The 57,503-nt window shown below is 40.6% G+C and overlaps 2 protein-coding genes across 5 annotated transcripts; one reads left to right on the top strand and one right to left on the bottom strand.

The window, feature by feature from the left end:
* Positions 1–384: 384 nt before the first annotated feature.
* SLC22A3 (solute carrier family 22 member 3) lies at positions 385–30,145 on the top strand. 3 transcript variants are annotated; one of them, XM_071549407.1, is made up of 12 exons: positions 385–707; positions 803–1,103; positions 10,583–10,686; positions 12,609–12,763; positions 15,981–16,146; positions 17,161–17,278; positions 21,915–22,012; positions 22,139–22,353; positions 24,225–24,333; positions 24,571–24,683; positions 25,586–25,685; positions 26,408–30,145. In XM_071549407.1, exons 1-12 carry the CDS (start codon positions 703–705, stop codon positions 26,493–26,495), a joined length of 1,572 nt encoding a protein of 523 aa, XP_071405508.1. In that variant the 5' UTR covers positions 385–702; the 3' UTR covers positions 26,496–30,145. The 3 variants fall into 3 exon arrangements, with proteins under 3 accessions (XP_071405508.1, XP_071405506.1, XP_071405507.1); XM_071549405.1 differs by having other exon boundaries at positions 385–1,103; XM_071549406.1 differs by having other exon boundaries at positions 385–1,103; positions 26,438–30,145.
* Positions 30,146–30,149: 4 nt separating this feature from the next.
* Positions 30,150–55,628, bottom strand: PLG (plasminogen). Of its 2 annotated transcripts, none has more exons than XM_071549403.1 (19): positions 55,503–55,628; positions 52,145–52,280; positions 49,664–49,770; positions 45,585–45,699; positions 44,616–44,755; positions 43,949–44,066; positions 43,708–43,826; positions 42,638–42,800; positions 41,920–42,050; positions 40,997–41,162; positions 40,086–40,249; positions 39,065–39,213; positions 37,431–37,524; positions 35,777–35,897; positions 34,991–35,065; positions 33,986–34,126; positions 32,786–32,892; positions 31,780–31,925; positions 30,150–30,834 (listed from the first exon to the last, which is right to left on the bottom strand). In XM_071549403.1, exons 1-19 carry the CDS (start codon positions 55,549–55,551, stop codon positions 30,673–30,675), a joined length of 2,403 nt encoding a protein of 800 aa, XP_071405504.1. In that variant the 5' UTR covers positions 55,552–55,628; the 3' UTR covers positions 30,150–30,672. The 2 variants fall into 2 exon arrangements, with proteins under 2 accessions (XP_071405504.1, XP_071405503.1); XM_071549402.1 differs by having other exon boundaries at positions 43,949–44,069.
* Positions 55,629–57,503: the final 1,875 nt, after the last annotated feature.

Genomic DNA, 57,503 nt, shown 5'->3' on the forward strand with positions numbered 1-57,503 from the left:
TACAGAAAGGAACGACTCTTGCAAATCAAATCTGTACAGATGCTGAAATAGTGCTTTGGAGAAGTAATGAAACTTTGCCACGGTATTAATTTCTATTTATTGAAAGACTAAAAGTCTCTTTGAAACAACTCTCTTCCTGCCCTTGCCATCTCGCAGAGCCTGCATCACTCACTGCTGCTTTTTGCAACAGGTTCTGTGCTCTTTCCCCTTTAACTCTCTGCTTTATTCTTGCACATATTAATTTATCACAGCCACGGTGGGAGCTGGCATTTGCAGCTCACTGGCCCCTAAGGAGTTAACTGGCTTAATTACATAATCTGTTTAACATTCGGGATGAATAGGAAATGCCCGCCCCTCCTCTCCTACAACATGTTTGTGCTCTTTAGCTCTCCTCCCCGTCTATGTGCAAGCCCTGTGCCACTTGACATGCCCTGAGTCTCCTTGTGTGTGCTTGGGGTGCTTGCATGCCCGCCTGCAGCTGTGCCCCGCTCCGCTTCGCTCATGCTACGGGCAGGGCGGCACACCCGCGTGTCTGTCGCTGTGAGTGTCTCTGCATGTGTGTGTGCACATGAGGAGCGAGGGCAGGAGACACGGTCCCGTTTATAGGAAGTGCCAGCAGCTGATGCGAAGTGCGAAAGAAAACTCTGCCATCTCTCAGGCTGCTGGAAGTGGACGGATCACCTCACACAATGCCATCTTTTGATGAGGTTTTGAAGGAAGCTGGGGAATTTGGAAGATTTCAAAAGAGGGTTTTTTTCCTCCTTAGCCAGACAGGCATAACTTTTTCTTCCCTGTTTGCCAGTGTGGTTTTTCTTGGGCGGACACCAGACAACTTCTGGTGCAGGATCCCTGGAGCAGCTGAATTAAGTAAACGATGTGGCTGGACACTGGAAGAGGAACGAAACTTCACAGTATTGCCCCTGCACCTGGAGAACAAGTCCTCCAACGGCGAGTGTGAGAGGCTGGATGTTGCATGGGATACCTCCATCAGCTGTGCCAGCCCGCTTGCCCACTATGGCAATCGCAGCATTGGCAACCTGCCACTCGCCACCTGCCATGATAACTGGGTATATGAACAGCCCCACTCATCTGTCATCAGTGAGGTAAGGAAAACCCTCATCCTTTAATTAGTGGCTTCTGTCCTGGTGTGGGATTCCAGCAGTAAAATGGGATTGCCACTGTGAGGGTCGTTGGTTTTCCTTTCTGGACTTGTTCCATTTTGAGTCACAAGCAAATCAGGACAATGTGTATGATCAAGTGCCATCATCAAGTTTTAGGGAACAGGTGAACTGATGTAAAAGGTGGCTGCCCAGAGCAAAGCACTCCATGCAAAGGCAAATACCCTGCACAGAGATTGCTCTCTCTCTAGAAGAATGTCAGATTAAAACAAAGAATTAAGTCCTTGCAGCTGAGGCTTCTGGTGCTCAGTGTTGGGCCAGAAGCTTTGGTGGTGTAAACTCCAAATGCACTCGATGACCTGAATCAGTGTACATTATCTGTTCTCTGTATTTCCAGTACTCAATGTTTAAGTCTGCAGGTGATAAAAAACAACTGATGGCAGACTGCCCTTCTGCAGTCTGTCAGGGAGTTGGCAGAAATGATTGCACTTACTAAAGAAAAAAACCCAAACTCACATTTTTGCCCAAAGATTTTCCTAAATGTCCATGTCAGAGAACCACAGGCTCTTACCACTAATGGTAAGCACTGGCAAACGTAGTGTTTTTTTCATGAAGCTCCAAAGGCAATCGAAGATGCTTTCCTAGGAGATCCTCTGTGTAATCTGTAATCATGCTGTGAATGTGCTGTGGTCTGGCTCCAAAATACAGTCGGCACACTAGAATTGTGTATTTTAAGGTCATCCTGACAGTAATTGTCACTCAGGCAGTGATGAAAAAGGCAATGTGCTTGGAAGAATTGGCTCGGAAATCATCAAGGCGTACTGCAAAATGTGTCAGTACAGCTGAAGGCTCTGGTTCCTCTCTGTCTCATGAGCCTCCTGCTGTGGTTTTTAACTGGGTACTTGCACTAGAGCTGTGTCCTCCAAAACACGTGGCAGGGTAGAGCAGACAAAGCCCTGAGAAACTGAATTGAAATGAGATGCCTATCCTGACTTTTCAATTCACCATTTTTCTCCCATCCATCTGGGACTGCTTTATCTGCTTGCAGGCTTCAGGCTCTCGAGAGCAGCAGCTTCACTCCTTCTGCACCATGTGCAGCCGGAGTAGCTTTAGCTCAGGAGAAGAGAAGTCAGAGCACCTGACTGGCACTGGCCCTTGAGCAAAGGTTCAGACTGGCTTTTGTGTGCATTCGCTGAAATCAAGGCTGCTCAGAGGGTCACATATGACATTCAGGGAGCTGATGTCAAACTTTGGTCCCTACTAATGATATATTTCTGCCTGTGTGCTGGCAGTGGCAATCAGGGCTGGGTGGGCAGGAGGGCAAATGCTGCCTGGAAGCTGCAACCTGGCTCTGGAGCAAACTATGGAAGGCGACTGTCGTGAGAAGTTTATTCTGCTGCCTCCAAACTCCCTCTGCTAGGCGACTGTGAGAAGCTAGACCTCAAAAATAAAAATATAGAGATTCGTTTTCTTTTGTTGTTACTTTCTTTTCCCCCTTCAGTCTTGCTGTAGGTGAAAGCATGTAGGTTGTGTCAATAATATTGTGCTCAGAGTCCGTTTATGGCAGCAGTTTCTGTATCTAACAAAATCACTGTGATTTTCTGGCAGCAATGAGCCATTGGGTACAAGTAAGAAATAAGGAAATTGGTTGTGTTGCAGCAATAAATGGAAGTGAAAGGTTCAATGTTTCCAGACAAATACCTTGCCCACCTGCACTGTCTTCCTCTCGTCTGCAGGGGAGGGAGGAGAGATGAAGGGATACTAGGGGAAACACTTGTCACCTCTGCTCCTGAATGTGTGTATTGGGAAAACCATGGAGTAATAGTCTGCAAAGAATGACAGGCTGGGACTGTCTCTCCCCTGTGCTAGGGCAGCAGGTCCCACCATCAGTCTCACTGCATCTTCTAGAGGGACTCTTGCTGGTTTGGGTGCACCTCAGATGGAGAGTGCTTGGCAATGACCTGCAGCACTTGTAACCTCTTCCCACTTTTGCAGCATGGATAAATCACATCCCACAATGCTCGACTTCATCTAAAAAGGAAGCTTGTGGTATGCAGGTCCTGGCTCAGTTGCTTTGAGGTCATCTACTAAAAGGAGCTTGATATCTTGTTAATGAGTTATTCATCCAGCAAAGACAATTTAAATGCCAGATTCATTTTAGTCTCCTTTTTCTCAACTGAGTCTCTAACAAACCATGACTCAATTTAGGCACACTTTTTGCTCTGTTTAATCAGCTCACCAAAGACGTTTTTCCTCATCCATCTACTTATAAATGCTTTATTTTTTCCATGTGTGCAGAAATGTCTCTGTTTCTTTCAACTAAGATTTCTGGCACTTTATGTCTGGAAGGGACTAGGCAGCCAAAGTTTAAAGGACGAGTTACACGAGTATCTCATGGATACTCGTGATGTCGGTGATAAAGAGAGAGGAGAGGGAAAAAAAGGTCAGTGTACTGAAGGAGCTCTTCCAGGCCTACGACAGGCACAGATCCAGTGTGGTTTTGCACTGTGACAGGGGAGGCAAAGGGCAAAAGCAGGCATGTAAAGCCTGCTCTGGGAAAAGATGTCATATCACACAGCAGGTCTGGCAGCCAAACTACAGGCTATTGCAAAAAGTTCTGAGCACCCTTCAGAAGCTAAATCATGTGGCTGGATGGACTGATTTATGAGGAGTTGTGAAATGATTGGCATTGCAGTACCTGAATTCATACTTATGTTGCTAATTGGCCACTCTCTCATCTTAGCTGTGTTCTGCAGACTTTCACAGCAACATCAGCAGAAGGAAGCAAAGGAGAAAGGGGAATGTTGACTCATAGAAAGCACACACTGCATTGTAAGGAGCACCTAGGGTGCCTGCTGCATCACTTGCTGCTATGGGACTCTGGAGTCTCAGTGCTGGGGTACAGCACCATGCTGAGAGAATGCACCAGGGCTTTCCTCCTTCAATATTTGACAAGAGCAAATTGTATTAAGAAATCATTTCAGGGGCAACACAGGGACTTGTTAGTTTGGTCTAGTGACAAGCAACAGGCCACTGTTAAAGATTCCCTTTCAAAATCTTTTGATATCTGTCTCTGAGAGTAGGTCCCTACTGCTGCAGTGACATGCCTGAGGGTCTCTGTGCTCCATTGTCAGGCTTTTCTGTAGGGCAATCCAGATCAGAGGAGGAGGTGTCCATTGGTGCTGCACACATGGCTCAGTACTGTGGTGCCCAAATTAGAGGTGAGCAAACCAGACTTGGGTTGACACAAAGGTTTTGAGCTATCGTTTCAAGACACAGCAGTGTTACAGGTGGTGGACCTGTGCAGATGACTTTGGCCAAAAGCAATCTGCTCCAGTTTGTTTATGCAGATCTTTCACATGTTCCTGTGAAACTGGAAGATGGTGTTGCATGCATCAGCTACAGGACAGGAATGCAGCAGCTTCTCAGATTTTGCTTGGAGAGGAAGGCTGAGGGGGTAATTATCAAGCTAAATCCGTTCCTGGCCCATGGCAGCTGGTGCCATCTGAAATGATGCTGGTCATAGCAGGTGGCTGACACTGTTTGGGAGGGAAGGCTTGTGACAGTAGCAGCTCTTACAGGAAGAGGAGAGCAGGGAAGGGCTGTGTTTCTGTGCAGCAGATGGAAAAGGAGGAAGAGGAAGGGTGCTGGTGGGCTGTAGTGGACTGGGGGGTCACAGCCTCTGGCACAGGGGCCTGGAGAGAAGCCCAGCTCACTCCCTGAGCTCTGTAACCCTTGAAACAGGAAATATGTTGCCTGCCATCTCCTTCTGGGTGAGTCTTCTGAAGGACACAAATACCCAGAACATACAGAAGTCAGTAATCCTAACTTTCACAGGAAACTGTACTAAAGATGAAGTCGCCGATCTTTAATACTGCTGAGCTTTGGCACTATGTCCTTTTGTGCCAGTGGAGATAAATCTATCAGTCTGTGATTGGGCAGCTGGAAGTAATGTAAAAAGGGATTTTATTCAGAAATTTTTTGTCTAGAGACTCCTAGAGGCATGGATATGAGCAATTGTGTCTGCAGGTGGAATGTACTGTGGTGGTGGATGAAAGGAAGAGGGAAGTCTATGTAGTCACCAGTAACTGGTACGTTTTAGGCAGCATTTATTAGACCCTTTGTTGACAGCAGTTCAGCAGAAGTGTTCACACTGTAGATGATGCAATTTTGAGACCTGGTAGTAATTTGTTGCCAAAGTGTGAGGTCCGAGGTGGAAAAGTGATCATCTGAACATAGCTTATGCACCTGCTGGGAATCAATCTTCTTGCTCTTCTGCTCACCAGCCGTCTCAGAAAATAACAGTCAGCATTTTCAGAGAAACCTGTCAGGAAAGCAATAATGTTTGTTCCATACAAGCTTTTAGAGTCCCTCAGAGAAGGATATAACATGGCATTCAAACTCAGGGTGGAGAAAGCACAGCTGGTCCCTTTGTTGTCCTCCTCCAAGGCAATAAGCAAAGCAATTCATCCTCATATTGTGGATCGAGTGTGACTGTTCTTATTGGCATTGCAGTACCCTGCCTTATTTCCACTGTCATGGTGGAATTAATTAATGGAGGGAAAGGGGAAAAGGGCAGATAGAGGAGCAGAGGGAGCAGCAATTGCTGAATAACTTATGAAGCTCTAACTAAGCTTTCCCTGTATGAGAGTGGCTGGAGCAGTTGCTCGCAGGTGTTGTGCCACTAGGCCTGTGTTTTTGCCACTTCCACTGAGCCTGCTTTCACTGGTTGATGTTTCAGCCACTTTTTTATTTTCTTACTGTTTTGAGAACAGTTGTTGCTTTTCCTCCTTTGGGAGATGGTGAGTTTCTCTACCTCCTTCTTGCTTTGGCCCTAGAGAGACATAAGAAAAAAGAAAGAACAGGTCTTTTCTCCTAGGACACTGAGTGAATGAGGTGATCTGAGTGGCAGGGACACAGAGGTAAGGCTGGGCTTTAGGCCATGTACAGGACAGAAACCTGCAAAGCTTTCAAAGCTGATGTGTCCATCAGGGCTTGAGCCCCAGTGCCCTGGCAGCAGTGTACAGGCTGACTCTACTTGTCCTGTTAAGTGCTCAGCTTGAAAAAAGGCACAAAGAAGGACAGTGTTGTTGCTTTGTCCCTTAGCCCTCTGACAGAAGCTTTAACAAAAAAAGGAAGGTAATTTCTCCCTTTCCACTGCATACACTTGCAGGGGGGTTTGTTGCAGTAAGGATGTGGGGAAGATAGCAGTTTGAAAGGCCAGAGGACAAGATTGCTGGAGTAGAACTGTCCAGCAACTAATAAGGGACATACAAGAACAGTCTGCATCTGCCCAGGTTTCCTTAAGGGTGAGTATTTCCCTACACTGTTTGTCATTGGGAATCAAATGGTAAACCATCCTCTGTTTGGCCACTTGTATGAATGACATTTAAAATGTGCATATGGGCTCTCAATATGCTTTTGCAACTGGGCCTGGGAATCACTGTAGATCTCTTTATAGAGCAAAGACTTTAATCCTTTATTGTGAAATTTAATTGTAGCAGGCAGTAAAGTGCTTAAAAACTCCTCCTCAAAGTTGCTTTATTTTGAAGGAGCTTTTATTGGCATGTTGTCATTTAAAGCAATATATTTCTCCAGAGATACCTGTGCTGAAGTGTTTTGGGACTTGCTTGGTGAATAAAGGTCTCTCAAGTATCAGGAATTACAAGTTTGTGGTTAGTCTATATGTCAAACTAAAGTGGAAAACGTTTTCCTGCTGCTGCCAAAGTTATGAAGAAATGAGAAGTTGCCACAGCCTTGTATTTCCCAGTCATTAGTCATGTCTAAGCATTTCTTCAGTTCCTACCTTAGCCAGTTGCCACTCCTTCCTACGGCAATTACACCACTAATGAGATAGAACCAGTGCAAAACCTCTTCCTTCTCCCAGAAAGATCTCACTCGGGTGGTTTGCTGCTGCTTTAGAGATCAGCAAAGCACACCAGTGCCTCTGTAAATCTGAACCTCTCATTGATGTTCAAACCTCTAGCAGGTATGCAAATGTTCACTACAAGGATGTATTTCTAATATGACTGCCTGTACTGGAAGGCTGGCAGGGTGGAAGGAACTGTTTTCCCCAGGTCTATTAAGGACGCTAGAGAGAGATGTCCTGAAGGATCTGGTTCCCACTGCCTGTCCCTGTTGGCAGAACCTCATTTCTGCTTACAGTGGCAGCCCATTGCCAAGGCTAAGAGGAAAGCAGTCAATGGAATTGTTTATCAGTTTGGGCAATGCAACTTTTTTAGTCAACTCCCTAAATGGAAAGGGGCTGTGTTCAGGTGCACAATGCTTTGTGCCATACAGTGGATAGAAATCACACAGATAGGTGCAGAACTGAATGCAGAGGTGGGTTGCAGGGCTGTGCTGGGTGCCTGTACTTGTGCAGTGAGAGGCTTAGCCAGGAGCACAGCAATGCCAAGGAAGAGGATGTGCCCTTAGCTGGAGCTGCCGGCTGAGCTAGATCACCTTTGACGATTGCAATGAGGATAGCTGGGTGTTAACAGGGTCTAGGTCTAGCCAGATGAACAAAAAGACTTAAGATCAGGGAAAGAAAAACATAAGGCTTTCCTTTGCTTTTGCATATCCTCCTCCCCCTTCACACCCCTGCTTTGCAATAAATATAGCATTTTTTGGAAGTGTAAGCATCAGCCCATGTATGGACAGGCTTATGAAGATTCAGAAGCTAGAGGAGGCACCATGCCACTACCTTTTGTGGAGACTGCTAGCAAGGAACCTGTGGGGTGTTTTGGAGGAGTGTCATACAGGAGGACTACTGACTAACTGGAGGCAGTCTGAGACCCTGGGTAAATTGTTGCAGATGCTTTTCCTCTGAGAGATGCATTTAAGGATAACTTTCAGGCACAACTAAAGCAGGTCATAGCTGAAGCAGTGAAGTGGGTCTGACAGGCAGCTTGGATAAAGAAAAGATCTCTGCAGGGTGTGCAATTCTCTTTTAAAGGTTACATTCCCCTCTAAAGGTTGTATTTGCAAATGAAACATAAGACATTATCGGGGTGACGACTGAAATGCTAGATGCTACTTCAAGCAAACAAAAAGGATTATCTGTACCAGAAGTTATTTAAATACTTAGAAAATAACGAAGTGCAGGACTAACTTAGGATAAAACAGCTAGTGTATTATCACTAATCTTCAGAAAGAGCCCACAGCTCCTTAGAAGTTTTCTGTATGTTCCTATTTCCCAGAATATATACAATGTTTGACTATATTGTTAGCAAAGAGCTAGTTTTGGCTGCTGCATAAATCATAGGAAATAGCTGTGCAGATGAAAGAGTCCTCCTGGTTAAAGATGCTTTCCCCTCTTTCTTTCTGGCATGTGTCCATTCTCCTGCCTTCTTTCATGACAGTTTATTCATTGCCTGTTTACAGTAAAGAGACATTCAATGATTTAAAAAATAAATATATTCTTTGAAAGAGAGTCAAACAGAGTCCCACCCTCTGCCATCAGCAGAATCAATTGTGTTGCATTCTAAAAATCTTCTTTTAAAGGTAATTCTCATAAAAAACACTGTTTTCCAAAGCTATTGATACTGTTTGCCAGGACTGTCATAATTTCAAAAAGCAAGAAGTTAAGCAGCATTTGAAATCTGAAAGTGCTGCTCTGTGGTCAGGTTATTTTAGGAAAGCATTGCAATAGCCCTCGAGTATAACAGCTGAAAGCAGCTTTTATTCCTCTCAGAGGCTTCTGCGACTCTTGCTCAAGATTTACAGAAATGGAAGCCAGATGGTTATAGCTTGACTTGGTTGAAAGGTGTCCAGTCGAGCTCCCTGGAGTAAAGAGGCTGACATCAGAACCATGACCTTTTTTAAAGTCAGTGGAGATGGGATGTCTATGAGGTTGTTTGTTCTGAGTAGGCAACACTGAAATCTCAGGCCCATGTAACACTTGGTGGGCATTATAGCACACAGACAGACTGAGATGGAGTTCAGGCTCTTGACACTAAATTTTAGAGTCTGGAGAACTGTGAACAACGGAAGAGGTTGTTAATTGTTCCGGCCTACCCCGTGGCTACTCCATTCAAGCACAGTGCTTGAGTGTAGAGGGATTTCTTACAGAAAATGGCCATGTGAGCAATCCAGACTGTATGGACCCTGTGAGATTGAAGCAGCTACCAGCAAAGAATAAACAAAGGCACAGCTGCTGCTGAGTGGTAAAGAAGAAATCACTCCCCAGGAGTTCCCAGCAACTCCCCAGACTTTCACACAAGAACTCTTGACAGTTTCTCACAAGACTCTTGAGTCTCCTGGGAACTGTTAGGATGTTTTATCAAAACACTGGACTTGTGAGATAATGGAATACAACCAATAAGAAATGATGCTTTATGGTGTGAAAATTACTATAGCCAATTAGCACATAGCTTTGACCATATATAAACCACTTGCAGTGTATCAATAACTGGCATTCTACTTAAAACCATGTTGGTTCATCATGTGATATTCTTTGATCCTCCACATCATTATCTGCTTTACTTGAGCACTAATGTTGTACATGTGCTGGTGATCATAAATGTGGCACGCTGTGTGTGCTTCAGCAACCAGCATCTTGTTAGAGGTGAAAAGATTTCTTACAGCTCATGCCTGAAAGCAAAAGGTTTCCTCTAGGGGAAATGGTGGCAGCTTCTGTTGCCTGTGGCTTCCCTTGCTCCTGAGGCCTCATTGTACCAAAGATTACCCCAGATATGGGTCGAAACCTCCCAACTTCCATAGAATGTGCAGTGGTTAGTATTTCTTTATTCTCCAAGAACCTCTAAAGTATTTTCCAGTGCCATGCTGTCGGTAGAATTTCTTTGGTTTTAGTTTTGTTTTAGTTCTTATTTTCATTGCTTCTTTCCCCATAACCACTTACACCTTGCTTTTGCTCCCACATGTCACCATTCCTATCCCTGTTAATGTGCTAGGGAGTTATGTTGCTGCAGTATAAGGAATAGAAAAGTCTGGGAAAGCTACACCAAGAAAATATATATTCAATGTGCCTGAAATTGGCCTGAGATATATTTTCAGTTTTCCCAGAGACCACATGTTTTTACTTTTATCTAGAAGCACTCAAAAAAATAATTAAACCATCTATGTAAGCTGATGTTTTCACTGGCAATAGCTGTGGACCCTAATTCTGCACTAAACAAAGTTATTACTTTGCCTTGGCAACATATTTAACAGCACTGTTTGCAGAGGAGCAATTTGTTTTCCACATCTGGACAACTGATGTATGAAATACAGCATCCTTTTGGCAATGAGGAGTTCTCTCACTATCTTCATGACAGTTTAAGAGGCTTGCTGTGGTTGAGCTTCCTTGGCCCACTGGTGCTTGCGGCTGAACAAGAATATTTGAACTTCCCCATTCCCTTTTTCCTTTCCCTTCCTATGTGGACCTATGCAGTTTCTATAGTGTTTTGCCCTGCAGATGACAAATGATCCACCTGGGTGTTTATGCCTCTCCCTTGTTTCCACAGTATGATCTTGTGTGTGGCAATGCCTGGATGCTGGATCTCTCACAGGCCATCCTCAATCTGGGGTTTCTAACTGGTGCGTTCGTCCTGGGCTATGCTGCAGACAGGTACAGTATAAGCTCTGCTATCCTTTGGTTTGCTGGGAGGTGAAATCACTTGCAGCATTAACTGCAATAGGTATGTGTCAACATTTTGGAAGTTTAATTCACTTTGAATAATCATTCTCAACCTGTGTTAAGAAACAGCGTGATCTTTTCTTTTATTTGGGCTGGAAACTTTATGAGATCTTCCTTACTAATCCTGTTTGGACCTTAAAATGTCATGAAATAAGCTTTTCTTGTGGTTTCCAATATTTCCTGAGCACATCTGGACCCAGGAAGGGCAGAAGGACAGAGAAACAAAAAAGAAGCCTGATGTTTACTGAAGGATGTTTAATAGGCACCATTGATAAAGAAAGTAGCTACTTGAGGATAGAAGGAAGGGGCTTAGTGTGGTAACTCTCCTCCATTCACAGGCTGGACTCATATGATTATGTCCAAGGGCATAGCTCCTGACAACCAGTCCTCAACTCTGTGAGAGCTGGATGAAGCCAAGGAAAAGTCCCTCTCAAACTTATCAATTCTGTGATTTATTGAAAAGATGTGGATGGTATTCAGGCTTGAGTAGCTAACCTGCTCCAGAGTGGGAACTTCCCATAAGCTTTACCTTGCTCTGAGAGCAAAGAACGGAGCCTAGTTTGTGCTTTGTGCTGCTATTTAACAGTAGTCAACCTATGCATTGGCTGAGAGGTCCACTGATGATTTCAATGGTAGAGCATTTTTCTTCAGTTCATAAAATACTTTCTTTCTGCCTGTTTTATTTTTCTTTCAGATCTGTACTAATAGTAATAATAATTTATAATACCATTTGTTTGTGAGCAGAAATACTTACAGACTTATCTATAATGTCATCTCAGATGGCAAATTTTGAACTTTCAAGGAAAACCTCATCTTTACAAGAGGCATAATAATAAGAGAATAAGCAAGGCAGAAAAGAGGCTATGTCAGTAGCTTAAGATAACTTTGCTCAGTATTTGACTGGGCAATTGTGATGCTAGCACCTTAAGATCTGTGAAAGAGCAGAGGTAATACAGACAATTATTAAAATAATATGTCTAGAAGTACTTGTGTAGTAAGCATAATGTAAACTACTGTAGGGCTATGAATTTGTGCATTGACAGCACTGACCATTAGAATCTTGTCTCCTTGAGTGCACTCAATTAAATGGACCTGGTTGAAAATAATCTGGTTCTGGTCCTTTATTAATTCTTCTCATGAAACCTTTTGAACAAAATGAACAAACAAATACTGTCACAAATACTTTATATAATATAAACAGCTGCATCAGTTTTCACAGTTTCTTCTACTTAAATAAAAAAAAATGGAGAAAAGATCTAGTTGTGTTCCAGGACACAGTTGCCATGAAACTACAGGGAGAAGAATTTTTTTGTTTTAAATTATGTCTTACCTTGGGCACATAATTCTGTTTCTTGCTGGGAAACAAGACTTGTGGATACATTTAAACCTAAACAAACCCTAGAAAATCATATGGAGTAGGTAAAGAAGAAATTACTAACTTTCACAGGGCTGGTTACAATTACTATTAAGAGACTAATTTGAAAAACCAAAAATTCCCAACAAGTTCCCTTTATCAAAAAGCTGATCAGATCAAACTTGATCAAAAACCTGAACTGTAACATATGGGTCATAGTTTAGGTACAAAAAGACAAACAGTTTTGCAATGTAAAAGGGATCCTGATGAGAACATTACCAGTTTTAAAATATGTGACATAAAGATAGTGACATAAAGATAGGGGAAAAGTCCCATATCCCAAGGGCCAGCACTGCAAAGTTCCAAGGACCCACCTTTTGGAAAAGGCTGGTGTCAAAAAGGCACTTTCAGATCTAGCATTAAAACGAACTGCCAGGGGAAAAAAAGAAAAACCTTTGTGTCTTTGTATGATCTTCACTTTCTTTTCCTTTTTCAACAGATATGGCAGAATCCTCATCTACCTGCTGTCTTGTCTCGGGGTTGGGATATGTGGTATCATAGCGGCATTTGCACCCAATTTTACGGTATTTTTGATCTTCCGTTTTCTCCAAGGCGTGTTTGGCAAGGGAACCTGGATGACATGCTATGTGATTGGTGAGAGCTCTTATATTCTTTTCTGGTTAGAAAAAGAGCAATTTTTGGACTACAAACAGTCTGGCTGCCTCTGCTCTTGATAATATTTTTTTTGGCAACAAAGCACTGGCCATGGAGTCAGCAGACGATGAGTAACCCAAGTCCACCCTATTTAATGCATTTGTCCTGCAATAATTAAGAGGTGAAGGAATAGCATATACCTGGATGGGCTGATTCCAATGGGATGAAGTTCAACAAGGCCAAGTGCCGGGTCCTGCACTTTGGCCACAACAACCCCCTGCAGCGCTACAGGCTGGGCACAGAGTGGCTGGAGAGCAGCCAGGCAGAAAGGGACCTTGGAGTACTAATTGACAGGAAGCTCAACATGAGTCAACAGTGTGCCCAGGTGGCCAAGAAGGCCAATGGGATCCTGTCCTGTATCAGAAATAGCGTGACCAGCAGGACCAGGGAAGTGATCCTTCCCATTGTACTCTGCATTGGTGAGGCCACACCTTGAGTACTGTGTTCAGTTCTGGGCCCCTCAGTTCAGAAAGGATACTGAGGTGCTGAAGCGAGTCCAGAGAAAAGCAACAAGGCTGGTGAAGGGACTGGAGCACAAGCCCTGTGGGGAGAGGCTGAGGGAGCTGGGGTTATTTAGCCTGGAGAAGAGGAGGCTCAGAGGTGACCTCATCACTGTCTATATCTACCTGAAGGGAAGTTATAGCCAGGTGGGGGCTGGTCTCTTCTCCCAGGCACTCAGCAACAGGACAAGGGGGCACGGGCTTAAGCTCTGCCAGGGGAAATTTAAGTTGGATATCAGAAAAAAATTTTTTACAGAGAGAGTAATCAGGCATTGGAATGGGCTGCCCGGAGAGGTGGTGGATTCACCATCCCTAGAGATTTTTAAACACAGATTGGACGTGGCGCTGGGTGCCATGATCTAGTAAATGAACTAGAGTTGGACCAAGGGTTGGACTCGATGATCTTGGCGGTCTTTTCCAACCCAATCGATTCTATGATTCTATGATTCTATGATTTATAAAGGTTTTCTTATTATATAGAAGATCACCAAAATGATATAAATCTACAGAGCAAGCCCCAAATAAATGGGATTCACAAACAGGGACATGGTCAATTTTGCCGGAGTCTGAACATCTTCCACAGATGCTCAGAGAAGTTAACTGCTTTTCCTCACTGGGATGACAGATGCTTGGAGAGTTGCTTTCATTCTTTAGCTGGGAAACTTTTCTTAGTGTCAGGCTGGACACTAAGGTCCATATTAGGATTACTATTTCCTGAAAATGAAAAAGGAAGAATGCTTATTTATAAATAGCATCAAAACAACAGGGATACAGTATCATTGATGGATTATAATCTATCAGTCTGCAGACTGTAACAATGAAGCTCCTCACATGGCAATCTTACTTTTCATTGTTTTGGCATCTTGAATAACTTCCAGGTTCAGAAAGGCAGTCATAAGGCATGAAAAGGCAAGACATTGAGGAAGGCATCCTAATAAAGGTGGGATGTCAGATTTACTTAAAAAGAAAATGAGGCATTTGGTAATCTAATGTGATAATCCATAACACAGTGATGACATCATTATATAGTACAAAAACTTGTCTGATTGCTGTTGTCTGTGAGGCCTGTGACAACTTTTTAAAATTCCTGGTGGAATTCAGGTGAATGAGAGCAGAATTGCAATAAGATATAAACAGATACAGTGAGACCTGTGAACACTATGGTGATGTATGTGCAAACATGCCTGTCTAGCCTTCTTAGCATCTAAAGCTCAGAAGCACTTTGTTTGTCTGGGCAAAGTTTCACTGCTGAGCACCTAAAGTCCAAGATCCAGTGAAAGGACCAGAAACTGCTTTTCCTTTCACTTCTAAGCATATGGCTGAATTTTAAATTGGAATCTTGTCCTGAGACTTTGGCAAGTACTCTAATCAGCAAAATGTTTTATGACAGACCCATGGTGTCCTTGAAATGTCCAAGCTTTAATAGTAAGGAATATTTTTCAAAGCTCAGATCAGACTGCCTGACTTTAGGGAGAGGTTCAGAGAAACAACATCCTGAGGCAATGTGCATTATTGCAACCCTAGGCAAAGTGCATGACTCTTGGAGAGAATGATTCCTTCTAAATCCCTTCAGGGATCTACTCTTATGCTCTGGGATTACCCAGAGTATTTACCAAAGTAGTGTCTTTTAAGAGACATATACAGACTGTAGGTTCTGTTGCACCAGAACGGTGGTTGACATTAATACATCTCCAAAGCTACTGATCTGTGCTTCAGGCTGCCCCAAGAACTCCCCTTTGCTTTCATGTACAACCCAGATCTTCCTGGGCCAGTGCTAAGCAGCTACCTTTAGGCAACAGAGTTCCCCCTGATCTATGCGAACATGATGATTAGTCAATAAAAACAGTCATGGTGCCTTATTTCTTGGCATTGACAGCTGAAACAAATCATCATTACTTGTAGAATTGTCTCCTTTAGTAAAACAAACAAACAAACAAATAAACAAAAATATTTTCTGTGTATTGTAAACCAGTGTAACCCCCTCTGCTTTTACTCCGAAGCCTCCTGGCAGTGACAGTTTTGAAACAAGCAGGATGCACTTCTTCTTTCATTGCTCGTCTCAGATGTGGATGTCATGGCCATAGGTTTGCATAGGTTTCAGAGTGGTAAGAAACATTCACAAAATAAAGAATCCACCAAAACATTAATGATAATAAAAAGATAGCAAAGGCTAGAATCATTCTAGTAAATAAACTAAACTGGATCATACTTTAGCCCTCAGAACAACCAGCATGGTATGGTTAAACTGTCTTTCCCACATATGCCTTGTCCATATTACCTGCTGGGAGTAGTCCCTGCCTGAAGGATCCTCGTCTGGGACATGTGCTAAAACATTAGGAGGAGTACTAACGACTTCCCAATATGCATGATCATGATGCAGTCTCAAACCCCTGTTCTGGCCCCATGTAATTCAAAAGTAAACATGCAGTCGGAAAACCCACTAGCTGAAGAATGGTGGGTGAATTAAGGAGGAGGTGTCAAGCATGTTGGCTCTGGACTGCCTCAGTGACATGCTTACACTGCTGAAGACAAGATGCTGGGCTAGACAGACCTGTGACCTGAGACAGTACTATTGTTCCTTATGTTTCATCTCTAATATTTTTCTTTAGAATTAGGTTTGATTCTATGTTGTTTGTTTTGGCTTTCTCTCTGCTCAGTGACGGAGATCGTTGGTTCTGATCAGAGGATTGTTGGAATCGTGATTCAGATATTCTTTACTCTGGGAATTATAATTCTCCCTGGAATTGCATACTTGAGTCCCACCTGGCAGGGGATCCAGCTGGCTATTTCACTGCCCAACTTCCTCTTCCTGCTCTACTATTGGTAATGTTGCAGTCATTACTCCTGTCCTTATTGCTATTGCTATTCAAGTACCCAGTGTCTCCCGCTGTGGTCCCAAGTCTCCAGAGAGGAAGATGTTGTAGGTTAGGATACTTGCATTTTGTTGATTTTGTAATTTTTAATTCTTTATTAGTGAATAAGAGACATACATTACTTTTGATTTTCTGCCTAGAGTTTGCTTCTCTGATCAGCCACAGCTAGGTCTTCATGGAACCCTGCTCTGTATATTGGGTTAACTTGACTAAAGTCTGCTTTTCCCATCAGCCATGAAACCCCACTTGTACCTCTCATTATCTATTCAGTTCAAGACTGAACTTGCCCCACAGGTCCCAAGAGCTGGGCAGTACAGCTAATGAGAGAGCAGAGCACTATGCCATGGTAAACATCTCTCTCAGTGTGGTTGTCCTTTGGGTGGGATCCAGCAAAACTAACCCATATACCCTCTTCCTGCACGTTGTTTCCTTAAGTATTGCTGGCTGTGAACTTTTAAATTGTGAATCATCTTAACTCTAGGCTAGCAGAAACTGAAACACCCATCAGTAGTACTGCTTTGTGTTCAGTTTATAAAATATGTATACATTTGAGTGTGTGTGTGTCTATCTTACAATGATAGAGCTTGGAATTACCTGTTCTGTTTATATGTCTTACTACATGTGCTTAGTGCTGACTTTTGTTGTTCATTGCTGCTCTACAGGCATCTTCTTTGCTTATTGGGTGTTATACTTTTGACAATCATTGTGCAAATACTATAGTTAGTTTTGTTATTTTTTAGACCTTGCCAGGTATTGATATAGTCTATTTTCTTCTTCTTGCCTAAAAGGATCAAACATTTTACAGGAGACTGACTGAAAAAGCAGTCCTCAAAAGAGTTTCTGTATCCCAAAGACTGAAAATTCAGTATGTTTTATGTTAACACAGGGTAAAAGACAAAAGACTTTGGTTTACTCATGATGCTACAGGGTAAAAGACCTATTTATGACTTCTGTGTTCTTACAGGGTGGTTCCTGAGTCTCCACGTTGGCTCCTGACTCGCAAAAAGGGAAAGAAGGCATTAAAAATCATGCACAACATTGCAAAACACAATGGGAGATTTCTCTCACCACATTACTCAGAGGTACTGTCATCTGTTTGAGCTAGAGGTTTTTCTAAGCTTTCTTAAACTTTGGAAGGTTCAGTGGTGTTAAAATGCATTCTTTTATAGTGATGGATAACATTCTTGAAGTGTCACACCAGAACAAGATTGCCAGTTCCACACCTACTTTGTTAATTGCAAGATGGTTTAAAAGTGAACTGCCTGGATATATATGGGTTGAAAAGAAGTTTGCAAAACAATGAATCAGGTCTTTCGTTTGCAACACTCCTACTTTAAAAACTCATGGGAAACATCAGAAACCAGCCTGAGGACTAATGGTATTTCGGAGCAGCTGCCATTTTAGCTGGCAGAATGTGTGGAGATAGCAGGATCCACTTTCCTGGCTTCTTTTCTAGAACTTCCTTTTACAGCTCAAAGAGAAGATGAAATTAGAATTTCAGGATAAATTTGCTTCTAGCCCAACATGGGCAAAATACACTGCAAAATTCACAATTGTGGAAGCTCTGTTCAAGATTGCTATTTACAAAATAGGACAATATATGTTGGAGTTACAGTCCTTTGGCAAGTGGTCTTGACATAAAGGGCTGATGCATTTCAAATAATGTTGTGTCATTGCAACATTTGGCTTTTTCTGTGCGGAGTAGCAATGTCTGGCTCTCAGACCACAATTACTGTGGCATTTGCCTTGTGGTTCAGTGACAACAGATGTGGACAAGTAGAATGATCATTAAGGTCCCTTCTGATCCATGCCATTATATGATTCTATGATTCCTGCACTGGTGATCCCAGAGCTGGATGCAGTATTCCAGGTGGGGTCTCACCTGAGCGGAGCAGAGGGGCAGAATCACCTTGCTGGCTATGCTGCTTGTGATGCAGCCCAAGGTACAATTGACTTTCTGGGCTGCAAGTGGACATTGCTGGCTCATGCCCATCTCTCATCCATTAGCACCCCCAAGCAGTGCTGCTCCCAATCTGTTCATTCCCTAGCCTGTATTGATACTAGGGGCTGCCCCAGTCCAGGTACAGCATCTTGCTGTTGGTCTTGTTGAACCTCAGGAGATTACAAAAAGACATAGACCCGTTGAAGTGAGTCCAGAGGATGGTCATGAAGATGATCAGAAGGCTGGAGCATCTTTCATATGAGGAAAGGCTAAGAGCTGGGCTTGTTGAACCCAGAGACCTTTGAGCACCTTCCAGTAACTAAGAGGGTCCTACAAGAGGGCTGGAGAGGGACTTTTGTCAAGCTCATGAAATGACAGAACAAGGGGGAATGGCTTCAAACTGACAGAGGGCATTTTAGATTAGATATTAGGCAGAAATTCTTCACTGTGAGGGTGGTGAGGCACTTAAATAGGTTATCCAGAAAAGCTATTCATGCCCCATCCCTGAAAGTGTTCAGACTTGACAAGTCTTTGAGCAACTTGGTCTAGTAGAAGGTGTCCTTGCCCATGACAAAGAAGTTGGAACTAGATGATCTTTACTGCCTCTTCCAAACCAAACCATTCCATGATTCTATGATATTGTCCTTGGCTAGGGCATATACACCAGTGAGATCCTGGTCAACATTACCCAGTGCTGAGTGTGGCCCTAGACATGTAGCAGGAAGGTTGTGCGGCTTCAGCTCCTCCTCCATGTTCAGCCTTGGATTCCTACACCCATTTCCTCTCTCTAAACATTGGCATTTTCAAAGCATCATAATGGAAAGACATGTGTCTTTCCCTGATTTTTGTTTTAAGTTATATTTAATTTTTTTCAAAAGTATCCATGCTCATGACCCTAAGCCACTCACAGCTGCAGCAGATTAACTTCCACACTGACAGATCTGTGCTGGATCTGTTCCTGGGACTTTTTTAATGCTTAATGCCTGTCAACCTTTGTGCTGGGCCCAGAGGAAAGAGAGCATCTCCAGGACGTGCGTTAGTAGCAGATCAAGTGTATTTCTCACATTAAGTCATGTCAGACTTACCTTTTGTGAAACAACTCCAGAATTTCAGGTTAAGTGATGCAGGTGTGGAGGGACAGAGAAAAGTGAGAAGCCATAGGCATTATCCATCATTGAACTTTGGCTCAGATTTTCCAGTGTGTCTGTATCCATTTCATGGGCCAAGTCCCTTACATGGCTCTGGATGTAGCAGCTTTGAGTTTTTGTTGGCATGAAGAAACTGTAGATGACCTTTGTATGAAAAAAGGTAAACACTTGCTGCTTTTGCTCTGTGAGTTATGGCACTGTTACAGTTCAACTCCAACCAGAACTCATTAAGTCAAGTGCAAATTACAAACTCTTCTTTTCCAGTTGCTTATATTTATCCTAGCATGGGGATTTTTTTCAAACTAATTTTCTAATTCTTGGTGTCTGTCCAAAACCAGAATGAACTGCAAACAGCTGAGTAGTTGTGATCAAAATCCCTCCCTTTCTATACAGATATATACTTTTTCCTACTATATGGACATATCTAGACATATGCATTTCTTTTATGCATTAACATACATGTGTAAGTATTATAAACATGCTTGGATGTCCTGTTCCATGAAGAATGATGCATATGTAGAACTATGTATCTATAAAAATTATTGTGGAAAATCTGATATGTAATTTTGCTGGAACATAAAAATGTGAGGGAAGTTGGTTATAAAACTTCATCCAGGGTTTTCAGATGGTGTATCTTTGGAAACATGGTCCCAGTCACTGAATTCCTGACCGTGCTAATGTGAATAGCAAAGTTCTCCTTGACTTTGAAGAACAAAAAGAGGATTTTGTTTCCCCTACAAAAAGTTCATTCTCCATAGTGATTTTTTTTCATCCATAAAAAAAGTGCTCAGTCATGCTTGGGGTTATTATGACTTTATTAAGACATAAAGATAAAAGTGGCAGTTGTGCTGAATTTATCTTTAGTCCTTTGGAAAACTAAAACCATATTTGCACAAAGTCACAACTGATGGCTGGCTGCCCATTCTTATAAACAACAGACATGGCAGCTTTATAACCAAACTATGAGAGTCCAAGAGCAGTGCAGAAACCCAGCAACCTCAGCCTGCCTCACAAAGAGCTCTGGCATGCAGCAGAAGTGGCCATGCTTTGAAGAAAACTTCTGGCTGTGTTTACAGTAGAAAAGCAAGAGGGAGTAGAAAGAAAGTTCAAATGAATGTGGGGCTTGTCTGTCTTACTTAAAAGGCTATGTGTCACTCAGTTATGAAAAGGTCATGTGTAAAAACATCCAGACAAATCTCAGTGAAAAGCATCTGTGCCACTTTACGATATAAAAAACAAATAAAGGTGAAAGCTTTGCGTATAGCCCTAGCTCAGCTGATGAGAACCTTGGGCCTTACCTGTGTTCTTATGAGTCTGCATGTTCCCTTGCTCTTCTTCATCCTTTCATCTGTGCCTCCCCACCAGCTGGGATAATTTCCCTGGGTTCCTGCACCTGCACGGAGAGCATGTGCTGTGGTAATGGAGGAGGGTTTACTCCACTCTTTGCTTTCTTAGGCCTTCTCTTAGGACAAGACAATAACAGAGTCAAAGCATCCAGGCTGCCTGAAATCCTCCTCAAAAGAGTGCAGCATATTTAATCCCACGTTACCCACAGCTACTTTGAGAGTTGATAGCAATTCCAGCTGTGTCTGCAGTTCTTGGGCAGTATCATGGGTTTTCCCTGCCTAAAACCACCTCTCTCTTATCTTCCTTTGCTCTTCCTCACCTGTCAAATGACAATATGAAAAAAGAGGGTTCCCACCTGGCTTGGACATCATGGTTAAAAACTGCTGGCCAGAGTTAAAAAACAGCCTCCATCAATGTGCCTAATCCCTTTTTGACCCTGTTAGTAATCTGGCTTCTCAATTTCTACCGTAATGAACTCCAACAGCTAAACACAAACTGTGTGAAATCCTGCTTTTTTCTGTTATTGTTAAGCCTTCTAACTGATGATTTCATTGAATGCCTCATTGTGACTGTACTGGAGGAAGCTGAGAACAGATTTATTATACTTTGTAGGCAATATGAGGACCATTAATTCATACTTAGCAGGTTTCATTTTTTCAGAGTAAAAGCCATGTTCAACACTGTGCTTGGATAGTTAAAGACCCTTGGAATTTCACTAGTTGAATATTTTGTAGCACCCAAGCATTGTCACAGATCTGCACTTTCTCTCCCTCCTGTTTTCTTCCTGCTGCCCAGCTGTGCCACCAGTGACATTCCTAAGCCCATTGCTTGCTGCTCACCCCCTCTCATCCTGCTTCCCTCAGCTCATCATTTTGCCCTTCCTTCCACAATCTCCTCCTCTTTCCCACCTCTGGTAGAAGGCATTTCTGCTCCCAGTGGCCCTGGTGTGACAATGTTTGCTTATTGCCTTCCAAGAAAATCCAGGTCTACCTCTCAGTTTACAACAAGGAAATAGTTTTTCTATTCTAAAGTGAAGATTGGCAATTTTTAATTGATTTTTTTTTTACTTGGTCATTATTAAAGAAAGCCCACAGCTGTGTCCAGTTATAAACTGTTCCCATATCTGTGCACTGCTCGGGAGTGCTATAAGCAGCAAACTGGCTCATCAGCACCTTTACTTTTTGGACAGGAATATTGCTGATTGCCATGTTTACATAGGAACTCTGCCCCACGGCCTTGGCTGATCCCTGATAGCTGAGTACTGCTCGCTTGTCTCCTCAGATCACTATTAGCAATGAGGAAGTCAGCAACCCTTCCTTTCTTGACCTGGTGAGGACTCCCCAGATGAGGAGGTGCACGCTCATCCTGATGTATGCCTGGTGAGTGCCCACGTCTGTCCAATTCATTATGGGGGTGGTGGATTTTGAAGAAAGATTTTTAGTGCCCCTTCATCTGCTTGCAATAATTTGTTTGCTTCTCAACAATTTTTTCTCTTTTCTGTTTAGGTTCGCAAGTGCCCTGATCTACCAAGGGCTTGTCATGCGCCTGGGAATTGTCGGCGGAAACCTCTACCTAGACTTCTTCATCTCAGGAGCTGTGGAGCTACCTGCTGCTTTCCTAATTATAGTGACAATTGATCGTGTTGGCCGGCGCCTGCCCTTTGCAATAAGCAATATTGTGGCAGGCATTGCGTGTCTCATTACTGCCTTCTTGCCAGAAGGTAATTGCCTTCCCAGTGTCAGGCTCTTTAGGTCAATGACAGAATTCTCTCTGACATCCCCCAGGCAAGGGCAGCAAGCCACTCAAAACTGCAGATTTCCCCCTGGTTCCCACTTCTGCACATCTTCCAGAAGAGCTATCACATGATGAGGGGATGCTGCCAGTCCCAATGCTCCTCCTGTGGCATCTCCCTCAACACAGGTCATGGCAAGTCCAGCACAGAGGACCTGCTCACCATGTTGTCTGCTGCCTCTGCCAGCATAATTTTCTATCTGTTAAAAAAATAAAAAGGTCCTGCTGGGGACTGTTGATCTCTTGGAGCTAGGGCTGTCGCAAGAGGAAGAAGCAAAGAGGGGCACTGGGGAATTACTCCTGCAGGACAACTTCCTCCAGCACCTTCCTGTATTTTGGACCATATCATATGCTGAACATGGAGCATCAGGTCTGATGTTAGAGGAGGAGTATCATATGGGGGTAATACAGCCTGAGTGAGAGGCAGAAAGCAATGGCCCATGGCCAGCAGCATGCTGCCACCAGCCTTCTCCCAGTACTGGTGAAGTGCTGAGGAGAGGACAATCTGGGATTAAGATACCTGCAGATGGGACACCTGACGTCCAAGTCCTGCTTTCAAGAAAAGTCTGTTTATACAGAGGGAAAAAGCTGAACCAGCAGCTTGTGAGAGGCACATCACACTGGGGTGCTCACACAGTTCGAGTCCCTTGGCAGAGGGAGGAGCCACATGGACATCACCCTCACCAGGGGTTCTGATGGATTGAGGGGGTGCCAGGAAGACAACATGGATTTGTTTTGTTCTTTCCAGCCTTTGCTTTTCTTACACATATTTTGTAAACAAAATTTTTCAGGGAAAAGGCAGTGTCTCACAACAGGGAATGAAATTTTATGGGGGTTTGTTTAGTTGTTTTGGAAGGGAAATAAACCCAAGTGTCTCATTTTTCCTTCAGATCAAATTGAAATGTTTTCTTGTCCTTCCTGTTGAAGTTTTGAGAAAACACATTTTCTGCCAGCACTCTCTCCAGTGGCAGAGCTCCCTGTCATGCCAGGTTCAGGCTTGTTTTACTTGCCTCCCCTTAGGCCTAGTTGTGGTTAGACCATGCCCACCAGAGCTTGAGTGGAGCCAGAAGAGATGGGCAGAGCCAACGGGGCAGCATCAGGTCCCTGTGCTAGTCGTGTCATGTACAAGGACAAGCACCAGGGAAAGGAAGGGGAGGATGGCCAGGAGCAGCATTATTAGGAGTGTGTCTAATGTGCACTGGCTAGACAAATTACAAAGTGTAGGTGATCTGGTCTAGGAAGAACTACTTTACAACAGTATCCCTGGAGGTTGTTAAAAGATGTGTAGATGTGGCACTTAGGGACATGGTTTAGGGTGGATTTGGCAGTGCTTGATTAACGCTTGGACTCAATGGTCTTGAAGGCCTTTTCCAACCTAAAGGATTCTAGGATTCTATGAACTTTTAGAGGGAGCTTCCTTGTGGTCAGAAGGCTTTGGGAGGGGACTTAATAGTTTTTATTACATCATAATATCCCTATATGACTAAATGCTCCTTTCCAGAGCACAATTTGGACATGGTGATGGAAACTTATGACGTTCATTCTCCCACCCATGATGTTATGCCCCACCAGCATTTTGAATCAATCAACTCAAGTGATTTCTAATTCTCCAAAGCAGTCTCATGAAACACTCAAAAGCAATAAGTGCCAGTATAGATTGATATCTGCAGCAGTGGCCATTCAATTTGATTTGTACTGATCCAGTGTTCTGTGGTATAACTTCTGCTGACAGAGCCTTTCAGAAACACTCTGCTGGTGTGGCAAAGCACACTTCACTAGAGTTTCTTTTTGAATGAACAGATATCCCATGGCTCAAGACAACAGTTGCCACGCTGGGAAGGCTGAGCATCACAATAGCTTTTGAAGTCGTCTATCTAGTGAACAGTGAATTGTACCCTACAACAGTGAGGTAAGTAAAAAGCTCACAGAAATCTTTCAAGTTTTCCTTCTGCTTTTCTGTATTACCTGTTTCACAGCTGTTTAATTAAACTTGATTTTCCCCAGAGTTTCCCAGCTCCATAGCCACTACTCAATGTGGATGGCGTATGCTGATGAGATAAATTTGGAGCTAAGTCTACTTCTTAAACTTCTGGTTAATCTGTTTAGTAGCACCTCTCTGAAATCTGGTACATTTTTTCTTTTGCAGAAACTTTGGTGTTTCCCTGTGCTCAAGTCTGTGTGACCTAGGTGGTATCATAGCCCCATTCCTGCTTTTCCGATTAGCAGCCATTTGGTTGGAGCTACCTCTAATTATTTTCAGTAAGATTTGATTCAAAATGTACTTTTTGTTGAATATCCTCCTCTAACAGAGCTTTTATTTTGGGGCAAAAGTAGTGTGCAGCCTCATCTGCCCCTTAGAGCAGCATCTCTCAGCCTTCATGCCTAGAGCAAGAGGCTGAATGTCAAATGGGTGAAATGTGTGTGATTTCAACCACAGTCTGGAAGAGTTCAGGTCTGCTTAGATAATTTTGCTGGAGAAGCAGAAAAGAAACTATGTGAGGTGCTTTAAGACTGAGAAACCTTGTAGCTAGGTTCTGTAATTGCAGAGAAGTAAGCTTAGGCTGTCAGGAGCAGAGGTTGATGACCTTTAGAAGATATTTAGTTTGATTTTTTTGATATGCACTGTTATGATTATGATTGTTGTATTATCTATAACTTTGTATTCCTGTCAAATTCATTGCCTCAGTTGCATTTTGGAAAAAAAAAAAGAGTCCCCGTGGATAATTCTATGGGAAAAAAAAAAAAAGAAAAGAAAAAAAATTAGTTATTTCCAACAAGGACATAGGAGTCTGTGACTAAATCAGACTTCTAGGAGTTAGATGTGACCAAGAAAAATTAAAATTGATAGGATAGGCTAAGAAAGGAAATGGATACTAATGACAACTTTAGCTGAAAACAAAATTGTAAAGACAGGTTTTTGACTTCTGAAATCTCCCTTTATGGAGATCAGCCTGCCCTATGAACTCCTAGACCTCAAATTATTTTGTAATTAGTCAAATTAATGTGGCATAAAGGTGTTTGATTCGAATAGGTTAATCAGAAACCAACTCACTTAAAAAATCTCATTTCAAACTTAATAAACTTTTCTCAGTAGATAAAAGCTGAAAATAAAAACGTAAAAATTTTCTTATTGCTTTTGTATTTTTGAATGTCCATTTTAGGTATTCTGGCAGTTGTCTGTGGGGTTCTAGTATTGCTTTTGCCAGAGACGAAGGGAATCTCATTACCAGAGACAGTGGAGGATGTGGAACAGCTTTCGAGGTATGAGGTGTATTTTCTTACTTCTGCTTGGGTGAGGTCTTCTGAGGGTGTTCTCCTCCAGCTTTACCAACTATCAAAAATTATTGATGTTTCCAAGTGTCAAAGTAAATTCCCTAGTCAGGTTGAAGTTATGAGCTATTGAGTTTCTTCAACAGAAACTTGAACTTTTCAGTACCACTTAGCAAAGTTGTTAAAAAAATGTGTGGGGAAAAAATCTGTATTTTTCTCATAGAGACACAAAGTTGTCCTATGCATCTCTGGAAGCAGAAAGTTAAGTATGCAAGAGAGATACTGCAAAGCATAACCTGCAACTCTCTGCTCAAGAAAACCAACCATTACCTCAATCAAAACATCCTATGAAGAAGGGCCCTTTTTTATGGAAGCAATTCCACAATTTGTGAAGCCATTGAAAAGTCATGTATGAAATGGATTTATAGCAGAAGAGTAGTAAGCACAACTTTCCTATTCCTGGCATAGAGCAAGCCAAACTCTTCACTGCACTGCAAACAGGCAGGGAACATTTACAACTTGGCTAAATATTTTGAGGATCTAGTGCTATATATTAATGTTTCAAGCAGAGACTTTGAATATTACATCAACAACTTTTGCCTGATTCAAGGTGCAAACTAAAGAAAAGGAACTTTTCTATGCAAAAATAAATTTTTTCAATACTGCAGCTTGGACTACAACTGGAACTATGTATTTTCCCATTTCTTTTACAGTTATACTCCTCTCCCCTTCTGTTTCTTCAGTCATTTTGGAAAATGTGGCAAGAAACGGAGACACCAGGACACGAACTCTTATATTTGAACTTTGAAGGACAGCACTGAGCAAAGAACTGTGTTCCCATAGCAGGAATTTGTTCTCCACCTGCCACCACTTAAAATTTGCTGCAGAATATGGATTAAACTTCATATTCTTCTTCTAAGCATAAGGACATTTAAAACAGTGTATTTTTCTATGAATATGAAATAAATGCTTTTCTGAATATGCTGTTTGCAAGAAGGCTCAGGAAGAAGGGTAGTAATCAGAGTGGCTTTCTCTGGTTGGGAGGGATGGGAATCAGCAGTGTGCATCAGGAGAACTCTCTGGTCTGATCGTCATCCACAGAGGTCCAAAAGCCCTGCCTCTCCACTTATTCAAGGGCTTTTGGAATTGTGGCAGCCATCCTCCTCACCTTTGCAGGGCTTTATGTAGGTGCCATATCCTGCACAGGGCATTAACTCTGCAGGTCAGATTGTCCTGCTGCTCATTAATGCCTTCCACCAGACCCACCTGAGGTTCATGTGACACCCCATTGTCCTGTCCCCTGGCCAGTGACCCCCATATCTCTGAGGGAAGGGCTTCTGCTTACTCTCCCTCGTTTGTTGCTTTTCCAGGCCCCTTTTTCAAGAGCATGCTGATTTTTTCCTTTCCAAATCATGCTCTCTGCCCATCCCTATAAACCAAATTCCTCCACCCTCACTACTGCTGTGGTGGCCTGAAATTTCTATCTTCTGTTCATTATTATTATTTGCCCTCTTTCTGTCTTGGAAATAAAGTTTTTGGGTTGTTGACAGGGATCTTAAGCTGTTTTGGAAAGATGGACAGGGATGAGACAGGAGTTTTGGTTATTGAGGGAAGTGTTAACTGATCCTGGCTGTTTGAAGCTGAGCAGAATACCTTGACTCTTGCTCTACAAGCCAATACCAGGGACAGACTGCCTTCCCGTTCTGCCACTGACTGGTAAACAATATACTCCTTACAGGGATGGACTTGAAAAGCTGTGTTGCCAGCAGAGAAAAAAATAAACAATTGAAAGTCAGTGAGGTCTTGTAAAGGGCCTTGTAAGCTCAGAAAATAACATATTGGGCATAAGCAAATATAGGAATAAGTTTTGGAGGTTCATACCATAAATGAGAAGAACTATATTTCAGTCAGTGAAACTAAATGACTGCTGCTCCAGTCTCACCATCCTAAAAGCATATACAGGCAGGTGCCTGCCCAAGAGGATTTTCTGTGGTGAGGAATATACTCTGCATTCCAACAGTTCCCAACCCTTCCTACACCTTCTCAGGAACTGCCCTTATCATCAGCCTTGCTGGAGGAAAATAGGACCTTTAACACTAATCTCAGCCTAATGTTTGCACAATTTAGGCAGTTAGTGATAAAGGCCTGTGTTTCAAGGCTGTTTCTAACTTCCTCTGAGGCATAGTAAAGGTCAATGGGATGCTTAGTAAAAGTAAGCAGTGACTGAGAAATACATAATTAAACAAGCACCTCACAATATATCTGGCTAATGTAGAAGACAAGCCAAAACTGGGGCTACTGCTACAGGGAAAAAACTTCTACACCAACACAATCTTCTGTAGGTAGCCAAAGGCAATGTACCAAGGCTGCCTGGCAGAGACCAGCACTGAACTGGAAGCTGTGGGCTCTGTGCTGAGTCTCACTGTAGGGTACAGAGTGCAGCATCCAAATGCAGAACTCAGCCCTGCCTTTTCTGCACCCAGCCAGCTGACACCACAGTCATGGCCCTCAGAGAGTCAGGGTGAAGCAATCAGATGTGATGTGTTTATTTTCTAAAAATTCATTTTGTAAAAGACAGCACAAAAAAACCTGTGTGTGTGTTTTGACTGCTAAAATGATAGTAGTTAGTGACTTCAGGTGAAGTTTGTATTTGGTAATTGTCCCTTGACAGGGGGATTTTGTAAGTTAAAAAATCCTCCCATCTCTATGAGCATTTGTGTTGTGGTTAAGCTCTTGTGGGTGAGAGAAGACAGATGAGGTTGTGGAAGCACAGAGGCAGCTTCAACAAGGGGGAACCCCAGAAGAAACCAATTGCATGGAGGTGCATGCATGTGGGTATGCAGATCACTGGACAGGACACCGGTTTAAAAAAAAGTTATTCTAAATTTGCATGTGCCTCAAACCATATGGCACATCAGTGTTCTCCTCAGCTGCATGGGTTGACACTACAATGGCTGTTGTGACCCAACTCAGTGAGAGGCTCTTCAAGTAGGGACCAAACTGTCAGCTACAGTTGTCTTGTATGTGTGTACTTTGGAGACTCATGGAGAGGTGCGGGGTACCCAGCAGAGCACAAGGGATCACCTTGCCATCACCAAAGGCACATGAACAACATGATCACAGAAACCCAGAAGCTGTGTTCTGTTCTTCCCAACAGCAAAGAAGTTCCTCAGTCCAGCAAACAGATGAATGTGTTGTTTGGTTCAAATATGCTACTGCCACCAAATATGTTGGATTTCTTCATGAAGTCTGTGCAAATAGTGATAAATGGCAAATTTTATTTCTGCCGACACTCTTGCAGAAGGAAAAGATCAGTGGGCACTCTTTGAAAGGTTATGACGTGGGACTTCTGTAGCTGTGGCATTTCTAGCCAGTTTGGCAAGGACAGTAAGGCCAGTGATTTCTCTGTCTACAAGTCAGAGAGTTAACCAGGTGTTAACCATGCCTTCAAGAGTTCACATCTGAGAGCTTAACCAAGCTGCAACACAGAATTTCTGTTGTCAGGGAAGTAGTGTACAGATTTCTTGGCTGGCTTAATGATCAGAATTAATTTATATGGAAAATACACAAGAAGGTATTTGTGTACAGTGAATCCTTCAGACCATATAGGTGGGTGGGGCATGTTTTTCAGAGCTGTTGCTGCTCAGGAAGCATTGCCCTGAGAAGATTTCATCTCCCAGAATCAGACTCCAGATGTAGTTCAGACTCCAGATGTAGAAGCTTCAAAAATCACCCTAACACTTGATTATGCTTTATAATGTCCCTTTCAGACTATGGGGAGGAAAAAAAAGGAGATGCTTCTAGGATTCCTGTTGTATGTACATGCCTACAAAAAATAAAGACAATGTAAAAATGACATGTAGCTTGGCATGCCTGGGAGTGGACCTCTGCAGTGCAGAAAATGGACAAGACAAATCCCACCTCAGGAGGTAGCTGTGTTACTTGGAACACACTCAACACACCGTGGGGGTGCAGAAAGGATCCCATGCAGAACCAGGAGTCTCCAGATGCCTGTTGCGTGCTCCCTGGCTGATATGCAAGGGGTGCAGGGTGAGAACAAAGTTCATAGCTAGGGCATGTTTAACTTTGACGCATATGAGTCAAGCTTTCCCTGGAAAGCATTTCTAAAGGTTTAAGCTTTCATTTCATATAACCACAGATATGTGTGTGTGATTTTCTTTTAGAGAAGAAAAATGTAGGTCTAACAGTTAGGTAGTTAGATAAAGTTATACAATGAAACAAGTGGGTACTATGGACAGCCCAGTTCTGTAATATGTTAGATGCATTGTCATTACTTGTGGTAATGATTGACAGTTATTTCTCTGTCTTTAGTATGGGCTAACTTTTGAGTCAGGCTATTTTTTGTTCACTGCTTTATATCTTTGATGCAACATTTGTACTTTTGCTGATTAGATTTCCATGTGAATAAAAATATGAAAATATGAAAGAAATGTGTCTGCTTACTTTTTTCCCATCCTGTGTATTTAATGCTACAAGATATATTTAGTAAAACTTCACATACATATAACACTTGTACTGTGAGATTCTTCTGTAGGTTGTAGCATCAAATTGGTAAGAGGCTCAGACAAGTCACACAAAATAAAAAATATTCTCCTTTCTTCATTTGTTGGAAGCACAACGTCTTGGGAAATGATCACCTTAGAAGAAAACATCATTGTAGCACCTAATATATAAGATCAAAAGGTAGGTGTCCAGTTACAGTTAAGGTTGGGATTTTTGACATGTAATCCAGAGGTGTGTAAGTCTATTGTCAAACATAGCAAACCATACAACATATAGAAACAGGGTAACACATTTTCAGTTGGGTTTCTTGGCAATAATTACTAATTTATGTCAATTTTAAATCGATGATCATATTTATTTACTTTCTTATGAATGATTGTTGCTTTAATATTGCACTTGGAATCTTGTATTTCTGCCATATTTCTTTCCAGGAGAGGGCAGTTCATACCCAAGATCAGTTGTTTTCCATTATACTTTCAATCCAAGGAATATAATTGGAGACTCTAACATAAACACCAGGTTTCATGGGTTGGGCACAGCCAAGGCCCCAAGAGGTTACTCCATGTTGAACAAATTTATCTTGGTCGAGACAGACTAGAGGTCCTCCACTGTCCCCCTAAACAGAGAAAGAATAGGATGATTCCTTCAGTGACAGATCTATGTGCAAGAGTGGCCTTCTCACAGGAGGCACAGAAATAAATATATGTCTTACATGTGAGTGACACACAAGTTGTAAAGAAACACTGGAGTTCTAGCCAGGCAATAGTTCTCTATGCATGTTGCTGAACACTTATGTAAAGGCATCTCTTCACATCACCCAGGCATTATATGATTTTTACAGTAAGGGAATTTGTTGAGAAGGAATCTGATTGCCCTTATGAACTTAAACTGAACTTCCTCAGTCTCTTTTCTGAGGTCTTCGGGGCTTCCTGTTGTTACCAGATGATTCAGTGGTACTGACATTTGGAAATTAGCGGTTCCTTTGGCCCTTGTTTTGCCTGAATGGCAGGCTCCACTTCATGGTTCTTTGACTGCTAACTGAGATGTTTCAGGTTTTTAACTGATCTAGCTTGGACATTGGAGGTAGTCTAGCTGAGGCAAGCAAAGTGGTCCGAGAAAAAAAAATCAGACCATTTATCAAAGTTGGCTTCCATTCATCTGACTTGTGCATCTGTGCGTTACCATGTGCTCTGTAGTTCAGGTTTATATGAAAAATTGCCTGCCCTGCTTCCTAGCAGCAAACAAGGGAGCAAGGGAAGAGCAGAATCCATGTGCATTTTTCATCTTAGATGCCATGTGGTGTAGTAACATCCCAAGGATATTTCTGGTCCTGGCCTCTAAAGCCCAGAAAGTAAAGAACTATTTGATTTGAATGTGCTTACAACCAAACCACAGAATCACAGAATATTCTGAGTTGTAAAGGTTCCACAAGGATCACTGAGTCCAACTCTTCAGTGAATGGCCTGTACAGGGATCAAACCCACAACCTTGGCACTATTAGCACTCTGCTCTAACCAACTGAGCTGATCTCAGTGTCTCTGATGCTTCCAGATTTTCTTACCTGACAGGTATCTGTGCCACCATGAATATTCCCAGCGCAGAGCTCGTTCTTTTTGACTCTACCATTCAAAAATTCAGGGCGGTTGCATATTTTATTCTCAATTACAGGAAATCCAGTTTCCTTTAAGTAGCCAGAACCAGCAGTTCCTTTGCAAATAAAAACAAAACCAAAAAAGAGTGAATGACAAAGGCAAATATCATATTCACAAAACAAACATCAGGATGTGGATAAGTAGTAAAATAAGCATAGTGTTTATGCACTGTGCATATACTTCTCATGCATAATATGAAGATATATCAAAATCAATAAGCATTAGCAGTATGGTGGTACTTATCACCGTCTACCACCCATCAACATCCACACTGCACTGATGACTTTCCTGCTCTCACACTACATCCATGTGGATCCAGTACCCACTGATATTTGTGGGAGTCATTCCCAAGCCACTTTATTTCTCTATATTTGTATTTTCTGTGGAAGAAATGAGGTAAGAAGTAAACAGTTGAAAATGGCACAATGGGCAAGGAGGCAGAGAAGGTTGCAATGCACTTCTCAATCAAGGCAGAGTGGGAGGCTTTGAAAATGAGGGTTACATTTGTGTGAGATATGAACCGGGCTGGCTGGGAGGAAGAATCTTTCAAGAGAATGAGCAAACTCACATTTATGCGATCAAGAAATAACCTAAATCTAGAAAACTATCCTCAGTAGGGTAAAAGCCCACTTTGGGGGAAGGCATAGGGAACTGAGAGAGAAGAATTACCAGCTCCTTAGGTCTGATACTTGTCTTTCTGTATTGGTTTAGAGGGTATAAGTTTACATGGCACGTAGTGATTTAGGAGAATCTATCTCAGCAGGAGAGAGTGGAAAAAATGGCTGTACTCAATGATTTTGGTGAAATAAGTTTTTCATCAATAGCTTATGTGGGGTACAAAGAGAATACAGTTTGGATACGAGTATATACCAGTCTCCAAACCCTGAGTTTTCAGATATGTTAATGCTGTCTCACCTCTTGTATCCCCCCAGCCCGTCACGTAGCACTCCTCTCTTCCTCCTAACACAGCATTTTCTTTTGGTAAACAAACTGGGATTACATGATCATTAATGTCTGCTGGGCTGAAAGAAACAAAAAGGAACAATCATTAGCACAATTTTATCTAATATCACCTTCAGGTTTCTAGAAAGACTATATGCATTCGGTCATCTATCTTAAACATCCTTTGCTTCAGGTAAGAGTTTTTTCTGATGTGGAAAACTATTTTTTTAGGCTCAAATCCCTCAGAAAGTGATATGTAAAGGAAAAAGTCTGAAATGAAGAACAGTTAGAGTATTTTGATACCCACATAAATCCAGGAGAATGCTTTGATTTAGGCTAGTGCATTTCCAACAAAACCTAATTGCAAAGCTGTTAGAAAGGGTGTGAATTAGTGGCACTTTACATATGCTAACTGTGTTAGCTTGCTCTGCTTCATCCAGTCTGATTATAAATCACTTTCCAACAGGACATTTAGCACGCAGCAGAACCTATGTCCCTCTGACTTGCCTTTGGGTGGTGCAGCTAAGGCTCCTTTACAAAGCCACATTATTACGCTGAACCTGCATTTGTTTTGGACCTGTGTTGAAGCCACAGAAATCAAAGCCCAAGAACCATATGTTCACATCTGCTTGCAACTCTGTGGACATACTCCTTTTGATTGCATAGTTCCACAGAAAGCAATTCTGATGAATGAAAACAGATGCAAGAAGGACCATACTGGGTGTTGCATAAAATGTGCATGCTCTTTGACTGCACACGGTCCAGATCCAAAGGAAAAGGAAATCTGCCCACCACAGCATGAGAACAACATGGAATGCCGTCAGGCTAATATTGCAGGTTTCAGTCCTCATTATCTTATCAAAGTAGAAGCATGTAGAAACAGACTGAAAGTTCCTCTGGGCATTACCTCCTCCTATTCTGCTGCCACTGCCTCACCTCCCAGCAGCTGGCACACAGCACATTACCAGCCTGGGTCACTGTCCCTAGCCCTTCTCCCCACCTGAGGCAGACCTCTCACTTTTTGAAGCCTTGGAGCTTCTGCAGAAAGAGAAGTAAGAGAGGATCTTAAATAACCCGTTGAACACAGAGTGTGCAGAAACACACATTTCTTCAACACCTAGCAGAAAACACTTTTTAATCAACTTGTCCTATCAGAACAAGGTGAAAGGGTACCTGCTGAGTTTTAGCAGTGCAATGTCTGCCCTGTGTGGCTCCTTGAATAATTTCTCAACATCACGTTTTTGTACTGATGGCTCTGATGCCACTTCTCTGTGTAATCCAAGGTATACTCTATATGCAGCTGGCCGTGAGGACCTATTGGAAAAGGTTGCACATGGTGAGCTGATGAATACACACCCAGAAAATAGACCACTTATGTTATTGGGCACCTTGTTCTCTCAAAACCAGAAAGCCAGCTTTGCTGTAAACTTAATCCCTTATTGTGATGCACAAAATCATGTTGGCAAAAGTTATCACTGTCACTGGTTTTCAGTCAAAACTCAGCTTTAATGAATGACAAATAGTCATGGGTCAATTAGAATCATAATCCCATAGAATCATAGAATCTGCTGAGTTGAAAGGATCATCAAATCCAAATCCTGATCTATGTAGGACACACCAAGAATCACAGCTTGTCCCTGACAGTGTTGATCAAATGCTTCTTGAACTCAGACAGGTTTGGTGCTGTGATCTCTTCCCAGGGGAGTGTTCCAGTACCAGCCGTCCTCTGGGTGAAAAACCTTATCCTGATATCTAACCTAAACCTCTCCTGACTCAGGTTTATGATGTTTCCTTGTGTCCTGTCACTGGTCACGAAAGCCAAGAGATTGGTTCTTGCCCCTCCTCTTCCCTTCATGAGGCAGTTGTAGACTGCAATGAGGTCTCCCCTTAGTCTCTCCTCCAGGTTGAACAGACCAAATGGCCTCAGTCACTCCTCATATGGCTTCCCCTCCAGACCCATCGCCATTCTCTGGATGCTCTTTAATAGTTTAATGTCTTTTTTATATTGTGGTGCCAAACAAAAACTGCACACAGTACTCCATTCTCAATTCTCAGCTGTTTGCAATACTGAATTCTTAGCTGTTTGCAACCAGCTCAGGTTGGTTATTTCCTCTTTTGCTTCTTCTCTGATTTTCTATCTAGTGTAAGATGTTGGTGTGGGCTACAACAGATACTTACTTTTCTAAGCAATGAGCGGCAGTAAGAACCCACTGAGGATCTATCAGAGTTCCCCCACAGAAATGCAAGCCATAACTGTAAGAGAGCAGAAAGGCATAGAAAGGGCATTGGCTTACGATGGAAAAGTTAATTCTACTATAATCATGTAATTTTTCTAATATGTGCCTTTACAAACTAAAGACATTATTCTACAGTTTCATTAAGGAACATTTTGCTTTCCTTGAACAATATTTCTTATAATGATAGTAGTGCTCTGCGGACATTTTAATGAGGCCTTTGCTCTTAACCAGTATTTCTATTACTGGAAAACCTTGTGTGCAGTGAGGTTTGCCATTTCAGAGATTCCGTATTTTTCTATCTCTAATCACAGTCAGAAAGCTCTGCAACTGGCCCTGATTCCTACTTCTGTTAGTAACTTTGCCAGTAGGATCAGATACTGACATGGAAGGACAGATCAAGATCTGTACTGACCATACTTCAAACTGTTGCATTTACTCATAGGATACTGATTTTATTATAGAATACAGTGGCAGGTTAAAAGTCATGCTGCCTTCTAGTAAAAATGTTTTTGAAATTAGTGGTTTTATTGATCTTAGGGGTATTTGTCACAAAATAGAACATTCTTTGTCTAAATGACCTCTCTAAGTTTGCCACACAGAATGTTTATCTGTGAGCTATTTTTAAATTAAAAACAAGTTTAAAATGCTGCAACCACATACTATAATACCCTATGAGAGGCAAGCTTTCTTTGAATATAAAGTCTAATGTAATGGGGAATGGCCATACCTGGTACGGAGACTGATCTGCCAGGGCCAGGAGTGTGGATGAGAAATACACCCAGCAACAATCCTTTGAGCACACAACTTTGGTCTGATCTTTGATTTTCCACATTCATATTGAGCAGGAGCTAAAGAATAAGAAAAAAAGTGTTACAAGAAACATTAGTGTATGTGGACGATGTTCACTATGAACTCAGAAAACCAGAAGGTGAACCTGCTACAGTTGCCACTTCAGCTTTTGATTCTCTTCAGGCAATTCTGTGCCATGTATCACCTATATTTTGTTAGGTTGCCTTCATCTGGAACACTTAAAAATGCCTAGTATTTTTTTTCACATACAGTTCCAGTGGTCATCAAATTACACATGAATAGCTCTACAATCAGAAAGAAAAAGAAAAAAAGCAGAAGGTGAAGGAGAAGGAAAGAGAGAGAAAGAAAAAAAAAATTCTCCCAACATCTTTAAATGTATGCTTACAGGTTCTAGCAGTGCAGAAGTTGCACTGGCAGAGGTTTTAAACTGATCTTGGTGGTATAGCATGTGAAATTCAATTGTGTCCCTGTGGAACAAAATTTTGCCCACTATTATCTCAGGATCATTTGGTACTTCAGATGTCTCTGACTTATTAAAAAGTATAGTTCTTGTTTGGCCATGGAAAACTGACTCTTATCAACACAGAACTTAGAATCTGTTGGCAGCAAAAGGAACTAACTAATGAAATTAAGGTCAAACACTATGTTTTTTCTGTTCTTTTGATGAATTATCTGAGAAAAAAAACTACTAATTTAAAAAAGAAGTGAATCATCAAATTGAATAATAACCTTGTGAAAATGTCTTTTTTTCCCCTAAGTGTCCCAGTGCAACGCTTTCAATGTAGTACTATTTTTACAGCTATAGTGTGTGCATGTTATAGAACATCTTTCTTCTTGTTTACTCCATTTTGGGGTTTTGATGAGATCAAATTTTCTTCTGCTCACAGCTGAGAGGATAAATTAGCAAGAAAGCACCCACCCTTCTTTTGAGTGGAAAGTATCCCTCTTCCTAGTATAGCTTTTGTTGTTTTTACACATTAAAAGACTAGAAATCAAAATGTTGTAAACTTTTCTCATTGTACACTTTCTTGCACCGCCTCATTCAGAGTACTAAATGGCTTGAATAATACTAACAAAGAAAAAGGCATCTGGTTAAATATTTAGGGTCAGATACACTTTCCAGACATCAGATATGGTGCAATATTAGAGGAGGGTCAATATGGTTTTCATCGAAAACAGAAGCAGAGTCACATGAGAATGGAGTGCAAAAATGTTTCTGAAATAAGAGCATGCCTTGTTTAGCCTGGCCACACAAAGAGTTATGCCGGTTGAGTGGGAAAGAGCAAGGAAAATTTCTGTTGGAACAATTCTATTTTGAAACACAGGGCACAAAACCCCATAAGCTTCAGTGGGCCCAAGGTGTATCTTGTGATGCGCTTGGGACTTTCAAAGAATGAGCACCAGTTTAAGACTTCAGACATAGACTTTGGCCATCAGTTCCCAAGAGCCTTAAATTCCAATCTAAAGCTCTTGCTCTTGGATCAGTCTTTCAGACTAATCACTGAAGGGATTCCAGTGGTCATAAAAGGTTACAGGAAAGGGATACAACTAGTCTTTAAAGGAATAATTACGGCACTTGGGAATGTCACAGTACTCCCAGGCTTTTCTTGGGTCTGTTGTGTAGCACCAAGGTCCATTCACGTCTCCATCAGGATTCCTGCAATACTGTAATAAAGAATATACAAGCTGTTAGCCATGAAATAAAAAAGCCTACCAATTAAAGTTTAAAAATAAAACTAAATTAAATTTGGGAAATATTTTTTAAATTCTTGTTGTAAATGACATCAATTGCTATTGTCAAATTTTTTGTCTTTTTTCTATTTACTCTGTGAGTTTAGAAAGAGGTAATAAAAATGAAACTTCTTCAACTGTCTTCAGACAGTAAGCTTCAATAGTGCAACCTCAGACTTCTAACTTCTTAAAAAGCAGATGATCTTGACCTCGGATGAGGTTTTCTAAAGCACTAAACCACTCCTGCTTTCGCTGCAGTAGAAGCCAGTAGGGTCAGTCCTGAGGTCTTTTTCACATCTAGTCTGGGTGCATAACTCTGGGTCAAGTGAGTATGGTGTAAGGTTCTCTAGCACAACCTGGTGGTGCCTATGGTGGTGCAGGTGTGCAATGTTCATCCTAATGTGAGGTCCCTGGTTAGCTCAATCACTCTCTAGGTTTTTACTGGGCATAGTTACTGATCTCTGCTCAGCACAGACTCTTCACACAACTGCACGCTACCACATATTTTTTCTAGTTCCCCTCCCTACAGTGAAATATTTGCTACCAAGAAAATATTTGAAAATATTTGCTACCAAGAGTCTCTGACAAATGCAAGAACTAAGAAGTTATGGCAAGCAGCTCTTCAGAGGGAGTTTTCCCAGTATGAGCTGGAATTCAATACAGGGTATGTGATGCCATCAAATAATTGAGGAAAGCAAGCTTTAAAGTCATGTACCTTGTGAAAGAAAATAGTTCAGTTTAGCAACATTAAACAAGTTTTTATATCACATACAGAGTTTTTCATACATTAGGCAAGTATTGTATATGGAATGTTACAAGTCTAGAGAACTAATGACGAGAACATGTGCTAGGGCTAGGGAGATGAAGGTGGAAATAGAGATTGTCTTACAGGATGGGTCAGGTACATGTATAACCTTGTATGATGGGCTGTGGCAGAGGCTGAAGGACTGGAGGGGGAATTACCAGAGGACTGGGAACTGCAATTCATAAGCTATGCATCTTAAGGGTCTTGCACTGAACATTGGATTCATCACCATCTCACCTGTCCCTGTTACTACTGTCCAGGTCAGCTGACAATTTCAGGCCTAATTTCAACTTTAAAGCCTGAATTTGGGCCCATCTGGCCAAACCCATAACACTGAATTATATGACCAGGTGCTCTTTCTGTCAGAGGAAACTGAGATGCTGCCCACAGACCAACTCTAGATAGTCCTCAGCAGTGAGGAGAAACAAGTGCCCATCTGAAGCCCTTTGGTTGTGATGCAGAAGCATTGAGTAGAGCTTATGGGCATCCCTGTGTCCCACAGAAGTACAGTTTGCTCAGGTCAACAAGAAGTATCATGATCAGGTTCTTGGATTGAACTGAAGAAAAGAAATTAATTAGCAAAGACCTGTCACAAAATGCTTACTGAAGGACCCTGAAGAAGATAGGCAAAGCTCAATGACAAGAAGTATTAAATGAACAGTTGTTTACATTTTTATCCAGGCCTGCTCTTGGATGAGTTGTGGGAGTGAAGTAATCATGGCTATGAGGTCTCTGAGAACTCCACTCTTGACAAGTTCTGCCCCTCACAGTTTTTGATACTGTGCCACGGTAGTCTTTACCATTACCATTAATGCAGTCTGTGAAGAAAGAAGAAAAAAAATTATTGTTAGCTGAGGGCTGTTGAGCCACATCCATATTTGATTGTGGTGAAGCAGAGATAAATTTGAGGAAATACTACTGGGACTTACATGACCTACATAATATGTAGACACGGAAAGAAGGACAACATAGTGTCAATGATGGCTAAAAATGACATTTTAATTTCCTTGCATTTTAAAAGTTTTGTCCATGATCATGAAAGTCATAAATCAAGGAAGCTTAGAATCAGTTGATCCCTCATGTCTACAGAAGTCATGCATGCATGAAGTGTTTTCCTTGTGGTCACGATATCTGTCCAATGGCAAGTCTTACAGTAGGTAAAAAGCAGTATACATGTTCCACCAAAATATTTAGCCCTATAAACAGAAAAATGTGCTGTAGCAAAAAAGAAAAAAAAAAGAAAGCTGCAATCCTCCAACCATCTACTACATAACAAAGTTGCATCTGGACTGAATTTAAAAAAGCCAGCTGTCCTCTAATGGGAGATGGAACCCTGGAAATGTGAATGCGTGTCAGAGGAAAAGACTTTTTGGAACAGTTGCTGGCAAAATGCCATCACTGCTACATTTACTGTCATTGCTAATTGCCCTCCCACAGTAGTGTGGACATTAGAAGCCATCTGTTTCCAGTATTGACAGATGTAGTATATGTAAGAGGTGATATTAGTCCAAAATCAAATACAGAAACCCTGTTATAAAGTTGTACAAGAATGCTCAGAAAATGAAGAGAGTGGATTCCATATTTATGTAGAGTTTCCTGTATTTCATCCTTATTTAATTCCTGAGGATGTTTCCATAAAAAACAGCTTTCTGGTTATGAGCATCTCTGGGGGAGCTGAAAGTATTCTCACCAGAATTTGGTTCCAGTGTGGTCTGAGGAGGATTTGGTAAAGGTGGTCCTTGGTCATCACACCTCTTCAAGTTGCAATACTCCCACCTCACACGGGGATCAGTGGTGTAGCACCATGGGCGACTATCAGCATCTGGGTTTCGGCAGTAATTTTGTCTCAGGTCCCTACAAATGCAAATATTATATTCCTATCCGTGCCACTGCTCTGGGGACAATTCAAAAGAACATTTTGGAAAGCAGGTCTGTTATAGGGTTAGTGTGTTTCATTTATCATATACATTCTGTCATTGCTAGTTGAAATCTTTTTTCCACCATAAGGAAATGATAACACATATACAGAATATTTAAATACGCCAAATACTTATTAATTAATTAATGCTTATAGTAGAATATAATTTAAAAATCCAGATAAGTAAATGCACTCATGCATAGCAAAGATATAATTATTTTTAATTTTTCAAACACAGTGATAGCTTTTAAAAAGATTTTTTTTGTATTTTGGAATAAATAAGTGGTAAATGTTAGGAATAAGAACACAACCCTTCCTCAAAGCTCTAATGACCTGCAGACCAGAAGACATAGAATTATATGCATGAATAATGTAATAAATAGAAACAGTTAATTTCAATACAAGGAAAAATTGATGATAACTATTAATTGCTTTAGAAGCAATGTATAAACACAATTGATTAGTTTGAAGCATAATAGTGATAACTGTGGTTTCTTTCAAGAGGAGGTTAATAGAAAATATTTCTACATTAGAAAAGAAGAAAAGGAAGGGATGATTTTTCTATCAAGAACACTCCCTTCCCAGCTTGGAAATCATTGTTGGGAAATGATGATACAAATCAAAACAAGTTCATGATGAATGATCATTGTCCATTCAAACCTGGAAATGGGAAACACACGTACGCATTTGGGAAGTTGTCTGATGTTTTGTTGTGTCGGTGAGGTGACATTGAGCTCCAGGCTTGACATTTCTTTCCCGTGACAGTGAAAGAAGCTGTACCACGGTAAGTCACACCATTGCCATGATAGCACTCCTCAGTAACTTGAGCCTGCTCAGGCACATCAACAGCTGTAGTGAATAACAGAAACCAGTCTCTTTCATCTTAATACTTTGACATTTATACATGAGCATTGAAAACCAACAGAACACAAGCCAGAGCATTTCACTGACCACCACAGTATGCTCTCTGTAGGAGAATCCTTCTCAGACTGCAGATCAACAGGAATATTTCAAAAAATGTTTGCAAAAAGTTCATGATATGCCAGATTAAAAGCACTTGTACATCACTTTTACTGTCACACATGGAGATTTAATTCAACTGACAAGACAAATAGTTAACATATGGATCCAAACTTCTTCAGGGTAGGGGACTGCCTGTGTCTGCCACAGGTACGTGTGTGGAACAAGACTCCCTTGTGCAAGAAGAATTTTCTTCTGATTGCTTTCTGTGAATTCTTGGTTCAGTGTTCTTAAATTATCTTAGGTTTTGCTTTGGATTCAGTTTTTCAGGAACTGGTATGTAAAGCTAATTAAATTTTCCATGAAACATTTCAAAATTTAAAGGTGAAGGTAATTATCACTTGGCAAAATGAAAAACCTCTGTGACTGCAATTTTTCCTGATCAGGGTCAGTGGGTGACTTAAAACCTTCTGCAATTAACCATCAGATTGAACACACTAGCCTGGGCTCCAGATCAGACCCTGGTGTTCAACTGATACATGGCAACGCTGACAATGACAGCAATAATACAACTGAGTAGAGTCTCTCCAGATTTTTCAAAAAGACCCATGATGACCCTCCACTTCCTGTTGTCTCCTGTCCTTACCAGGGTTTTCTGTCTCTGTCCGATCACAGGAGGGGATGTTGCAGTATTCCCACCGGGCAGTCCTGTTGGTGGTGTAACACCACGGCATCTTCTCACCATCGGGATTTCTGCAGTAGTTTTCATCTAGGCCCCTGAAACAAGAAACCTGGCTAATAAAAGTCTTTCATAGAAATCTGTTAAAAGTTATGAACAAAAGGAGAATGCTCCTTGCTTATGGGTTTACTGCTGTATTTACTGGTGGGCAACTGTTGCTGTCATTTACTAATACCGTATGAATAACTGCAATTCATTAGTGCGTTGGATGTGCTAAACCAGACACCTGCTATTTTGATGGATGAATTAAGAGACTGTAATATTTTGAGGCCAAAAGCAGCACAGCAGAAACATAAGGTGAAAGAATCTTAGCCCCAAGCAAATACCATAATTGTAACTTTCTTATTCCACATTGCTTAACTGGAGCAACAATACAGTAAAAGGATGAAATGAGGAGGGAAAAAGTCAATCAAGCAGAACTTGAAAGTCAGAAGGTAAGACACTGGTATCCAAGAACAAAAGAGTGAATAAAAATAAACATGCAAAAAATTTGAGAATATAACATCCCTCAGGTGATGAATGCTGGCGTAACTGAAGAGCTTTGCAATAAAGATGAAGAAAACTGAAGTAATTCTGTGCCTTGGTACTTCTCATGGACACTGAGTAACAGAGACTTTTCACCTACTTGCAGGGGTAATTTTCGGGAGTGCGAGCATGTTTGTGCGGAGATTGAGAACTCCAGGGCTGACAGGTGTTTCCTGACTCAGTAACAGCTATTGTGCCCCGATAGTCTTCTCCTCTTCCTGAGAGACACTGACGTCCTGGTGCAGGAGCTGGTGGGGGTGTTGCTGTTACAGAAAAAGGAACTGGAATTATTCAGTCTTCTAGACATAGTAAAGAAACCAAAACTACAAACCAAAACACTTTGGGCTTTATAATTAAGCTTTCATTGCAGGTTTAAATACCAAAATATTTGAAAAGTCCAAAAGGCAGAGAAAAGATCTAAAGATACCTTTCTTAACTTTTCTTTCTCCCATTTTATCTTCTTCACAAGCACTCTGGCTGCCGGAAGGGCATTTGCATTTGCCCCTTTACAGCAGTCAGGATCCATTACAAGATACAAAAGTCAGGATGGTAAAGTACTAGCAGCCACATAAGAACACAGCTGGAAAATGAGCAAGTGGTAATACTGTGAAGAAAACTGGGGTGAAAGTGGCAGGGACATCAGTGATATGTAGAGGTCTGGATGTAGATGTAAAAGGGAATACTCTTAAATGGTGAGAGACAGAAAGGATGAGGTCTGGAAACAAGTCCCAAGGAAAAGTATCATGGCAAGGACAGGCCTTTAAGGGAAAATAAAGCTGAAAAGGTGGAGAATTTATTTGGAAGAGAAAACAAATCCAAGGGATTTTCAGGAAGAGTTAAACTGTTTGATATCAAAACAGGAACATCAGAAGAAACCCTAAAACTGCTGAAATGCCTGGTCATGGTAAAACACATCAAGGAAGGGAGATGAGACCAGGCAAAACCATTAGAAATGCCTATAATAGAAATGTCCAACCTTGGAAGAGTTATCAGATGCTCATTTCAAGGTGATTTTTCCTTTGATATAAAATTCAGCAGCCTTTTATTCTTTCCCATATCTTTAGGCCTATTCTATTTATTCTAGCTCCTTACACCACCCTGTTTCAAAGCTGTCTAGATGTCTTTGTGTCTAGAGGTCATTGTGCCTAGAAGTCTGGAAGTCAGACTCACTGCAACGAGGAATGTCGCAATAATCCCAGCGCTTAGTTGAACTGGTAGTGAAACACCAGGGTCGAGGTTCACCGTCGGGATTACGGCAATAATTCATCCTCAGATCCTTCTCTGGAAAGCTGAACAGGAAAAACAAATTTTAAGATATGTCACTAATGTCTATAACAATTATCCTATCTGGGAAAGGATGATCTTGAGGTCAACATGGACATTAAATAGACCATTGCAGAATCTGACTCACGTTTCTGGGAGGTATCCATGAGAGTGAGGCTTCTGGGAGTCCCAGCGCTGGCACTCAAGCCCAGACACTGTTGTTGCAACTACTCCATGGTAGTTTTCTCCACTGCAGTGCATACATTCTACTGTAGGAACAATGCAGAATGAGAACCAGAAAGTCCCAGAGGAATATATATGTATATGTATAAATATATGTATAAGTATATATGTATATATATGTATACGTATATGTATATGAATATATATATATACACACACAACTGTAACAGTTTATAGTATTTCATTAAAAATACCTCCAGCATTGTAGACTATAGTTCTTAAAAGAGCTAAATTTAAACTACTAAGCTATAATTTCAAATCTGTGCCATGCTACTGTCATGTTTTGTTGAGTTTGTACTAGCAATTGTCATTTGGTTGAATTCTAAGGCTATGATATATGAATACACTCACATAGCATTTTTTTATCTTGAGGAAAAAAGTAGTTTAAATAGCTGTTTTGAGGGTCTTTGATATCTTCCTTAGTGGTGGTGTAAATGTCCTTGGAAAGTTTGAGGTTGAATCAAACTCAAGTTTGGAACAATTACTCAATTAAAAATAAAAGTATCTGAACAAATTCACATTCTTGAACACATTTTGCAAAAATGGAAAGAAGTCAGTATGTGTATCCTGACCTTCACACTCAGGGATGTTACAGTAATCAAATCGGGTATCAGGATCTGTTGTGTAACACCAGGGTCCCTTTTCATCGTTATCAGGGTTTCTGCAGTAGTTTTCCTCCAGTCCTGCATTGGGATATTTTTCAGGTGTATAACTGGAACAGAATTAAATGGAGTTACAGAATAAGGCAAGTGTTACAATTGTTCAGCTGAGGACTCTAAAATGAAATCTTTATCTGAGGACCAATTTGTTGATGTTGGTCTTTAGAAGTCTCCTAATTGCCACTATGTGGCGTTGCTGAAGAATTAGAAGTGCCATAGCAATAGACTCCAGGAAATATGGCAGCTCTAAGGCCAGTCATGTCTTTAATACTTGCATTCACTTTAGCTGTTTGGTTTCCAGCAATTACTGCCCAGTCAAGATATCATGTACCTCTGGGACATGTTTCCTGGGAGTCACAAGGAGAAGATACTTGCTGTATGAGAGAGTCTTCTGTAACCTGAATGCTATAACTTCTGAATAGAAGGCTACCAAATAAATCCAGTTAGGTGTTTTTCATTAAACAGAAGAAATACTACCCTATTAATTGTGGATTCACTGACAAAATGATGTTCCTCTATCCCATCTGCCACATATTATACCTATGGCCAAGTGCAGAAGTTCTTGCCTGGGTGAGATTAATAGAAAATTCTTATTTTAGTGGAACCAGGTGCTTCCCTATCTAATATTTTGCTCATGTAAGGACCACAACATTTAAATGAAACTGCCAAGGCTGACAATGTCTCTGTTGATCATGTAGCACCGCTTGGAGGTCTCTGAGTTACAACTCAGATTAGAGAATTATTTTGTTCTAGATAGGTACAAAAAATATTCTACAAGAAGACTTTTATCACCAAACAAATTGCTTACAAGACTAAGTAGCACATATGCATGGCTTAACAAAATTTCAGAAAAATACATAAACAGATATGAAAAGGCCTTACTTTGGTTTATGTGGGTAATTGTCAGCCCACTTCTGGCATCGCACACCTTTCTGAGTTTTGGCTTCTGTTCCTCTATAATCCACTCCTTTTCCCTCCTTGCATTCTAGAAGATAAACTGAAATGATATGTGCTTATTTAATCAGTGTCATGACATGTCCATTGGATTCTAGCATATAAAAAGAATCCATTTTCATGTTAATACATTTAAATACACTGGATCATATTTTGACATTCTTATGCTGTCAAAAATAGACAGTTCACATTTTAAAACCTACTAGTTACCCGATGTCCAAATTGTATTAATTGGGACCAAAATGTATGGGAAAGAAAAAATTTCCACATCAGAATTCCAGAGAAATGAGTGGAACACAACCTGGTTATTTTGGGAACATGCTATAGTAGATTTAAATAATAAAATATACCTTTGACATTTAAATTGGCACTATAATAAAATAGAAATAGATTCTCTTTTCCTTACCTCCTATGATGTTATTATAGTTGTGCACAGTAACTAAAATCAAATTTTCAGTCACCTGAATTCAGCTGAAGACAGCAAAACATATGCACAGATGTGTACACATACTATTTTACCAGTTTAAATATGCAATTTTTTTAAGTTCATATAAATTCAGATGATATTTTTTCATTAAACTTCACCACGTGATGAATGATATTTAATTATATCATGATATGCTAAAAGATTGACTCTTTCCTGCACAATATAAAATGGATAGTTTACTGAAAGTGCATATTATATATACTTTTGCAGTCTTACATTTTGGAAATTAATAGTGTCTTCATTTAAAAAATGGTAAATAAGGACTGAAAGAATTAGCAATGAAATCCTGTCTCTATATAAGACAAAGGGAATTGTAATGCTGAATAAGTCTGAGGTTTGTGTTAGTAGCCTTAAAACATTAAATTGGTTTAAATTAATAATCATTAAATTAAACAAGATCTGAAAGCTCCATGTTGTAATTTTTTTTTCCCAGGAGGTGGGAGCAACCACAACTGTGCAGAGCCAGTTTTGCAACATTTTTTCTCTGCATCAAAATTGTAACAAAGCTGACGTACAAGCAGAAGATTAACAGAAATCTGGAGAAATAATGCCATTTTTACACATATCTGTCTTGCCTGGAGTGAAAAGAATGGATATTTGAATCCGAAATAAGGTCCTGGCTTTCTGAGGGCCAATAGGTGGTTTAGACTTGGATTTGTAGATGTACCTTTGGGCATACTTTTATTTCAATGCATACATAGAGAAAGTTTACTCTAGAAACTGTAGCTGGAAGCCATTTGGATACCTCAAACAATTTTGCAATAAAATAACCTTAAACCCCTCAATTACTGAACACTGACTTGGTCAAGTGCTGACTCTTTCTGTTTGTGTAAACTTTTGACCATTTATATAACCCTTAGATCTTTTTCTGTCTGATGACAAATGACTAACTTTGATCCCCAAGCTCAACCAGTGTCCCTTGGGTTAACTATTTACAAACAGATCTGTAGATAACAATTCCCAAACGCAGCTTCAAATCTTTTTACTTTAAATCAGAAAAAGTTAACTTTTTCTTTTATAGCTCATACTATAGAAAAAATAACTTTTAAAACTGTCAGTTTTATACTAATTATCATCCTTTTCTTTGAACGCAATGATAAATAGCAATGAGGTCTCACTGAATGATTCCTTCAACTTAAAAAAAATACTCTTAATTTCAGCAATAGTATTGCAAAAGCATCTGTGCATATGAAAGGAGTTTCCTTGAAGTATCTGGACAGCAGCAGCGGCAGGAGACAGTGATGTGATCTGCCTAGGTAAAAGCTACATTTTCCATTCTGTTCTGCAACACTAGATTAAATGGATGATATAATTAGAATGGACTCATAATTATTTGAGACTCTTCAAATAAAACCATAAGCAACAGAGAAACCATCTGACACATACACAATAGGCTGTGTTTGAAGTCCATGATATCAAGTTCCATCTTTTGGTTTCTGTGGGCAAAGGTGTAATTTTCGTACATTTTTATCACATCAAACAAGTTTTTCATGTTTGTACTGGTGAGGTTCTGGTTTTGAAGAAACTAAAGTTCTGTGTCCAAAAAAATATAGTAATAAATCCTCACTGAATCTTTCAGGACCAGTTCTAACCTCAGTAAATCCAAGGGATATCTCAAAAATAAACCAAAATCACGGTGCAGATCCTCACAGTAAACAAAACCAATATGATTATTTACGTGTAAGTTACTCATTCAGCCTCTTAACTTTGTTACTTGGCAATTGATTTATTCAGTTTTCCTTCTACAATAGAAATTGCAGAAGATTTCTTGTAATTACTTGATTTATTGAAATTCCCATCTGCTTCTGGATATAATTTAAAAATCTCAGTTGTCTTTGGTCCAAATCCCCCTAAAAAGCATGATCAGCTTCTGAGCTGGATGAAATTGCTCAGAGCTTTGCCCAGTAAGTATCTGAAAGGCTGAAGGCTCCCCAGCCTATCTGGGCAATGTGGTCTAGTGCTTACCTACCATTTTTGTGAAAAATTACTTTCCTTATATCCACAATGTCTGAACTAAATCTCACTAGGATGTTCAGCTGCAAACTAGCTAAAGCTATTGAGCTACTAAAGCCATTGAACTACCTAAAATCTTCTTTCAGCTGTATACACATAACATTATGTTATCCTACAAGTCTTTGTAGGTCAACAGTGAAGTCAAGATGCAGTTTTCAGGAGTTCATGGATATTTACTGTCTAGTTATTGTGATTCTCGACTTGTAGTTAGAAACTGGTCTATCACAACAATGACATGATTTGCAGCAGCCGAAAACCTAGTTCATTTTAGCTTTTCATGCACCTTTCTTTGTTGAAGGAGACCAACATTTGAGAGATAATATAGTTTCCAATTTCTGAATATTCTCAAGTGCATTAAGATTTTTTTAAACTTACAAATTGGAAAATGGTCAAAGATAATTTACATAAAGTCACTTAGCACAGAACTGTAGTAATTCTTTTTAAAGTTTACCACATTATCTTACATCTGAATGATCACTAAGGAGGTCCTTTCTCCCTTGTGTATTACTAAATCAGAGAACAACACAATGTAACTTCTGTTACATCAAAAATAAACTACCTTCCTTCTTCCCTGTATATAGCAAGAGCCCCATGTTTGATTATGTAATTAAAAATAGTCTTAAAACCCAATAGTTGTTCTTCATCTGGCATAAGGTGATAGGTTTTTAAGAGATGGGATAAAAAATTGAATGGATGCCATTTCTTAGAGACAGACTTCCTATTTTCAGAAAGAATTATAGACCAAATGCATTTCTGTCAAATAATCCTCATCTATAACAAACATGATCAGAAGTAAAATATGTACAAAAGTGGAGTACAAAAATTCACCAAGTAAATTAATTATGCCATGAAAATAAGATTAGGGTAAAAATGTCACCAAATGCATTAATTAAAGAGTATAAAGATCATATAATGATATACAGATATTATAAAAATAAATAATTTTTATCTGAAGCACAGTTAATACTCTAATACTTCTGACAATGTATGCAAATAAAATAAAGTTGATTTGAGTCCCACCCAAGTAATCAGTGAAATTTCAGTAGTGATAAAAATGATATTATTTGGTAGCTTCCAGCAGTTATCCTGTGGGCAAAGGTCTGCCTCAGAAATCACTGCCAGCACAAATAGCTTCTCCCAGTATCCTCAGCAGAGATACAAAAAATGCAGACATAGGTTATTGGCTGGTTCCAAAGAAGGGGAGAGAAGGTACTCGTAAGCATCTCCATTACTCCCAGCACCTTTTGCATTCTCCAAGCAATACTGCTCTTTTCTACTCGTGAACCCTAGGATTTAGGGAGTGGGAAAGATGCTGGAGCAGTAATCTGGGGAAAAAAGAAATCTTTACCAGTTATACCAGCACTGTGACTAATCCCAGGAACAGGTTAGGTACAGGCTGACCTACCCACTTTGCCTCACCCAGTGTAGGTTTAGCTCCCATTTACAGTAGTGAGTCCCAGTGAAAGCATATCTCAGTGAAATAATATAGAAAAATACATAGACCTACTTCTTTTTTCATAAAGAACTGCATTTGTTCTTCTGAATATCATTGCTGTTTTGGTGTTCTCAGACAATGTTAAACACTGTTGGTCTTTACTGGTAAATAAGAAGGCCCTGTTGAAATTAAGAGAAGAGAGAAATATAAGAAACAAGAGGTGAATATGTTTGCTTTCCTGAGTACCTTTTAAAGTATTCTGTTATCATTTTAGCAAGTATTACAGTTCTGTGATATTTAAGATAAACTGAGGTTTTCAAATCACTGAGTATTGCAGCTCACATTTTCAGTGGTGATTTTGACTCCTAAGTTGTCATACCAAACTTGTGTTGAAAGAAAACTGCAAGAACAAATCATAACAAGGAATAAAGGAAGTTTATAATGTGCTAGATATTCCAGAAAACATGTTGGAGTGTATGCACAAGGCACATTGACCTTATTTCAAAAATGTTAGTGGTCCTTCAAGGAGTGAGACATTCTATAGTATACAGTAGTTGCCAAGGAGCAGGTAAAACACAACAATCCAAGACCTTAAATTATCTTGTGATGACTGTTCTGAATCACTGTACATGAAGCAATGTAAGCACTTTGTAAGACTCAGCCTTTTGTCTTTTCAGCAAGTGCCTCAGCTGTAAGTCTGCAAAACTGGAGCAGATGGTGTAACCGTTACAATATAATCCTGACAGGCTAAATAATTCCTTTTCTGAACCCCCAAAAGTACAACAACAGCATGGCATTCAGTGGGTTGGTCTATAATACAAAGGGAAACACTAACAAAGCACATTCTGTAATGCTGCAATCAGCTGGCATGGCTCCAGTGTGGCTGCACTTGTAAATTCACACAGCCTCTCCCCAAAGGAGAGGAATCACAACTGTACCCATTGCTGACAACCATGTCCATGAGTTGTCTGGGAAGTGCTGGCTGTCCTGGGTCAAAATTACACCAAGGGCTGTTACCTCCAATTCAACTCAGCTGTCTTAACTTTATATTAACTTTATATTAACTTTATAAGTAGGGATGAGCTAAGGAGCATGGACCAATCCACTGCTAATGTGGGATAAGTAGTCTGAAGTATTGATCTGAACTGATTGGTCTGAATCACTGTTGTGAGAACACTGCAGTGCTGGTCTGATATTAACACTCTGCCTAATATTTGCCTTTCTTCTCCCATATCCTTTCCTGCCAGATAGCACCTGTTCTTGCTTGATTATAATACATCTCACATAATTAATTAGGGATGCAATAACCCGATGTCCCTCCAGTGTAAGATGATGGTAGGCTCAGACCTGAGGCAGAAGCTAAGGAATGATATTATGTCTGAATATGCCCTAAAAGGGAACAATAATCCCCTGAAAAATGTGAACATATAATGTAAAATATACAGACCTGCCCTCTCTGCCTCCCTCCCTCCCTCCCATGTGCTACTGAAGCTCTGCCCTCTGTGATTTTCAGAGAAGGAAACTGAATAAAAGGGAACTGGTGGTACTTCACACAGTAAGCAAACCCCTTTCATCCTTCAGTGTTGCACCTCTTTAAAATAAATCTCATTTTTCCTTTTGATTTAAAACACTAATTTACAATTCACATTCAAAACATTACCAGGTATACCTGCCTTGAATAAAAGCCTTAAGGAGAACCAAGTGCTCAAAATAGCCCTGCAGACAGTCAGTTTACTGAGTTCAGAAAGGTGTGCTGCAGAAGTAGCAGGCTGAGAACTCATGAAGATTGGAATAGAAAAGCCCCCTGCCCCATACGTGAGGACTGTGTCCCACTGTACTAATGGGTATCTATCCTCACTGCTCCAGTTTCCTGCTATACTGCTGGATTTTAATGGGCTCTGAGTCTTTGGTACAAAAGTCTCAGAAGCCTTAAACTCAGAGCAATAATCCCCCCTGGACAGCATCCTGAGCAAAGGCCAGTGGTACAGACTGGTCAACATCTTCTGTGCTTTCTGGCCCCCCGAACCTGGTTAAATGCAAGTGCAGAGAGAGACCTTGGCTGGAAGTGGAGTTTAGGATTATTAAAGTTTAGGTGTCCATCTCTTTCTCAAAATAAATAGAAGTTATGTAAGTACAAATTCTGGTAAAATTTAGAATAATGGATGTATCTGCAAGACAGGTAATGCAATGAACATAAGCAGTGCCATTATTGTTGTCCTAAGTGTCCAAGAAATTAATTATGACTCTTTGTTGCACAAGGAGTGCAAGAGTCTTGATAAAGTCATGTTAAGTTGCTTTTCAGAGTGCCAAGCTATGCATCAAGGTGTAAAGATTTTCAATAAAAATTCAACACAATTTTATTAATTTCTCTGTTTCCACAGTCTTCATCCATATGTCCCAGGCATTCTATTTGTATATATCTTTTGTTTTTCCAGTAAAGGTCAAACACACGTACTCCTAAGAAATCCCTTGAAAGTTTAGACTGATGGTAAATAAGGCGGATTGCTCTATCATTTGCAATGAAAGATATATATGGGAACCAGTGGGAATTACCTGCAAGCAAACTTATTTTCATTTTCACATTGCTCTGCACATTCTTCTTCACTATTTGTCTTATAAATTTGCTTCATTGGGTTGAGCAGCCAAGCTCCCTCTGTTCTCACATAGTGGTCAAGGACACTTCCTTGCACTGAAAGGAAAAAGGGAGAAAGAGGTGAAAATATAAATGCTGATATGATTTATTTCAAACTTTTATGTCAAACTTTGTCACGTAGTTGTGCAACATGATCATTTAGCTGCTGAAATAATTGGAGTAATTGTGAAAAAATATGGATAAATCTTCCTTCCCTGGTGTGATAAAGGGCAGCATCTCTGAAAACCAATGTAAGGCAGGACAGAGTGGCTTGAACAGTGCTTTGTATTGTTCCGAATGTCATAACAAGTACCACAAACCTAGGGCATAAAGTGATAGGAATACAGAAGATGACCCAAGGAGCAAAAAAATGAGGCATTGAAGAGAGGAACCACTGACCACACCTACTTTGAAGACAGTGGAGAAATGGGACTCAGGAAAGATGTGAAACAAGGTTGGTCCATTGCTGGTATCTACCCCCATAGAATGACTTCAGTTTTATCAGTCACCTCTTTTCAAAGGCTCTTACTCTCGCAGGAGGCAAGTCATCCTCAGTCACTAGGGTTATCACTAGGGTTCAGTTTGTCATTTTTGTAATAACTTTGTATTGAAGTTAATAATCAAGGTATCAGCTGTTGCCCTCCTTTGCAATGAATTAACTCAAGACACTGAATTGGTAAATAAATTCACGTAACAACCTCTGAGTTGCAGCTGTGTGTGAAATACATAGGATGCTAAAAAGTACAGCTATGTTTAATAGTTATCTCAAAAAAGTGTTCAAGTACTGTCCTCCTTGTAAGGGATTTCTCCATTTAGTATTTTCCTGTTACAGCTATGTGATCTCTAAATGCTTAGTTTAGTTCACAGCACTGTGACTTTCATGACTTCCAGCTGTGGGTCATGGAGTTGCATGAGTCCTGTGATTTTTACAATTTCTTTATCAGATGAGGGTATGACTTTTCTGACAAGTGGTTTGCACCGGGAGTTACATGTCCTGCATAGTTTCAACCCCAAATAGACAGCTGGCCCATAGTCTTTGCAGTACATCTTAGTTCTGTTCTGTGTTTTTGTGTCTGGCTTTACACAATTGCTGAATAAAAGGCATACAGGGAATGAACCAGACCATGACTGCCCTCTCATGCCTAACAGCCATGCTGCACATAGGAACCTCTTCCTCCTTCTATATTTTTTCTAACACCTGTGTGTCTCAGCCACAGCCAGCAGGAGGGACAATAAGCCCCCTTCTCCCACTCATATCCATGGCCTGTGGCCGGGGACTCCACGGGGTTGTTCAGTGAAATGTCTCTCCAGCTGAGGAAGGCAACAGCTTCTCCCTTTCCTTTTCTTTTAGTGTGAAGCAGGCTTGTGTGCCTCCTGGTATTAAATTTCTTCACCTGAGAGGTATCTCAGCCTGCAGTTGACTATTTTCTTAAAGATCATTTTGCACCTACAAGTAAGAGCTGATAAAATAGGGATGAAAGCCAAATTATGCTTCCTCACATACCCCTGCAAACTCAGAGAAATTACTGAAGGGTTTTCTCTGCATGTAGACAGGGAAAAGTTTAGCCCTAGGGTTCAACAGGTAGTTTAACAGTATGCATGAATGAAAAGGACAGCTGCTGAAAAAAAACCAGAATAAGTGAAAAAGGATACAGTGAAATTTCATGTGACAGGCAGAAGAATCATGGATTCCACTAGTTATTTCAAAACAAAAACATTAAGAAGAAATGAGTTTTGAGAGAAAACATTAAACTAGGTTAAAACAATGTCATAGGGATGCTGCAATGCTCTCCAGAAGGAAGAGAAAAACAAGTAAAGAATTCCCATTATGGTACAGTTTCCATGCAACTTTAACTCTGTTCTGCTTTGACATTTTGCAATAATATTTTCTTTATTATTGCAGCATTTTATTTTTGAAATATCAACAGGTTCATAATTGATTTGAGTCATAAAAGTATTTTCATCCTTTTCTGCTATCTTTATATAACAGAGCATAATACCTTGAGAAAAAAAAAAGAAAATATGCAATCTGAATATAAACACAATAAATTTTCCTGCTATCATTCCCCCCATGTCTATGGAATTTTACAGTCTTTGAAAAATGTATTACTATCTTATTCAGAAATGCAAATATTTACTGCCATTTGATACAGGTTTTGCAAACAAAAACATAAAGTATTGCACATAAAAGCCTAAATTCTTTATTTTCCTCCCTCCTATAAAATTCTTACTTATTTGAGAAGGGTGTTTCATTTGACTGAGGCTATTTTTCTGCAAAACAAACCTTAGAAACTAGAATTTGAACTAAGTTGATAATTCTTAACATTAAATAACAGCTAGATGTTTTTTTGCCAGGGTATGTAAAATATTTCTAGATAAAATCTACCCATACCTTTTCCTAGCAGTTATCTTCTTTTATATTTTATAACTACGTATGTAAAATGCTTGTTTACTCTCTTGGATCTTTTTATATACATTGGCACACTCATAACTCTATTTTTTCAATGCAATCACAAGAGACTGTGTGGTTATATGGACACCTGAAAGAAGATGTGTGATTTGAATCTCATAGTTCATTGGAATTTAAGGTTTTCAGGGCAAAGAATATTTATATTTCAAATTTCTGCAAGAGTTGCAAGCTATGAAACTCAAATATAAAAAGACATATTCAGGTCTTGTGTGTTACTATTTTTTTTCTACTACCTTCCAAAAAAATATCTTTTCACACCAAAAATACTCCAAAAACTGACACTGGCCAGATTTTGGCCTTCCTATCACACAGAATGAAAAATTTCCTGTTAAGATTGTGGCTATGAAAAAGGCTAAAACCACAGTACATAGAACAATTTTCCATTTTCTTTGTGATTCTGTTTTGCACAAGCATTAGCAAATTTTAAAACAATCAAAATAAGGATCACAGTACTTGGCAATAACAGAAAAAAGAAAGAAAACCCGAGATAAAAGGCTGCTGAAACCAGTGATAGCCACATCTTTGTATGAGCCTTTGACTGGCCATGGGGCAGGGATGCAGGGAGCTACTAGTTCCTAACAGAGACACCAAGGCTGCTGCTCTTCTGGTGTCTCTAACAAGCACAGCCCTGGAACAACTACAGCTCTTGCTTTATTCAGCAGCAGCTTTTGGTGGCCAGCAAGCCCTGACTCCACCACCATCCAGGGAAGTGGTGACACAGGAATTTGAGGGCCTACATTCACCACATAGAGATTGCAAACATTTGGCCCCAGTCTCACTCAGGCAAGTAGAAAGCAAAGGAGTCTTACCTGAGCTGAACAAAAACAGAAAGAGAAAGGCAGCTTTGCTAATCCCCATTTTGGCCTCGCTGGTGGGTGCTGGAAGTTGTGTGTGTTGGTGCACAAAGTTTTATTGACTCACACTGGAGTGAGGCAGCATCAAACAAACAAGGCAGGAGGATTAAGTTAATCATTCTCCCATGCTGTTCCCCCCTTAACGTGGTTTGGCCACTCAAACAACCTTGAATTGGATGGATTACCAAATCAGATTCAATCATTTCTACTGGATGCTGGGAAATGTGAAGGCGTTTTCTTGTTTTACAGGATAAATTTTGTCCTCAAATGGTTAGGTCTTTCTCTGCTAGAGAAAAGACAGAAATAATGTTGCTGGAAAGCACAGGTAATCATGTGTCCAGGCAAAATTTGAATTTCTCTGGATACTGTAGTCTCAGTAGTAAATTCAACCATGCATACCTGTATTGATTTATAAGGACCAACTTCTATTTAATCTCAGGCTAAGCACTAGTTTAAGATCCAGATAATATCAGCTCTCTAAAATAGTTTAATTTTGCTTCTCTATTAAATAATTTCTTCTCTGCTATGTCTCCCTGATCTAGACTTTTCTTTTTTCCTTCTATTTGGGAGTAGGACTTAATTTTCATTTCAGTTAAACCTTAGTTTTAAGAGGACACTCTTAAACAATAGATTTAAGAGCCATACATAGCAATTTAGTGTTCTTCCTTACCAGACATTTAACCTCACTCTGCATATACAAACTCATCCGGCGGGGTTGTCAGACTTTGCTCATCTGTGTGTTATCCTGATTTCAACATCAGTTCACTCTGCATTTCCCAAGCAACCTTTACCTTGGAAAAGTTGCACTGCAGCACCATTTCATGGATTCTCTTGCAGGCTAGCTCACTAGTGTTGTTTCAAAAGAACTTGTTGAATCAAACGTGCTGGTGACTCACCAGAGGAAGCAGGAGCAGGATGAATATTGGATGAGGAAAGCAGACTTGAATGGGCACTGCTGGCTCATGCAATTCAGTCTTCTGCAACTGAAGGCCAAAAGTTCACAGAATCATGAGTTCCTTCAAAAACTAATGAGCTTAACCATTTCCCTGTTTTTCTACTGGCTTTAAGTAGAAATTACATTGTATTGAGGGTTTGGGATAAATTAGCTTCTATTTTACAGATTATGTGAAAAATCTAGGGCTAATCTGGTTTGTGGTCCTATGCTATTTTTCTCCTGTAGGGTACTGTAAAACCATGTTATTTGGTTGTCTTCTGTGCTTGAAGCCATTTCAACGCAACTTATGAACAATGGCAAAGCATGGTGTACCTGTAGAGGCTTGGGATGCCAGTAATGTTAGTCCAGAGAAACAAAGCAGATGGGCCCAAGAGAGGAGCTGGTGGGAGCAGGACTCAGCTCAGGGAAACACTTGGAAGGTGACAGGGAGAATGGCTTGCATATAGTGCAATTATATGTGGGATTGGGCTTACCATGTTTTAGGAACAATTACTCATTGGGAAAGAAGGATAAAATGAAGAAGCAGAAATCAAAATAGGTTTCACTAGCAAGCAGGCTTTTGGGAACTATTCAAGTTTGGTTTAGCCCTACATGTTTTTAACAATCTTAATCCCATTTTCGATTCTTGCTCCAGATCCTGTTTTTCCTCTCTCCTGCTCTATACCCCCTGACTCCCTTGTTGCTGTCTTTTACACAGCCACAGCCAGCATCTGCTTGCCAATCCCTGTGCCTCCTTCCCAGCAAATATTATCAGATAGCGGTTTTTTCTTTACTACAATGCAAAAATTATTTTCTGCTCACCCCTGCCCTCTCCAGCATCTCTGTCACTTTCCCCAGGCTTCTGTATCCCCCATTTCCTCTGATGTTTTTGTCAGGTTACTGTGTTATGGTGCATATCTAGTGGTTACAGTCTAAGAAAAAAGCTGCATAAGTAGCTAAGTGCAGCTGTTTCTTCTGCATGGGAGAGGTTTGAAAAGCCTTGAGTCCTTACTGAGTTTGTA

The sequence above is a fragment of the Pithys albifrons genome, chromosome 2 (genome assembly GCF_047495875.1).
Source record: "Pithys albifrons albifrons isolate INPA30051 chromosome 2, PitAlb_v1, whole genome shotgun sequence".
NCBI lineage: Eukaryota > Metazoa > Chordata > Aves > Passeriformes > Thamnophilidae > Pithys > Pithys albifrons.

Coding starts and splice junctions, on each gene's coding strand:
- PLG (XM_071549402.1), bottom strand. CDS start 55,551: ATGGGGATTAGCAAAGCTGCCTTTCTCTTTCTGTTTTTGTTCAGCTCA. Junction 40,250..40,996: donor TCAGACAACTTCCCAAATGC/GTACGTGTGTTT, acceptor TTGCATTTGTAG/GGACCTGAGACAAAATTACT. Junction 35,066..35,776: donor CAGATCAGTCTCCGTACCAG/GTATGGCCATTC, acceptor GCTCTCTTACAG/TTATGGCTTGCATTTCTGTG.
- SLC22A3 (XM_071549405.1), top strand. CDS start 690: ATGCCATCTTTTGATGAGGTTTTGAAGGAAGCTGGGGAATTTGGAAGA. Junction 12,764..15,980: donor GATGACATGCTATGTGATTG/GTGAGAGCTCTT, acceptor CTCTCTGCTCAG/TGACGGAGATCGTTGGTTCT. Junction 17,279..21,914: donor TCTCACCACATTACTCAGAG/GTACTGTCATCT, acceptor TTGTCTCCTCAG/ATCACTATTAGCAATGAGGA.